The sequence below is a fragment of the Sceloporus occidentalis genome, unplaced genomic scaffold (assembly GCF_023333645.1).
Source record: "Sceloporus occidentalis isolate IW3139 unplaced genomic scaffold, rSceOcc1.0.p SCAF_242, whole genome shotgun sequence".
NCBI classification, from domain to species: domain Eukaryota; kingdom Metazoa; phylum Chordata; class Lepidosauria; order Squamata; family Phrynosomatidae; genus Sceloporus; species Sceloporus occidentalis.
Window position 1 is genome coordinate 639811 of NW_028317222.1, and position 71375 is coordinate 711185.

The window sequence follows — 71375 nt, forward strand, 5'->3', positions numbered from 1 at the left end:
ACTCCTGATTAAAGGAGTGGAATAACAGAGCTGGGGGTGCAAACAGGAGTGACTCCAGATTAAAGGAGTGGAATAACAGAGCTGGGGGTGCAAACAGGAGTGACTCCAGATTAAAGGAGTGGAATAACAGAGCTGGGGGTGCAAACAGGAGTGACTCCTGATTAAAGGAGTGGAATAACAGAGCTGGGGGTGCAAACAGGCGTGACTCCTGATTAAAGGAGTGGAATAACAGAGCTGGGGGTGCAAACAGGAGTGACTCCAGATTAAAGGAGTGGAATAACAGAGCTGGGGGTGCAAACAGGAGTGACTCCTGATTAAAGGAGTGGAATAACAGAGCTGGGGGTGCAAACAGGAGTGACTCCAGATTAAAGGAGTGGAATAACAGAGTTGGGGTGCAAACAGGAGTGACTCCTGATTAAAGGAGTGGAATAACAGAGCTGGGGATGGAAACAGGAGTGACTCCAGATTAAAGGGACAGAATCAGAGTTGCTCCGGATTACAGATGCAGGATTCTGAGCTGGGGGTGGATTCTCAGAAATAATGATTTAATCATGTCAAATTTCAAAATTTCATAATTTTTTTCAGGAACACGTAATTGTCATGTGACACAAAGGCAGGCACTGTATCCATCGAAACAAAAAAAAACTCCTTAAAACTTAGTTTTTTTTGTAATGCGATTAAACCTCTAGAGGAAAGAATAAAATGCCAATGATCCGGCAGATCTCTCTCCGGCAGCTGTGGGTATGTGGACGTTCCCACCGGTGTTATACTCTGACCCCTACTTTGCTGTCACGCTGTGATGGCGGTTCTCATGTGGGTCAGGGGGTACATGAAGATTAGCAAGCGCTCACGAAAAGCCACTAAAATGCTGAAAACACACCAAAAAATCTTTATTTCATCTAAAAAAAGATTTTCTTCCAGTTCCATGTAATGAAACCCCAATTAACGATTTTAGCATTCTTTCATTTTGAATTTATTTTGAAAGCAAAAACATTAGAACCAAAAAAACCCCGTTAAATTCGCAGGAGGCATTCGGTAAAAAAAAAAACACATGGAAGAAAAAAAATGTAAGTACTACTTTAGCATGAAATTTTGTATTTATTTTAAAAGTAAAAAAATAAAAACAAAAAAAAATCAACATAAAATAACACCAAATTTGCAGATGATGTTCTGTAGGTGTTATATACGGTAAAAAAAACGAATTAGAAAAAAAATAAGTAATTTTAAATTTATTTAAAAAAACAACATTCCAACAAAAATCAGCATAAATTAACATAATATTAGCCGATGGCATTCAGTGAGTGTGGTCATTTTTAATTTATTTCAAAAACAAAAACATTCAAACCAAAAAATCAGCATAAAATAATGCAAAAATTGCAGGTTTTTCGTAAGCGAGGTATACGATAAGAAAAAAAAGTGTGTATTTTATGAAAGGCTCAATGAGAAGCGCATATTGTGACCCGCGGCCTTTGATTGACATTATATACACCGCGCCTGTTTGGCGTAATTTATAGAAACTTTTTTTTGCCCCAAAAATTCCAAATTTTTACATTTTCTGGAAAAAAAATATTCATTTTGGCGCATGGATCCTGTGAAGGTTTTTATAGAGAGTCAGAGGTAAAATTCAGCGACAACTGCCCCAGTGACAGTGTTTTTCTTGTCGGCACGTGACGGCGCCGGCTGGGAGGCCGTGTGGATCTGTAACTTATCTCGGCCTTATCTCGGAGCCTCAGGTGTATGAATAACCAGGCCTGTTTTGTCCCTTTTTGTATATTGATGTGTTATTGGCAACAGTCACACAGCCCACGGTGATAACATTGCCATGTTTACACATATCACACTGTAACACAAATAATCTCTGAGAAGTGTGTCCTATAAACACAAAACTCTCTATTTTGACACATTTTTAACATACCACAAAGTGCTTTGTATATGTGTCGTGGTGTAGTAGTGTGTGAGGGGAGGTTGGCGCTGTGTATCTGTGTAGTGGTGCAGTAGTGTGTGAGGGGAGGTCGGTGCTGTGTATATGTGTCGTGGTGTAGTAGTGTGTGAGGGGGAGGTCGTTGCTGTGTATATGTGTCGTGGTGTCGTAGTGCGTGAGGGGGAGGTTGGCGCGGTGTATATGTGTTGCGGTGTAGTAGTGTGTGAGGGGAGGTCGGTGCTGTGTATATGTGTTGTGGTGTAGTAGTAGTGTGTGATGGGGAGGTCGGTGCTGTGTATATGTGTTGCGGTGTAGTAGTGTGTGAGGGGAGGTCGGCGCTGTGAATATGTCTTGTGGTGTAGTAGTGTGTGAGGGGGAGGTTGGCGCTGTGTATATGTGTCGCGGTGTAGTAGTGTGTGAGGGGTAGGCGCTGTGTATATGTGTTGTGGTGTAGTAGTGTGTGAGGGGGAGGTCGGTGCTGTGTATAAGTGTTGCGGTGTAGTAGTGTGTGAGGGGAGGTCGGCGCTGTGTATATGTGTCATGGTGTAGTAGTGTGTGAGGGGAGGTCGGTGCTGTGTATATGTGTTGTGGTGTAGTAGTGTATGAGGAGAGGTCTGTGCTGTGTATATGTGTTGTGGTGTAGTAGTGTGTGAGGGGGAGGTCGGTGCTGTGTATATGTGTTGTGGTGTAGTAGTGTGTGAGGTGAGGTCGGCGCTGTGTATATGTGTTGTGGTGTAGTAGTGTGTGAGGGGGAGGCCGGCGCTGTGTATATGTGTTGTGGTGTAGTAGTGTGTGTGACGGGGAGGTTGGCGTGGTGTATATGTGTTGTGGTGTAGGAGTGTGTGAGGGGGAGGCTGGTGCTGTGTATATGTGTTGTGGTGTAGTAGTGTGTGAGGGGAAGGCGCTGTGTATATGTGTTGTGGTGTAGTAGTGTGTGAGGGGGAGGCCGGCGCTGTGTATATGTGTCGTGGTGTAGTAGTGTGTGAGGGGTAGGCGCTGTGTATATGTGTCGTGGTATAGTAGTGTGTGAGGGGAGGTTGGCGCTGTGTCTATGTGTTGTGGTGTAGTAGTGTGTGAGGGGAGGCCGGCGCTGTGTATATGTGTCGTGGTGTAGTAGTGTGTGAGGGGAGGTCGGTGCTGTGTATATGTGTTGTGGTGTAGTAGTGTGTGAGGGGAGGTCGGTGCTGTGTATATGTGTCGTGGTGTAGTATTGTGTGAGGGGAGGTTGGAGCTTTGTATATGTGTTGTGGTGTAGTAGTGTGTGAGAGGAGGTCGGTGCTGTGTATATGTGTCGTGGTGTAGTAGTGTGTGAGGGGAGGTCGGTGCTGTGTATATTTGTTGTGGTGTAGTAATGTTTGAGGGGGAGGCGCTGTGTATATGTGTCGTGGTGTACTAGTGTGTGAGGGGGAGGTCGGTGCTGTGTATATGTTTCGTGGTGTAGTAGTGTGTGAGGGTGAGGTCGGTGCTGTGTTTATGTGTATATGTGTCGTGGTGTAGTAGTGTGTGAGGGGAGGTCGGTGCTGTGTATATGTGTTGTGGTGTAGTAGTGTGTGAGGGGAGGTCGGTGCTGTGTATATGTGTTGTGGTGTAGTAGTGTGTGAGGGGAGGTTGGTGCTGTGTATATGTGTTGTGGTGTAGTAGTGTGTGAGGGGAGGTCGGTGCTGTGTATATGTGTTGTGGTGTAGTAGTGTGTGAGGGGAAGGTCGGTGCTGTGTATATGTGTTGTGGTGTAGTAGTGTGTGAGGGGAGGTCGGTGCTGTGTATATGTGTCGTGGTGTAGTAGTGTGTGAGGGGAGGTCGGTGCTGTGTATATGTGTTGTGGTGTAGTAGTGTGTGAGGGGGAGGTCGGCGCTGTGTATATGTGTCGTGGTGTAGTAGTAGTGTGTGAGGGGAGGTCGGCGCTGTGTATATGTGTCGTGGTGTAGTAGTAGTGTGTGAGGGGAGGTCGGTGCTGTGTATATGTGTCGTGGTGTAGTAGTGTGTGAGGGGGAGGTCGGTGCTGTGTATACTTGTTGTGGTGTAGTAGTGTGTGAGGGGGAGGTCGGTGCTGTGTATACTTGTTGTGGTGTAGTAGTGTGTGAGGGGGAGGTCGGTGCTGTGTATATGTGTTGTGGTGTAGTAGTGTGTGAGGGGAGGTCGGCGCTGTGTATATGTGTTGTGGTGTAGTAGTGTGTGAGGGGAGGTCGGCGCTGTGTATATGTGTTGTGGTGTAGTAGTGTGTGAGGGGAGGTTGGCGCTGTGTATATGTGTTGTGGTGTAGTAGTAGTGTGTGAGGGGAGGTCGGTGCTGTGTATATGTGTTGTGGTGTAGTAGTGTGTGAGGGGGAGGCCGGTGCTGTGTATATGTGTCGTGGTGTAGTAGTGTGTGAGGGGGAGGTCGGCGCTGTGTATATGTGTCGTGGTGTAGTAGTGTGTGAGGGGAGATCAGTGCTGTGTATACTTGTGGTGTAGCAGTCTGTGCTGTACCTGCACTTTGTGGATTATGATAGAAATGTGTATTTATTAGGTGCTCATCCATTAGTTGCTATGGTAACAGTTAACTTCCTGCCATCATTTACGGGAAGAAATTATTTTGCCTGTGGGAGGGTGAGTTGATGCACCACGAGATCATCATCCTACAGAGAGAAGCTGGGAATGGACTTTGAGTCTGCCCCTCCCCCTGCGGGGTGACACAGGGACCTGGGAGTTTGCCCCGGGGCATAGTTATCTATAGTGTATAGGGGCTGATTACTAGGGAGACCAAATGGCCCGCGGAGCACTAGGGGGCCTGATCGCCATACCTGGGAACTTCTGGGCTCCGGCTACCCGGAGCCTTCCCTTGCGGGACGCGGCCAGGACTGCACACTGACGGCAGCGGGAAACACCCCCATTTTACGGGAAAATGGGCGGGGAGCGGGGCGTGTCAAGACCCGGCTCCCACGACCTGGAGGATTCGGGTCTTGACCCGGAGAAGCGGAGAGGTCCCAGGTATGCTGATCGCCCGGTAGGGTTATCTGCCCTGGTTATGTGACGGAGGTGCTGTCACTAACCCCAGGCCTAGTGGTTTTAGGTCAGAGTACACCAGACATAGAAAACCTCTCGGGCACCGTGCGCTGAACTGAGACCTGTGACAGGGCCAGGTTAACTGGAGTTGCCCCAGACCACCTGTCCCCGGGCAGAGACATTTTCGTGGTTGTTTGGGGGCAGTTTTGTTTTGATACCTCCTATGCATAGATTGATGCAGTCTCAGTTAAGGGTAAAACAGGCTTCTTTATTATGCATAGCTTCATAACTGCCATGCTGAGCTGGTTAGCTCCAAACCACAGTTACTACAACTCACACTGAACTCTCTAGCACCCTCTGCAGGTTGCTTGTATAACATTGCTACAAGTTTGCAAAAAGTGTTTTGTTGTGTAAGGGTGTTTTGGGGGTCTTTGTTAGGGATTGGTGTGCGGTTTAGCCGGGTCATGGAGCGCGTCTGTATCCTGTTTCTGTGGCCCGGTAATATCTTATAATGAGATTTATTTTATAACCGTCCCCAGAGACACAGAATGTGGCTGCAGCTCCAGCCTACAAAGGAACAATCAGGTAACCCGGCTGGGGCTCTTAATCGGCCAGCACAGCCCTGTCTGCCCAGACGGCACCCGCAGGGGGGATAACACAGGCGGGGGAACCCATTGTATCACATATCCCTGTACCGGAGCCATTCCCTGTGTCCTCCCCGAGCTGATGGGGTTTGGGGTTGGGTTCTGTGTACCCCCCGAGCTGATGGGGTTTGGGGTTGGGTTCTGTGTACCCCCCGAGCTGATGGGGTTTGGGGTTCTGTGTTTATTGAGAACGTCTGGTAAAGGAATGTTAATAGAATTAATATATATAATATAAAATATATTTATGTGTATGTGACGGTGTGTATATGTGAATCAGTGTTATGTGATATATATATATATATAATATAAATGTATTTATGTGTATGTGACGGTGTGTATATGTGAATCAGTGTGTATGTGATATATATATATATATAATATATTTATGTGTATGTGACGGTGTGTATATGTGAATCAGTGTGTATGTGATATATATATATATAATATAAATGTATTTATGTGTATGTGACGGTGTGTATATGTGAATCAGTGTGTATGTGATATATATATATATATAATATAAAATATATTTATGTGTATGTGACGGTGTGTATATGTGAATCAGTGTGTATGTGATATATATATATATATAATATATAATGTATTTATGTGTATGTGACGGTGTGTATATGTGAATCAGTGTGTATGTGATATATATATATAATATAAATGTATGTTATGTGTATGTGACGGTGTGTATATGTGAATCAGTGTGTATGTGATATATATATATATAATATAAAATATATGTTATGTGACGGTGTGTATATGTGAATCAGCGTGTATGTGATATATATATATATATATAATATAAATGTATGTTATGTGTATGTGACGGTGTGTATATGTGAATCAGTGTGTATGTGATATATATATAATGTATTTATGTGTATATTTGAATCAGTGTGTATGTGATATATATATAATGTATTTATGTGTATATTTGAATCAGTGTGTATGTGATACACATAAATATATTATATAAATATCGCAAAAACGTTTTCTTTAAAAAAGCACCAAACTTTTAGGGTGCGGCCTATATACGGGAGCGGCCTATATCCGAGCCAATACGGTATATAATATAAAATGTATGTGACGGTGTGTATATGTGAATCAGTGTGGATGTGATGTATATATAATGTATTTATGTGTATATTTGAATCAGTGTGTATGTGATACACATAAATATATTATATAAATATCGCATACACACTGATTCACATATACACACGTCACATACACATAACATATATTGTATATATCACATAACGCTGATTCACATATACACCGTCACATACACATAACATACATTTTATATTATATATATATATCACATACACACCGTCACATACACATAACATACATTTTATATATATATATATATATATCGCATACACACTGATTCACATACACACCGTCACATACACATAAATACATTATATATTATATATATATATATATATATATATATATATATACACAGATTCACATATACACACCGTCACATACACATAAATACATTATATATTATATATATATCACATACACACTGATTCACATATACACACACCATCATATATATATATATATATATTAAAAATTTATTTATGTGTATGTGACGGTGTATATGTGAATCAGTGTGTATGATATATATATATATATATAATATAAAATTTATTTATGTGTATGTGACGGTGTGTATATTGTCAGATATTTTATCACAGAAAACATGTATTTCTATATTCTGTGATTTTACACAAAATGGAGTCAGAGCCATTTTATTTTACTTAATCATGTAGTGATGATTTCTTTTTGTGTTTGTTCCCTCTATAATTGAGAACAAAGGAGTATTCATGTATAATGATGTTTCAGTATATATGATACAATTAATGTTATCTTCCGTGAGAAAGTTAAGGATTAGACGCTGCATATCTTTAGAAATGTAACTTGGAATGGGGGATCCATGGGAAGACTACAAGACCTGAGTTACTATCTAGGAGGTAACACCTGGCGATTAGGGTGACCAAGGATAAATTCCAAACACATATGTAACGGTTTTAAGTTCATTCTTAGACCAGAGCGTCTCTCACAGGTAAATTAAGAAATTACAACGGTGTAAATATGAGTAGAAATCCTAATTATAATGGGTAAAACCCACCGTTATGATTGGAGAATTCCTACCAAAAGGTGGAGGCTATGATAATAAGCTCTGTCTTTAAAAGCTGATGTCTTTAAAAATAAATAAATAAATAAAAAAATCGCACCCTGAAATGGACAGACCCTGACGGACTTATTCACCAAATTTACCCCAGAGAATTGGAATCTTAAGATCCTGGCACCATATTTCACTCTTGGAGTTACTTGGAGTCCTAACCTATATAATTTGTAGAAAGTTATATTCTTTCCCACTTAATTTCTTGACAATAAATCTGGATTAACTTCTACAAGGACCGGTTGGACCACAGCAACAAGTGGTGGTAAATATAATTGTTTTATTATTCTGAATAGAGGTGAATTTTGTCTTCTTCGTATAGAATTCCCTGTTTCTGGGAAATAGTATATTGCATTATTGTATATGGCGGCTTGTGAGACTGCAGCTTATAACCCGTGATAATAACAATAATGAAAAGGTATTTTTACCTATAGATGAAGTTTGACATCATTTGCATCTATTAGGAACTTCACTAATACTCTTAGACACAAACAAATTATTTTTAATTTGTCATATTAGTTAAACTAATATAAGAGAAATAGTGATATCTTTATTACTGCCCTGATTATTATCAATTTTTGGTTGCTGAGTGGACTGGAAATTAATTGTGTGTTAGACTCATAAAATAACAATTCATATTGATAACTATCGATAATATACTGTATTTGAATTGATTTATTTTTTACATGTTTTAAGAATTTTGTGTTTTATATCATGCACTGTGTGACTCATATATATATTTTATAAATTGTATTTACAATAAATAATAATTTTATTGACTATCGTGGCGATATCTATCTAATTTGAATTATAATTTTCGGCGATCTGAAAGGATTTAGGATCGGAGATAAAATATAGGGTATCTCCTTAACTTAATATTGTGGATGTGGTTCTACAATGTTTGGTAGCGTCGTTATTTTGCGTGTGTGACGAAATATTGGTTTTGTCTATTTTGTCTCATTAATATCCCTAACATTATGTGAATCAATGTTATGTGTATGTGACGGTGTATATGTGAATTAGAGTTATGTGATATATGTAATTTATGTTATGTGTATGTGACGGTGTGTATATGTGAATCAGCGTTATGTGATATATATAATATATGTTATGCGTATATGTGAATCAGTGTGTATGTGATATATATATATATAATATAAAATGTATTTATGTGTATGTGACGGTGTGTATATGTGAATCAGTGTGTATGTGATATATAATATAAAATGTATTTATGTGTATGTGACGGTGTGTATATGTGAATCAGCGTGTATGTGATATATATATATAATATAAAATGTATTTATGTGTATGTGACGGTGTATATGTGAATCAGCGTTATGTGATATATATAATATGTTATGTGTATGTGACGGTGTATATGTGAATTAGCGTTATGTGATATATATAATATAAAACGTATTTGTGTATGTGACGGTGTGTATATGTGAATCAGCGTGTATGTGATATATATATATATATAATATAAAATGTATTTATGTGTATGTGACGGTGTATAGGTGAATCAGCGTTATGTGATATATATAATTTATGTTATGTGTATGTGACGGTGTGTATATGTGAATCAGTGTGTATGTGATATATATATATATATATAATGTATGTTATGTGTATGTGACGGTGTGTATATGTGAATCAGCGTGTATGTGATATATATATATATATATAATATAAAATGTATTTATGTGTATGTGACGGTGTATAGGTGAATCAGCGTTATGTGATATATATAATTTATGTTATGTGTATGTGACGGTGTGTATATGTGAATCAGTGTGTATGTGATATATATGTTATGTGTATGTGACGGTGTATTTGTGAATTAGCGTTATGTGATATATATAATGTTATGTGTATGTGACGGTGTATATGTGAATTAGCGTTATGTGATATATATAATATATGTTATGTGTATGTGACGGTGTGTATATGTGAATCAGTGTGTATGTGATATATATATGTTATGTGTATGTGACGGTGTATATGTGAATTAGCGTGTATGACCCTGATTCCAGGGATTCCGGCTCTGATATTTCGGTCGGATTCTGTAGGTTGCTCCCAGAAGAATAATCCTGAGGGAAAGACGTTGCGATGGTGATTGTTGGATTAACCTCGTTTATATAAAATTCAGCTCGTTAGTTAAAAAAAGTTATTCTTCTTTATGATAAAACCCCATAATCTTTGATTAATCGCGCTTTTCTTTTTCCTCCTCTGTTAATCTTTGGCGTCTGGTTTATTTTTTAAACGGCACAAATGATCATTACAACCAAAAACACAGCGTAGGTTTCTGTACTTATACGGTTAATGAACTTCTTCTTCTTCTGATTTAATGATTTCCGAGGATATAATTCTGTTCTCCCTGCTATATCACAGCTGGAATACTGCTTGAACACAGGTGACTCCATGCAGAATATCTGTACCTCCAGTCACGGTTTCCACAACAACCGTTTGGCTGCCTCCATTAACCAGCCAGCACAGTAACGTCTGTGTGATGGGCTATGAAAGGGTTAATATTTGGGGGTCTCCGGGGTCTCAGAACGCTGCAGTTTGGGTCGTTAGGACTCTTTGGCCCGGCTGCATTCTGACTCTCAGGCACCAAGTGCTTTTGGCCCAGAATACCGGGCCGACCACCAGCTGCCGGACCGTCGCCTGAGGTTGTGTTTTCGGCGGATTATATTGTGTTTTTTTTTCCTCCTCGCTCGTACATCGACTTATGTTGAGTATCGGATTCTATTTCCAGTAAAATGGAAGCAGATGTGGACTGGGTTTTGGTTCGGTGCCGGAGTAACACAGACCTGTAATTAAAACGAAACGCAGACGGGGTTCTGGGGACTAGAAAAGGACAGACAAATTCCACAAGAGATCCAGATATTGGGTGAGACTTCCGAGCCAAAATGCTTAAAGGAGAAGCCCATGAGGGCGACCCGTGCCACACGCGTGCATTAACCACACGGGATATACAGAAGCTAAACGCCGTATTATTATGTGCCTGACATTGTGGTGAAGTGTTTGTTGCCCCGCGTCGGGGCTTTACCTCCCATAGTTTAGTTTGTCTTCCTTAACCCCTTAATGACAAAGCCCGTACATGTTTTCAATGGGATTAGGGACTGCCCATTGCCCTTAAGGGGTTAACTGTGAGTGGGCATTGTTGGGTGCCGTTCCAGGCCTTTAATGGCTTCCCGGTTGTGTTTTTCGGCGCGGGCTCCTCGTTTCTGACGGGGTCTATGGAGGCTTTACCGAGCCATAGCATCAACTGGCCAGTTGGGGGCATCAGAGAGATCTGCCCTGTAACCGGCCCTAGAGATCTACCCCCCCCCAGTTTTGTGTCAAGGGGGCTGCCGTCCCAGACCTCGGATATGTCGCTGACCTCATCTACAGAGTCGTAACATAAATTTCATTATTTAGAGTCGTCCCTAAGAGAAAATATGTATAGAAAAGAAAGAACGCATCATTATATCTGTAAAACAGCATTTTATTCCTTATTCCTTGGACACATTCATCCATTTTGGCCCCTGGATGGTGCAATTATTTTTTTTCCCCTTTCTTTCAAGCACAATCTTCAGAAGAAAATACAGAAAACAACAACAAAAAAATAATAATAATAATAATAAAAAAAAATACGGGGAACAACAATATTTTTTGCTGGATACAAGAATATTAATATGAATTTACAGACAAATGCATTTAAGTGTTAGAAAAAAAAAGAATTACCAAAAGAATATTTTAAACATGAAGAAAAAAATTACATAAAAATTATTTATTAAAATATTTCAAATAAATAAAAACATATTAAAACTATATTCAGAATCCAAATGTTGGCGTAACGAATACAAAGTGCATACAGATTAATACATTCTTTAACATCCTGGAAGAAACCAAAAACATTGACATTTTAAGCAATAAATAGGTAAGAAAAAGCAATAGCGAATTTTCAGAAACTTTTGGTGCCGTCGCATATAATTTGTTGGCAAAAAAACAAACCAAAAAAACCTTTTTGGAAATCTGAATTTAAATAAAAAGAGAAAATAATTTAACTAATATTTCAAAATTTTAAGAAAACGTTAAGAGAGCTTCTACTTTTTTTTTTCTTTTCAGAATTTGAAAAAAATATTTTTTGAAAGCCAAGTACATTTAATAATAAAAAAAGAACATTAGTGATATTTATCATATAGTTTATATTCTTATGAAACATATCAATAATTTTACCTTCCATAAATAAATGCAAAAAAAAAATTAATATATAAAATAATATAAATGAAAATGTCCCACATAACATTCACATTTTCAAAAGAAATTGAAAGAATTTTAAAATAAGGCAAAAGGAGTCTATAGAAAATGTAAATAAATTACAATATAATTGGATTTTAAATAAGAAAATGAAATTACAGTCTTCACGTCCTTTCCGGTTCTTCCTATATATACAAAAAAAAAAGTTTATATACACGGATAAATATTTCAAATTTTTCTATTTCGGTTTCAGAAAATTACCCTAAGGATTCTTGTAGATGTTCATTTTTTTTTTTAATAAAAATGGTGATTTTACCAAAAATTTGTAAAATGGATTTACCCTTTTTTTAACAAATATTTGATCATTTTCCCACAGCAATCCCTAATATTTCTCCTACTTTGCTGGGTATGTCTGATGGGATGAGAGGACATTTTGTCTATAAGGTTATCTAGAAAGTGAGCACGACGAGGAAAACGCTCTTTAACCAACGCAAGGGACTAAGGCAAGTGACCTCACCCACTTACGGGGCAAAATGGCTCCCCTTCTCAACCTGGTAAAGGGTCGACGTTGGGATCCATTGGGAAACTGGGTCCTATCACACGTTTGACTAAGATCTAGGCTTTCCAACCTTGTCAACGCCCTTCCGAACCCTGCGCGATTTCAGAGCCCGAAAAGGTCTGCCTTCTTTCCCCATCAGAACCCTGTCTTGCTCTGCCTTGTCGGCGGTTGTGTGTCAGTGCAGAAGTCCTATGCCCTCCTGAACTTATTCCTTCCCGTAGTAATGGTCATCCCAATCTCAAGCTGGCAGGGCGACCCAATACTCACTCCATTAGCCGCTGGTTGTATTTGCTGAGCTTGTCAGCCATAATGTCTCCTTTTACCTCTACCACTCTTAGCTCATCCTGGGAAATCTCTCCAACATCACCCCTGGAAATTGTTTCCTCCTGTACTATGTCTTGGTTCCCATTGTGTTGCAGGACATCTGGCCTTCTCTATCGATGACCGGCCCGTCACCACTTGAAGAGCACCTTCTTTCTCCATGTTTGCCCTCAGTCCCCTTACTCTCAGCTGGCCAAAGCGACACCGTATCTCCTACACTCCGTACGTTTTTTACCTGCTGACCGTCATCACATTGACTCCACACACAAGATCCCAAGTCTGCCGCAGACAACTCACCTCATGCAGACGGTCACACATCATGTATAATTTCTTTAATTTCCTGCAGAACCTTACCAGTTCCTTGGTATCTCAGGCTCTACAATATAGTACCCCCCCATACCTCCCTATTGTCCTTGTAGGACATCTTTCACTCCCCGCAGTATGTATGTATGTACCCCTAACAATTGCCCCTTTCCCCTATGAAGCACCTTAACGCCTGTGCAGCTTATCTTCTGCCTGGCCCTCTTTAGCCTCAGGGTTTCGTCCAGCGTCCCTGGGAGGAGGGTAGGGGCAGATAACCTTAGATGGCAGTGTCCCACAGCACAGCCTGCTGTCGGTGGCATGGCGGAGTGCCCCCTTTGCGTCCCTCAGAGCCGCGACGCCAGCTGGGCAGGATGGGCAGGCTCTCCTGCTTGCACAATCCCCGTTCCGCCCTGGGCTGCCGCGACTTGATCTCATGGCAAAGGAAGCGCTTTCTCTCAATGACCTCCTGCAACTTCCCGTCGCGTTCTCGGCTACTGGTGGGCACCGGTGTAGATGGAGGAAGCACAGCCTGTCGAGGGAAAGAGGTGTGAGGTGTTGTAGGAAGCCAACAAAGTTCTGCTTCATTTTATTTGTTCCCTTTACAATGTGTGCCCCTTATGTAAAAGCTCCCAGGCTCTCCTCAAAACCTCCCCTTTCTGAAATGTTCTTATTTTTTCCTCCCGTCGAGAGTAATGATTTTCTTATTTCGGGGGGAAAAAGAACCTCTTCAGGTTTAAGGTATCCACCTACAAGAATCATTCAAGGTCAATTGAAGGATCTTTCGAAGCCTCAGCCATATGCTTCATGGTTATAGATGTTTAGGGAAATTTTTGTTTAACAGACGTGGAATCCACAGATTCCATCAATACAAACAGAAACATACGTTTGTAACGAAACCAGAAAAACTTTCAACGCCCCCCCCCCCAAGTCTCTTCATCACTGAAACCAACGTTCTTGGGAAACGCTTGGATCTGAAAACAGACTGACTGTTTTGGCCACACCAACCACTCCTTACCGTTAGCAAACCATAGCTCTCCTACAAAGGCCTATGTGATGGTCCTTCTGTGGATCTTCATCCACTGGTCCGGTACCAGGACACATCCAGAATCGCACACAGCAGAGAACCTGCTGCACTTAAATTCTCCACCTCACTTCAAGGACGCTTCCAGAATGGGACTTCCTACACCACTATACTCCAGTACCAGCGCGTATGAAGATCAAAGAACATCCTACCGTTGACCGCAATCTTCTTCTGGAAACCATTAAGGGGTTTGGGGATTTGTTGCATGTTTTTGCCTTGGTTTTTTTTTGGATTCACCTTCCATGGCATATCTTAAAAATTATGACTATTCCTAGATCATCCATCTTTCAGCAACAAACTCTCCTGTGGTGGGCTTTTAGTACCACCTCAAAGCCAACATTTGCCTTTCCCTCCTTCGTTGTCACTTCTCCCTCCCTATTTGCTTCTGCTGAGGGGTACAGGGCACCTACGAGAGCTTTCTTCAGCTTCTACCCTGTGCCAAAACTCACCTGAAATGTAAATTAACCCTCATTCATATCAGTCCATTCCGCTAAGGGTATAGCGTGCGTAGAAAAGTAATACGTACCTGGCTTTGCCTCTGGGTGGATGTTTGACGAACCCCGGAGGTGGACGCAGAGCGACCGAGGCGGTAACCTCCACCAAATTCTGTTAATACGTAGAAAATGAGAAAGGGTTACAATTGTGGAGGAGACTGTGAATTTGCAGTTGGTTTTAAGAGTCCGTGCGGAAAACTGCATCCAATCAGAACAACTTATTTCCGTGTCAACATGACCCATGGTAGAAAAGTGTGCGGATCCTAGAAACAACCACTAGAGGGCAGCAGACACCATGACAGGGAGTCTTCATGTGTCCTGAGATCCCCAAATTTTAACCATTTAATGGCCCATCACACACACCCTATCGCAGTGACTCGCTGATGGTGGGAAACCGTGATTGGTCAGGAGGTAAAGCTATTCTGTATTCAAGCAGGGAATCCAGCTGTGATATAGCAGGGAGATGCAGGACCCAGGACGGGTTATTATATAAATTAGCTCCATGGCGGGGCCCCGTATAAGGCATGTGATACCATTATGCCAGACTGCGTGTTACCTGTGTTTCTGTGGCACGCTGGGAAGGTCTGGCATGGCACAGGGACACTTGCCCTGCCGCGCATGATCGCACTGTCAAGGCTCTGTTGGCTCCGCACGGGGATCCCTGACCCCACTGGTGTGTGACTTCCCTTCTCTGGCCGACCAGGAGTCCCGTTCCACACCCGGGAGACGTCTGCCAGGGCTATGGAGAGATAACAGCAGCGTAGAGTGATACTGAGTATCCAGAAACAGAACAGAGCTGCACATCAATTCTCTGATCCCGCACCATCTGGGCACCGGGACCGCCATCGGGGGGGCATGCCGGTACTGCGTGGCCTCAGGGTTGGGCTGAGTGTAAACCCTAGAGATGGTTTGGGTGAAAATCCCGGCAGATCTGCGGTTTCTGAAATACTGAGACCGGCCCGTCTGGCACCAACAACCACCATGCCGCGTTCAAAGTCACTGAAATCTGCTTTCTGCCCCATTCTGATGCGCGGTTTGAACTTCAGAAAGTTGTCTTGACGGCGTCTACCTGCCTAAATGCATCGAGCTGCTGGCATGTGATTGGCCAATTAGCTATTTGTGTTAACGAGCAATGGAGCCGGTGTACCTAAAGTGGCAGGTGAGAGTGTGTATATATAAATATATGTAGAGGATGTTTACAGCGTTTATTTGTGGGAGGGGTCTTTATACCCCCCCCCCCGTTTCAGCATCCCCTCCTTCATGGCGTTACGTTTGCGTTATTCCCGCCGGCGCCCATCCTCAGTTCACTCGCCCCTCACTTTCTATATTCTCTCTTTCCTATCCCTCTTCCTTCTCCTTCCCGTGAGGCAGGGCCCTTTCCTACCTACCTAAAGGGGGCGTTCGGGGGTCTAAGCAACCTATGCAGACCCGCTGGGTGCATGTTTTACCCCTACCACAAATATATATGTATAGTGTAGGAATCCCTGTATAAAGTGGATATGGAGGGAAAAGGTGATCATTGTTGACCTTGGTTCTATGCGCCTACCCAGAATCCCTTGTGGTTGTGGCAGCACCATGAGATTTCTGAGGGAAAAACAAGTGTCTGGTGTCTGTAGATGAGTGTTTAATAATACTTCTACTACCCCCTATATATATATATGTATAGTGTATGTATAGAGTCAGTGTGTATATCATGTGTATATCATTATGTTGTGTGTGTGTTTATTGGTGTATGGTGTTAGCATGCCTGGGTAAGAGTGCATGGTGTTAGCGTGTGTGTTACAGCAAGTTATTAGTATTTGTGATTGATGTTAGCATGTGTGTGCCTGTCAGTGTATGGTGTTAGCCTGAGTGCGTGTGTTAGTATTTGGTGTTAGCGTGTGTGTGGGTGTCATGGGTAAACCTAGGGTTTCTGGCACCTGGGAGATCGAGAGGAAGAGCAGGCATGTTTGTGTAAGTGTAGGGTGTTACAGTGAGAGGGTGTTAGAGCTCCTGCGCTGTATAATAATACCGAGTATCTATACTCAACACCCCGCACTGTATAATGATAGCGAGTATCTATACTCAACACCGCGCGCTGTATAATGATAGCGAGTATCTATACTCAACACCCCGCGCTGTATAACGATACAGAGTATCTATACTCAACACACCACGCTGTATAACGATACCGAGTATCTATACTCAACACCCCGCGCTGTATAATAATACCGAGTATCTATACACCACAACCCGCTGTATAATAATACCGAGTATCTATACCCACCCCCCTGCGCCATATAATCTGAGCATCTATACCCAACACCCCGGGCGCTATAATGATACTGAGTATCTATACTAAACACCCCGCGCTATAATGCTCTGGAGCAGGTTGTAGTTGGTGGGGTGGGGGAGCTGTCCACACAGTCTGGTGCTGCAAAAGGAGGAGGGAGCTGTAGGCGTCTGCCGTCAGGGAAAGGGAGGACTCTGAAGCAGGCGCTGCCACCACTACAGCTACAGTGACCCAGAGGCAAGGAGTTTTTAACTGCCCCTTCCTCTGCGGGGTGACACAGGGAGCTGGGAGTCTGCCCCTCCCCCTACAGGGTGACATAGGGAGCTGGGAGTCTGTCCCTCCCCCTGCAGGGTGACACAGGGAGCTGGGAGTCTGCCCCTTCCCCTGCGGGGTGACACGGAGAGCTGGCAGTCTGCCCCTCCCCCTGCGGGGTGACACGGGGCGCTGGGAGTCTGCCCCTCCCCCTGCAGACATATCCAAGCAGTAAACTGTAAAAGTGACTCACGTTCCCCGGTCTGACTTCTCCTGCCACACGACATCCTTCTCTGTAACTCCCAAACACTCCCCGCTGCGTCTTCCTCCGCCGGGGTTCTTCCTCGTGGTTCCGTGGCCTGGACTCCTGCCGAGCCTCTCTTTACACTGTTCTCATAAGCCGGCGGCCTCCTGCCAGCAGGATACGTCCACACTGTGGGAGAAGCCTGCTCCCTCTGCCCCTGGTGGAGATGCGCTGATGGTGGACGGCTGGGCAATTGTGTCCCGGCCACACGAGACGTTGGGCAGATCAGACCGGCCAATACTGAGATCTCCCGCTCAGTCTTCTCTTCCACCTGAGCGGCTGGAAGCAGGGAATGAGTTACTTTAACAGAAGAGTAGACCATGGTGTATGAGAGGGCTTTGTCCCGTGTATGCCCATGAGGAATAGGCAACATTGATGCCCCTTTCTCCTGAAGGCATCCCGACCCTCGAGAAATTGGAGTTTCGGAGTCTGGCCTGCGCTGAGCCGATGTATGAGGAGGAAGAGGAGTCGAGTGACTACGTGCGCGACCAGATGGTGGCAGATGAATGGAAGCCATGGAAGCTGCATGTGGCAGCTCTTTGTGTGGGATGGGCAGCTTTGATGTGATGGGAGGTGCAGGTTTTGGAGTCTTGTGCCCCTTCCCGGTGGGAGCTCCTAGTAGTGCTGGGCGATGCTGCAACAGGTTTGGAAACGGTGGTGGAATGTCCACTTCTGGAGTCCTGGGAGGGGGAAGGCGACGTCGCTGTGGATGCCGCTGTTGGGATGGCTGCTCGTCCTGGTGCGGATATTTCATTTCCTCGTAGATGGCCTCCTCTTCACCATCTGATTCTTCCTCGGGAGGAGCTGGAGTGGGAGGCGGAGGAGGCCTCTGCCGAGAGGCGTTGCCCACCATTTCTATGTAGACGGGTTCCTCGGGTGAGGGAGAAGAGGGTCGGGTTGTTGGAGGGAACGCAGCAGATGAGGAAGCAGGGCGAGGGATGTAGGTCTCATCAAAGGAAGCAGACAGGTGCGTGTGAGGGCTTCGTTGAGGCTTCTGAGGGGGCATTCGGCGACAGTCAGAGGCACTTTTTAGGGACCCTGGAGAGGAGACATGAGACATTAGGACGTTTTGGACCACATGGATCATAACGGAGGTTCATGGGCAAGCGTGTCACGGACCGCAATTTGGCACCTCGAGGACCGCTATAGGGCCTAGACGATGCTTTGCAACTTCTACAGGAGCCACATAGTGGCAGGTCACCTCTACGAGGAGAATAGAGGCTGCAAGAACGCTTACCTTCCTTTCGGATCTTGCGCTCCTCGCGTTGGTTTCCATCTGCACCCAGGCTGAGTTTCGTACTGGGATTTCTCTTCGGTTTGGCTGGAGGTCTCCTGCCCGGTGGTCCAACTTCACTGCCGCTGTCATCAGGAGCACTTCCCACCGAGTGGCAGGAGAGGGATCTGGGTGCCAGAGCATTGGCACATGGTAAGGGCTCTCTCTCCTGTGAGGCAGGCATTGTCATAAAGCCCATACGAAAGTGCCGACGGAACGAGGTCATGTCGCGTACCTTACCCGAGCTGGGAACGGAGAAACACAACAAGTAAAATACTGTCCTGATCCCGAGTCCTCCATCTTTCACTCTTCGTTGGACTTTCTGCCTATGACTTACTACTTCATATATATCCGCTTTCTGCCACCATCTCCAGAAGGGGATTATGATTACCGTCCAGAGACGGGCCACACGCTATTTGGTTATAAGGTTGTCTGGTTGACCCACACCTGTTCTTGCCATATAAACCACAAGACTGGCCCATTAATATCGACCAAACCAAGTGACAACCTGAGGGGCCAAGCTGGTTGGAACATGAAGTCCGACTCAATGTCCAGCCATTTAAACCCTAGGGCTGGCTCGGATCTTACCTTTTCTTTGGCTCCTCCTCTTTCTGCTTCCACTCCACCCTACTCTTCCTGTACAACAGGTTCATGGCTCCGCCCTTTTCAATACCAAATATGGTCACAATGTCAGAGGAGCCGGTTGTCATCTTCTGGGGCGAGACCACTGGATCCTCGTGGAAGGAGAGACTGCAGAGAGAGAGAGAGAGTGGAATGTGGAACGTTATCCGGTGAGACCTAATGACAATAATGGGATTTAAACGCTAATATGGTGTCAACCACAAATGTTCTCACCTTGAGCTCCCTCGGTTTGGCGGTGTCACCACCCAGCCATCCCCGTTGATGCTGCATTTGGGTTAGAACCTCGTATCAAGCTCCTTATGACTACTTTACGCCCTAAAACTGCTATCCAAGAGATCGAACCCAGTTTTTGGCCTTATTCCAAGGATTTTAGTTAAAAAAAAAAGTCCTCTTGTATCCTATGGTGGAAGGTAGACACTCGTTTGACCACAATATACAATATACGCAATGGGTGAAAGTTTTTGCCAAATACAGAAGTAGCCCAAAAATACCCAATCCAATCCGGATTGCGAGATTGGCATTCCTCCAGAGGTTTCTTTAAATTATTTTAGAAAAAAAGCCCTTTTTTTAAGGAATTTTGGATTTTTATTGGAAGGAGGTGTTATGGAGGTTCGCCTTGTTTTTTGTCTTTCTGTGGAAAGTCGGTGAGTTGGTGTTCATTGCGTCTCGGCCCTCGTGGTAAAACGCAGAGATGTAGGTTCTTGGTGAAGGCCAGCTCCTCATGCTTTTTTTTTCTGGAGGTGTTAGGCCATAAAATGCCAAAGTCTAACACCGTCGAGGCTTTTGGGTAAAAATAATGTGACCAACCCCAATCGTGTTACAAAAGGTTCTAATCCATTGTATGACCTTTGACCTTCTTCCAATGTATAGAAGTATTCCTTCCCGTTGATGAATCCGACGACCTGCGCAGGTACATGGATGGGAATCCTGGAGATGACGTTATGGGTTCTCCTTAGGGGGCTGGGGGCTTACAGTTTGCCATCTGTAGGGCGTCCGAGCCGTCTTCTCCTCGAAGGACTCCATAGCAAGGCTTCCATGAGGAACCTTAAGCCGGTCTAATATGTCTTCTGCAGAAGGTCCTGTTCATAACAGCGTAAGGTCTGGAAAGATGGAAGACATGTTTGAGAGTCCTAGAGGGAGAGGTCACAGAAGACAAGCGAGCAATTATCAAGACGAGATTCACCCAAGCATGTCACCGGTCACCAGGGAATGGGTTCATGTAGCCTGGCAGTTAGCACTGAAAGGGTTAATATCTACTGGAGGTTTGTCAGTGCAACGGTTAGGCAACGGGGGAGGGGAATGGGTTAAGTGTTGATGGGGGGGCTGGTGGTGAAATAGTTAATTCCAGTTATAATCCGGATAGCGAATGGTTAAAACGTCACCAGGTGCCGGTTGGGTTAATACATTAGTGGACATCACATGTCCCGTATGACGGATACGTGTTGACATACAGCATGGCACGCTCCACGAACGGCTGTGTCAGGCTCCCGTATTATCACACGCCTGGCCCCCCGTAGGGTAACACACGGTGTTAGAGCGTGTCCGTGTGCGTGATGTGTTTACACATCCAGTTTCCCGACGTGGCGAGTAAACGTGAATTAGAACACAGACACGGCAGCGTGCAGGGCACACACGTATGATATATGTGCTGGTATAATTGCACCTGCCATGTATGTCCGTCTCTCGTGTACGCAGGGGCCTGGGTTCCGCAGAAACGTAAATGTGTTCGGTGAAAGCGTGTGCTGGAGACACGGAGGGGGTCGTATGTTTACACGGAATTATTATACGCGTGTTTTGGTGTGTTGCGTGTGCAGGAGTGTATCGTATTTCTAATGACGTGTGTGAAATGCGTGTGTCGGTGTGTCACCTGCGTGTCCGTGTCAGGTTATTGGGGCAGGAGGATTCAGGGGCCATTAATAGACCCCTGGGCCCCCCCCACTGACGCTGCCCTCCGTCTGTCTGTCCATCCATTCAGTGGCGTTCCTCCCCGTCCCCCCATCTTACCTCCGGTACCGGCAGGCGGAGAGATGGCAGGCTGGATGCGAGGGAGATGGCTGGATGTGTGAGGGGAGGGAGCAAGGAGCGAGGAGGGAGGAGGGGAGGCATCCTGCACACTGCGGCTGTGTGAGGTGTATGCATAATGTGTGTGTGACACGGACAAACAACACAACGCGTGCGACACGGACAACCAACACAATGCCCAGCGCTGTATAAAGTAATAACCCCCCCCCGCTGTATACAGTAATATAACCCCCAGTGCTGTATACAGTAATATAACCCCCAGCGCTGTATACAGTAATATAACCCCCCAGCGCTGTATACAGTAATATAACCCCCAGCGCTGTATACAGTAATATAACCCCCCAGCGCTGTATACAGTAATATAACCCCCAGCGCTGTATACAGTAATATAACCCCCCAGCGCTGTATACAGTAATATAACCCCCCAGCGCTGTATACAGTAATATAACCCCCAGTGCTGTATACAGTAATATAACCCCCAGCGCTGTATACAGTAATATAACCCCCCAGCGCTGTATACAGTAATATAACCCCCCAGCGCTGTATACAGTAATATAACCCCCCCAGCGCTGTATACAGTAATATAACCCCCCAGCGCTGTATACAGTAATATAACCCCCAGCGCTGTATACAGTAATATAACCCCCAGCGCTGTATATAGTACTATAACCCCCCAGCGCTGTATACAGTAATATAACCCCCCAGCGCTGTATACAGTAATATAACCCCCCAGCGCTGTATACAGTAATATAACCCCCAGCGCTGTATACAGTAATATAACCCCCCAGCGCTGTATACAGTAATATAACCCCCAGCGCTGTATACAGTAATATAACCCCCAGCGCTGTATATAGTACTATAACCCCCCAGCGCTGTATACAGTAATATAACCCCCCAGCGCTGTATACAGTAATATAACCCCCCAGCGCTGTATACAGTAATATAACCCCCAGCGCTGTATACAGTAATATAACCCCCAGCGCTGTATACAGTAATAACCCCCAGCGCTGTATACAGTAATATAACCCCCAGCGCTGTATACAGTAATATAACCCCCAGCGCTGTATACAGTAATAACCCCCAGCGCTGTATACAGTAATGTCGGTCGGTGACAGAAACCTGGTTTTAACTCATTTTCTCCCAATAAACTCCCTTTATCTGCAGACCTGGAGCCGCCGTTGCTGTCGGTCATGTGATATGTTGAGTGACTTTCTCGGCTCTGTCACCACACTAAGCTGATGCTTTATGGCAAGTCCCTTCCTCCATAGACTTTCATTAGTCAGTGAGTGCGACTGGGTGGTTAAGACTGAGCCATTCTATTATTCCCCACAGGCAGTATGATAAGGGGTCGGGGGTTTAGTAGATCGGGGCTCAGAGCGAGAATCATACAAATGGCTGATATGCAGCTGCCTGAAAGCATTCTATTATATTATGTATATAAGTGGTATATCTACCACTTCCGCTGGGAGGCTGTTCCACTTATCTACCCCCTCTCAGTAAAGTAAATGTGACACAATTTGGTTTGAGTGGACATTTAAAAAAATATTATTATGATTATTGTTATTATTTTTTTTTACTAAAATATTATTCTGATCATTATTTATTTATTACATGTTTTATTGGGTGGAAGGGAGTTATAGAGTGGGGGGGCACCTGTGACATCACAATCTCTGATACCCGCAATCAGCTCCATGGGTCGATTATTGCCTGAAGACGGTGATCAGGACTTCATTTAGCTTTTTTGTTTTTCACGTTGGAGACGCTGCGTCCTGAAATGCGATTGGCTCCTGGGGTCCGCTTTGCCAGCCACCTATCACACAGGCTGAGCGCTGAAAGGGTTAATGGATTGGCATATATCGTGGTGCCATCTTTGCGCGCGCTGCGGTTCCCGTGGCCTGCAGGCAGAATTACCCGGTTAACGGAAGTTTAATTGCCCATGAATTCTATAGAAGGCCCATAATGGGTTAAAAGTACATTATGTATCAGAAAAAAGGATACTTTTAGTAACAAACGACAATCTTTTTTCACCAAGTTTCAGCTCCTGAACGTTATTTCCCTGTTTTTGGTCAAATTAACACATCACAAAAATACATAATTATTTATTACATTTGGATTTTTCTGCTTTCTCGTGACATTTTGTGCCCCCTGGTGGCCTGGTACAGATACTACAGGCCCGTGTCCCGGCCCGTGGGGCGTTATATCCGTCACGTGACCCACGGATCCGACCCGCGTCTGCAATAGAAACCCAGAACCTGCCGGCAGATCGGCCCCATCTGGCCCCCGTCTGTAACGACTCCAACCTTACTCAGTCTTAGATTCAGGAGCCGTATGTCTATCCCGTGCATGGTTAATCCCCTCGCTGTATTACCCTCTACCACTTCTGCAGGGAGGCTGATCCACTTACCTACCACTCTCAATTAAGTAAAAATCAGTTCTGTGAATATTGTTTCTATACGGGGAAGGAGAGAGGGGCAATCGGGACTGGAGAGAGACAGGGACACTTGGCAGGTATGTAATGGAGAAGAGCTGATCCCGAGGAGCACGTTGTCAGGATCCCTGAGGGGTGGAGTGGATCCGGGAATATCCGGGGTCAGGCAGGTCAGGTGGACATTAATCGCGATCCCCAGAATAGGGTCAAGGGCAATTAACCCAACATTGCCCATAAAAGGCCTCCGGGCGCAGCCCAGCGCAGCGCCCCCTGAACCTGCCATGGCTGGGGGGCAATTATTTGTATGACTCTCTGCTTCCTACTGGGGCAGTTTGTTCGCAGCAGCCCAGTTACCCCAGGGCTAGGCAGCCCACCACTGACACCGTGAACATGCTACACATCAGGAACACGCTACACGTGACTCTGCTGCTGATCTGGTTTTTGACCTCTGCAGCCCGTTCTACCAACTTCACCTGTTCCCAGATCTCAGCCCCGTGACTCCACGTCCACTCCGAGGCTTCTCCCCAGCTGGGTTTGGGGTAGAGTTACCTCTGGGGGGGGAGAGTCGGAGGCTAAGATGGAAGGAAGTTTTACTTTACTGAGAGGGAGGTAGATAAGTGGAACAGCCTCCCAGCAGAAGCGGTAGAGGTTACAGATACTCGTCAGCACTATGCAGCGCGGTGGATTACAGACACCCGACATCGCTGTCAGACACCCGGCCGCGCTACGCGGCAGCGCTGTGAGAAACCCGGCAGAGTTGTGCGCGCGGCGGGTTACAGATACTCGGCAGCGCTGTGAGATACCCGGCAGCACTATGTATGCGCGCGGCGGGTTACAGATACTCGGCAGCGCTGTGAGATACTCGGCAGCACTATGTATGCGCGCGGCGGGTTACAGATACTCGGCAGCGCTGTGAGATACCCGGCAGCACTATGTATGCGCGCGGCGGGTTACAGATACTCGGCAGCGCTGTGAGATACCCGGCAGCACTATGTATGCGCGCGGCGGGTTACAGATACTCGGCAGCGCTGTGAGATACCCGGCAGCACTATGTATGCGCGCGGCGGGTTACAGATACTCGGCAGCGCTGTGAGATACCCGGCAGCACTATGTATGCGCGCGGCGGGTTACAGATACTCGGCAGCGCTGTGAGATACTCGGCAGAGTTGTGCGCGCGGCGGGTTACAGATACTCGGCAGCGCTGTGAGATACCCGGCAGCACTATGTATGCGCGCGGCGGGTTACAGATACTCGGCAGCGCTGTGAGATACCCGGCAGCACTATGTATGCGCGCGGCGGGTTACAGATACTCGGCAGCTCTGTGAGATACTCGGCAGAGTTGTGCGCGCGGCGGGTTACAGATACTCGGCAGCTCTGTGAGATACTCGGCAGAGTTGTGCGCGCGGCGGGTTACAGATACTCGGCAGCTCTGTGAGATACTCGGCAGAGTTGTGCGCGCGGCGGGTTACAGATACTCGGCAGCGCTGTGAGATACCCGGCAGTACTATGTATGCGCGCGGCGGGTTACAGATACTCGGCAGCTCTGTGAGATACTCGGCAGAGTTGTGCGCGCGGCGGGTTACAGATACTCGGCAGCGCTGTGCGTGCGCGGCGGGTGCATCCTGACAGTCGCGGGGAGGAGGCTTCACAGTGAAGCTGTTGAGAAGTTGCCAATATATACAGAGTGAGAAATGGGGGGAAGAGAAGGAGAAAGTGAGAAGGGGGAGGGGGGAGAAACAGGGGAGGGAGGCAGAGAGAGGAATGGAGAGAGAGGAGTGGAGGACAGAAGAAAGGAGGGGAGAAGGAGAGAGAAGGAAGCAGAGAGGGGGACAGACAGACAGAAGAGGCAGGACTTCCTGACAGAAGAAATGTCAACAGGCTAAGGGGGTAACAAGGAAGAGACGGCAGAGAGACAGCGAGAAAAAGTTAGGGAGACAGAAAGAGAGAGAGAGACAGAGGAGAGAGACAGACAGAGGAGAGAGAAGAGAGAGAAGAGAGGGAGACAGAGGAGACAGGAGAGAGAGAGAGGATAGACAGAGGAGAGAGAGACAGGAGAGAGGGAGAGAAGAGAGGGAGACAGAGAGACAGAGGAGAGAGAGAGGATAGACAGAGGAGAGAGAGACAGGAGTGAGGGACAGGAGAGAAAGAGAAGAGAGGGAGACAGAGAGACAGAGGAGAGACTGCAGTGAGAGAAAGGAGTGGAGCTTTAAGGAGAAAGTGATAGAATGTGCTAAGAAAGTGGGAGAGTGAAGGAGTGCAGCGAGAGGGATTGAAGGAGTGCAGCGAGAGGGAGTGAAGGGCGCACGCAGGGTGAGTGTGAGTGTTGCTTGAGGGAATCTGCCCTCCTCCCCGCTCAGCCCTACAGCCCTGGGGTAAAAGGAGCCCCGGAGGGCAGGAGGTGAGAATCCAGCACTCCGTTCTCGATTGGTGGCATAGGGGTAATCGCGTCCCATAGGGGTAATGTGCTGGGGCAGAAGTGCTGCGCAGAATGGGTGATATGGGGCGGGCTGCTGGGGGGCAGTATGGGGCGTTTGGGGTAAACAGAGTGATCTGGGGTGTGGTGCTGGGGGCAGGATGGGGCGTTTGGGGTAAACAGAGTGATCTGGGGCGTGGTGCTGGGGGCAGTATGGCGAGGTGCAGATCGAAAGGCCGCTTTATTATTTGGGGGTCCGGGGGATATTTCTGGGGCACGTCCCCTGAAGTTACCCCGGTCTGTGGACAGAAACATCTGCTGGGCCGTATATTTTCTTAGCTGGGATTTTTGTTGGTGGCCATTAGCGGGGGGCCCCACGGGGTCCGGGGGTTTAGGAGGCCAAGGGGTTTCCCTGTTTTTGTTCCTCTCCGCGTTCCAGATTTATGTTCTATGTAAGAATCCTCAAAAACCAAAGGTTTGGCCAGCTTTACCACCTCTGGGGCAAACACCGTCAGAGCTGGTGTGTGGGGGAGGGACACTGAGCTGACACTGTGGGGGAGGGTGCCACTATGTAGGTGATGTGTGGCGGGCCCTGGACGGGGAGCTTTGGGGGTGGTGGTACTTGGGGGTTGTGGCGCCCCCCGGTTTCGAGGCTGTGATTTGTGTCCTTGTATTTGCAGGCGGTGGGATCTGCCCTCTCCACCCCGTGACGGATGCCCCGGAGCACCTGCCCCTCTCCAGGTGCCATCCGTCTGCCATGAGCGTAGGCAAGAAGCGCAGCGGCTTTCAGATTACCAGCGTTACCAACGACTACCAGCCCTCCTCCCCTGAGGAGCTCCATCTCCCCACTTTGTCCCCCAATGGGCCCCGCTCCCCACCACCCTCACGCTTCCGAGTGGTCCGCCTGGACCATGACCCCATGGGAGGAGGTCGAAGGTACCAGAGGGGGCGCTGGACGTGTGTGGACTTTTACCACCCTGAGGTGGGAGGGCAGCAGCGGGCAGGGGCAGGGCACTCTTTGGACTCAGGACTGTCACGTGCCACCCCAATCCGCTCCCCCCATTTACTGCCCCCAGGAGCTGGCGGGAAGGCACAGCAAGTTCCACGGTCACAGGGGGCCCCTGTGCTTGGAGTAACCACAGAAAAAGGGACTGGAGCGCAGGTGAGAAACGGCACCGGGGCAAATAAACAGCCCCGGGAGGCAATTATTATCCACGGCTTTCAGTTACTAAAATACCCCCAATTTCTGCATCTCGCAATCTAGCTTTGGCTCCTAAACCTGCTGTCACCCCAAAGCGTCTCTCCCAGCGTCACCCCAAAGTGGGAGGAGCAGACTCCCAGCTCCCTGTGTCGGCCCACAGGGGGAGCGGCAGACTCCCAGCTCCCTGTGTCGCCCCACAGGGGGAGGGGCAGACTGACTGATATGTTAAATCTTGTTTTGTTGCAGCTCTCTCCTCCTCCAGAGCCCACGTCTCGCCCGCCGTCTCCTGCCCCCGCGCTGCGGAGTGATTCTCGCCCCGGCCGGCCCGTTTCTGATGTTTTCAGTGAACGTCTCATTCTGGCGCGATCCGTTTTTGGTCTTGGGGAAGAAAGTGATCACGACAGGTACTATTACTGCCCCCTGCGGGTGTTGGGGGGGGGGGCGGCCCCTGCGGGTGTTAGGGGGGTAGCCCCTCTGCCCCTGCGGGTGTTGGGGGGGTAGCTCCTCTGCCCCTGCGGGTGTTGGGGGGGTAGCCCCTCTGCCCCTGCGGGTGTTGGGGGGGGGGCACAATCTCCACACTCTGGTGGGGAATGTAAGGTGGGAATTTCACACAAACGCTAAACAAACACCGGCTACCGGCACGTACTACTCTGTGCATACCACCCAAGTATCCCGATGTACGAGGGACAGTCCCCCAGAGCCCTGTCCTCCCCCGATGCCCCTCTCTCCCCTCCCCTGATGCCCCTCTGTCCTCCCCCTGATGCCCCTCTCTCCTCCCCCGATGCCCCTCTCTCCCCTCCCCTGATGCCCCTCTCTCCTCCCCTGATGCCCCTCTCCCCTCCCCTGATGCCCCTCTTTTCTAGGAGGTCAGAATGTTTGCTGGGTATCGCAGGGTTCTACAGCCCTAAAAGCCCCGATAATGTGTATAGAAACAGCAGGAAACGGCTCTATAAATTAACCCGTTATTCTCCTTCTAATAGCCCCGCCCCAGTCACCCCTCAAACTACACCCCCTCAAACAAAAGTGCCCCTCTGTGGCCATTTGGAGGGGCTCCTTTGCCCGACAACAGACTGAGGGGCAAAATCAGGGGACTTCATTCTTTTTCTCAAACTCTGTCTCCCCCCAGCGGCTCCAGTAACAGCCTCATCGCGATAGACAACAAGATTGAGCAAGCCATGGTGAGTACAACCGGACTGCACTACCGCGTCACTACAACCCCACACACAGCTCTGTCACTGCCCCTCCATCCTGCCCCGCAGCCCCCTCTGCTATTCCTATACTAACCCCGCACACACAGCTCTGTCACTGCCCCTCCATCCTGCCCCGCAGCCCTCTCTGCTATTCCTATACTAACCCCCCACACACACAGCTCTGTCACTGCCCCTCCATCCTGCCCCGCAGCCCTCTCTGCTATTCCTGTACTAACCCCGCACACACACAGCTCTGTCACTGCCCCTCCATCCTGCCCCGCAGCCCTCTCTGCTATTCCTATACTAACCCCACACACACACAGCTCTGTCACTGCCCCTCCATCCTGCCCCGCAGCCCTCTCTGCTATTCCTATACTAACCCCCCCCGCACACAGCTCTGTCACTGCCCCTCCATCCTGCCCCGCAGCCCTCTCTGCTATTCCTATACTAACCCCCCGCACACAGCTCTGTCACTGCCCCTCCGTCCTGTACTCCCATACCTCCCCCTTGTTCCTCCCCATGTAACTTTTTCTGTTTTCCCCCTCTTAGGACTTAGTTAAAACTCACCTTCTCTTTGCTGTCCGCGAGGAGGTCGAGATATTAAAGGAGCAGATAAAAGACCTCACGGAGCGGAACAGTCTCTTGGAGCATGAGAACAGTCTCTTGCGCTCTCTCTCTACACCCCAGCAGCTGTCTGAAATGCAGTCTCGCATCCAGGCTTCTAGGAAGGGTCTCTGAACTCTCCAATCCGTGTAGAGAATGTACCCCAGGGTCACTAAAGTGTTTGCCCCTTCCTAACATCAGAGGGGCAGACAGCACGGAGTTCTTCCAACCCTGTGCCAGCGGCGCTACCGAGGCCGGGAAGAGGATGTCTGTCGGAGAAAAAGAAAGTGTCGGACACCGGAGGGGCAGATGTCGGGCAGACTGGGGGTATCTTCCACTTTAACCAAACCGATTAACTCTGAGTGTTTAATTAATCCAATTAATGATGATGACGATGTGAATTACGGACACTGCCCGGTCGCCGCGTCCTACACCCTATCGATGAGCTGCTTTATAACCTTTATGAAGCCACGTACCTGTGGGGCCCGAAAAAGGAGGGGGACAGCAACTCAGTAGGGGGCAGATTGGGGACTATTCAATCAGGGGTAGGGGCTGTATGGTCGGGGTATGTGTTAGATGGGGGGCTGTATGGTCGGGGTATGGGTTAGATGGGGGGCTGTATGGTCGGGGTATGGGTTAGATGGGGGGATGTATGGTCGGGGGAAGAGTTAGATGGGGGGGCTGTATGGTCGGGGGAGAGGTTAGATGGGGGGCTGTATGGTCGGGGTATGGGTTAGATGGGGGGCTGTATGGTCGGGGTATGGGTTAGATGGGGGGGATGTATGGTCGGGGGAAGAGTTAGATGGGGGGACTGTATGGTCGGGGGAGAGGTTAGATGGGGGGGCTGTATGGTCGGGGTATGGGTTAGATGGGGGGCTTTATGGTCGGGGTATGGGTTAGATGGGGGGATGTATGGTCGGGGGAAGAGTTAGATGGGGGGGCTGTATGGTCGGGGGAGAGGTTAGTTGGGGGGCTGTATGGTCGGGGGAGAGGTTAGTTGGGGGGCTGTATGGTTGGGGTATGGGTTAGATGGGGGGCTGTATGGTCGGGGGAGAGGTTAGAAGGGGGGCTGTATGGTTGGAGTATGGGTTAGATGGGGGGGCTGTATGGTCGGGGTATGGGTTAGATGTGGGGCTTTATGGTCGGGGTATGGGTTAGATGGGGGGATGTATGGTCGGGGGAAGAGTTAGATGGGGGGCTGTATGGTCGGGGGAGAGGTTAGTTGGGGGGCTGTATGGTCGGGGTATGGATTAGATGGGGGGCTGTATGGTCCGAGGAGAGGTTAGATGGGGGGCTGTATGGTTGGGGTACGACACCCCTCCTGAATATTCGTAGATGCTGCTTGATTAGAATGTATTATGCGGGGGGCTCCGGAGGGGCTGGGTTTACATAACATTGGCTGCCATCTTGGATGCTACGAGCGCGGGGGCAGGGGGTGGAACTGGCTCCGGTCTTACGGTGAGATTCCGCGGTCGTGTTACAAGGTACTACAAGTGTCAGTTGGTTTACCACGCGAGGAACGTGGCTCCGCTCCGGGGTTGGCCACTGTGAATACAAATGAATATACTATAACTCTACTGATAAAGTATTTTTTTACCCCATTGCCTCTTTTTTTCATGGTGAACGTGAAGAGCATCCCACCCAACCGTAGTAGTCCACCGGTCCACATGCGTCGAGAAAAGGGACATATATTCTAATATTATTAGAATAATATTATTAATATTCCCCCGCCCCATAACTCCCATAGTTGATGGATCTAGAAGGGTCTCCAGAGGAAACCCCCCCCAGGTGCTAACGAGTTGGGTTACCTCGGTGCAGCGTCAAACCCCCCCCCCCCCCCGTAGAGGTCACAGTGAAGGACTTCCTGTTGGATGGGGTCGGGCTGCCGCCATCAGTCATCGATAGCGGTGATTACTCCTCCATGGCCTGGAACGTTTCTGGAGGAACGTGTTCCTCAGCTGCATTCCTCATCCGCCTCTGGGCCGAGGGCCAGGAAACACTCCGGAGCTTGGATCCAAACGCTCCCACGGTCCCAGCCCACGAAAAACACGATATCCTGACTACCGGGTCTGGTGACAAGACACACGGCATGCGCCAGCCCCGCATCTCGTTAGCCCCGTGGGTCTCCTCATAGCTGATGGACCAGGGCATTAACCGCCCACGTTGGGTTTGAGACCCTCACCGAGCAGGGGGTTCTCGATTCAACGAGCCAATCAAAAGAGAGTCACAGGAGAGGCAGCAAAAGGCAAGCACGAAAGAAGTCTGCAGTGCCTGGCTGTGATGAGCTTCTGCCGTGGCAATAACAGCGATTGATATAATGGGATACGGGGTGTATAGGAGACAGGAGTCAGCGCACGCCGGGCTGTGATTGGGGGATGATTCCTGTGAAAGCAGAAGCACCAGGTGGTTTATGATCTGCCGCCCAGAGTTGGAGGTGCCCCAACGCCTCATTCGATATGACCAAGCAATGGAAATATAAACGCGTTGAGACAATAGAGGAGTTATTTGCAGCGGCGTCCCGGCGGCCGCCGCACACACGGGGCCTTTGTCTCGCTTTTAGTGAACAAATCCATTGTTTTTCCACCCCGTTCAGGTCTAATTAACAAAGTCCTGTCCTCTCAGCCATTTTGTCTTCCTGCAACCATATGTCCCGGTCCTGTGTAATAATAATACCCGCCAATAATAGTGCATTTAGAGCACTGCCCCCACTGCCCCGGGGTAGGCAGCAGCCGGGCCTGCACTGTGGCCCTTTATAGGGATTGGGGTGAAGGACGGCCTCCCATGGGGCAGAGCTGCCACCCAGAGCCGGCACTGGGGCATCCGGGCAAAACCCCAAAAAACCCACAGACTCCGCTGCTTGGTGTTCTTTAATGGGGCTCCTTCTACCGGGGGGCTGCGGGGGGCATTAGGCTGTCCCTTTAATACAGAGTCACTGGGTGGCTGCGGGGGGCATTAGGCCCATCCCTTTAATGTTTTCACAAGCTGAACACTGAAGTCTGGCAGGGATCCGCCTCCCTGCTGCTAACACAACACTCTGTACCGAAAAGAGGGGATTCCAGCCAAATATCTCCGGGCGACACTCAGAGCAACGAACACAAAATCCCCCCGCAAACAACACACCTCACAGCACGACACGACACGGGCGCATCGGGGGCGGAGCTATCTGCGGACCGCCCACCACGGAGACACGGGGAATACCCCCTAACCCCCCCTGCACCTAATAACCCCTCACCTGGGCAAATTCCTGGGGGGATTCTCACTGTGGGCTTCATTAATATCGCCCTCATACTCCGCAGCGCTGTACAACGTGTTATTATTATTTATATATCGCCGTCATACTCCGCAGCGCTGTACAATGTGTGTTATTATTATTTATATATCGCCGTCATACTCCGCAGCGCTGTACAATGTGTGTTATTATTATTTATATATCGCCGTCATACTCCGCAGCGCTGTACAATGTGTTATTATTATTTATATATCGCCGTCATACTCCGCAGCGCTGTACAATGTGTGTTATTATTATTTATATATCGCCGTCATACTCCGCAGCGCTGTACAATGTGTTATTATTATTTATATATCGCCGTCATACTCCGCAGCGCTGTACAATGTGTGTTATTATTATTTATATATCGCCATCGTACTCCGCAGCGCTGTACAATGTGTTATTATTATTTATATATCGCCATCATACTCCGCAGCGCTGTACAATGTGTGTTATTATTATTATTTATATATCGCCGTCATACTCCGCAGCGCTGTACAATGTGTGTTATTATTATTACTATTTATATATCGCCGTCATACTCCGCAGCGCTGTACAATGTGTGTTATTATTATTTATATATCGCCGTCATACTCTGCAGCGCTGTACATTGTGTTATTATTATTTATATATCGCCGTCAAACTCCGCAGCGCTGTACAATGTGTGCTATTATTATTATTTATATATCGCCGTCATACTCCGCAGCGCTGTACAATGTGTGTTATTATTATTATTTATATGTCGCCGTCATACTCCGCAGCGCTGTAGAATGTGTGTTATTATTTATATATCGCCGTCATACTCCGCAGCGCTGTACAATGTGTTATTATTATTATTTATATATCGCCGTCATACTCCGCAGCGCTGTACAATGTGTTATTATTATTATTTATATATCGCCGTCATACTCCGCAGCGCTGTACAATGTGTGTTATTATTTATATATCGCCGTCATACTCCGCAGCGCTGTACAATGTTATTATTATTTATATATCGCCATCATACTCCGCAGCGCTGTACAATGTGTGTTATTATTATTTATATATCGCCGTCATACTCCGCGGCGCTGTACAATGTGTTATTATTATTTATATATCACCGTCATACTCCGCAGCGCTGTACAATGTGTGTTATTATTATTTATATCGCCGTCATACTCCGCAGCGCTGTACAATGTGTGTTATTATTATTTATATATCGCCGTCATACTCCGCAGCGCTGTGCAATGTGTGTTATTATTTATATATCGCCGTCATACTCCGCAGCGCTGTACAATGTGTGTTATTATTATTATTTATATATCGCCGTCATACTCCGCAGCGCTGTACAATGTGTGTTATTTTATATATATATATATATATATGTTTCCCCCGAGATCCCGACCAGCGTCTGTCTGTCAGGTGTCCCCATCGCTCATAGATTGCAAGCTCCTAGGAGCAGGGCCCGCTTTACATTTCTGTACCGATACGTCTTATGGTTTTCCATGTTATTGCTCATTTTGTACGTTGCCGGTTTTAATGTTATTGTTAATAATAGGTCTCTGTCACCATATCAATAAATGTAGTAATAATAATAATAATGATGATGACGTCACTATGATCTGTATTTCATCTTAAATATTGTGCTCTTTAGTTTATATAGAACTATTCTTCCATGTGGCTCCTAAAGGCCCAGAGCCCCCTGTGGCCGGAAATTCACCAGAGGGGCCCTTGTTGTCCCACTCCGATGAGTGTAGACTTTTTGACGCCTTGGCCGCCATGTGTGTTACTGGCATGGGGGGGTATGGCGGTCCATATCTTTGCAATAACCGGTGTAATGCCGCTGGCCAGCCCCCCACCCCGAGCACGCTACTACTACATATCGATTCATACAGGAATATCTCCACGTTTCACGCTTCCAGCGGCACTGCTGCCCTTATCAAAGATGGCGGACGGAATCCCAAAGCTCCACTTTCCCCCGCCACGGGAAGGAAGTGACTTAAGGAACCGCGTTCCGGTTCCTGTTGTGTGCACCGCGGCCTCGAAGAAGGGAGGAAGTCGATCTCGGCAGATACAATGTAATGAGAGGGCTATACCGAGGCAGAAACCGTGATACCGGGGAGATAGGAAGTATAATGGAGGGGGGGTTGATGTCACCGTCGAGATACCGGGTGTGAGGGAGCGAGGAGAGCGGCGGTATGGCGGGGTGTGATACCGGGTGTGAGGGAGGCCGAGGGGAGCGGCGGGAGATACCGTGTTTATGTGAGTTTGAGGAGAGAGGCGGTATGGCGGGGGGGATACCGAGGAGGAGAGAGGCGGGAGATACCGGGTGTGAGGGAGGCCGAGGAGAGAGGCGGGAGATACCGGGTGTGAGGGAGGCCGAGGAGAGAGGCGGGAGATACCGGGTGTGAGGGAGGCCGAGGAGAGAGGCGGGAGATACCGGGTGTGAGGGAGGCCGAGGAGAGAGGCGGGAGATACCGGGTGTGAGGGAGGCTGAGGCGGTATGGCGGGGATACCGTTGGGGGCATATACTGGGGTAGAGAGGGATGTATGTGATGGGCCTCATGCAGGGTGGGGGAACCCTGTAATGGTGGGGGGTATATTGGGGCAGATATGCCGGGGCTGGGGCAGATATGCCGGGGCTGGGGCCGGTCTCTCTGCATCCTAATCACAGACGCATCTTCTTTAGCGAGCAGCAGCTTGTGAAACATGGCGGACAGCGATGACGAGTACGACCGCAGGCGCAGAGACAAGTTCCGGAGAGAGAGGAGCGACTACGACCGCTCGCGGGAGAGGGAGGAGAGACGGAGGGACGACTGGAGCGACAGGTCAGACACTGCGTTGTAATCCCAGCCCCGGGCCCTGTATACACAAATATACACATGGGTACCCTGCACCGATCGCACAGCCCTGGGCCCTGTATACACATATATACACATGGGTACCCTGCATCGATCGCACAGCCCCGGGCCCTGTATACACATATATACACATGGGTACCCCGCATCGATCACACAGCCCCGGGCGCTGTATACACATACATATGCATGGGTACCCCGCACCGATCACACAGCCCCGGGCCCTGTATACACATATATACGCATGGGTACCCTGCATCGATCACACAGCCCCGGGCCCTGTATACACATATATACGCATGGGTACCCCGCATCGATCACACCGCCCTGTGCCCTGTATACACATATATATGCATGGGTACCCCGCACCGATCACACAGCCCCGGGCGCTGTATACACATATATACGCATGGGTAACCCGCACAGATCACACAGCCCCGGGCGCTGTATACACATATATACGCATGGGTACCCCGCATCGATCACACAGCCCCGGGCGCTGTATACACATATATACGCATGGGTAACCCGCACAGATCACACAGCCCCGGGCCCTGTATACACAAATATACGCATGGGTACCCCGCATCGATCACACAGCCCCGGGCGCTGTGTACACATATACATATGCATGGGTACCCCGCACCGATCACACAGCCCCGGGCCCTGTATACACATATATACGCATGGGTACCCCGCATCGATCACACAGCCCCGGGCGCTGCATACACATATATACGCATGGGTACCCCGCACAGATCACACAGCCCCGGGCGCTGCATACACATATATACGCATGGGTACCCCGCACAGATCACACAGCCCCGGGCGCTGTATACACATATATATGCATGGGTACCCCGCACCGATCATACAGCCCCGGGTGCTGCATACACATATATACGCATGGGTACCCCGCACAGACCACACGGCCCCGGGCGATGCATACACATATATACGCATGGGTACCCCGCACAGATCACACGGCCCCGGGCGCTGCATACAAATATACGGGGGGGCAATGCTCTCTGCCCCGGTATCGGGCCGTCATCATGCTCTCTTCTTGCAGGGAATGGGATCGAGGACGCGAGAGGCGAAGTCGGGGAGAATACAGAGACTACGACAGGAGCCGGCGGGAACGCTTCTCCCCGCCGCGCCACGAGCTCAGCCCGCCCCAGAAGCGCATGCGGAGGGACTGGTGGGTATATCCGGGCGGCGTGTTTGGTACCGAGCTTTACACCCGTACTGTTACCGATGTAGAAAGGATTGCTCGTTATGCTTTATTTGCCGGGGAGGGAGACGGCCGTACGGGTAAATGTGACTTTGCCGGTGCTCCCGGTAACGGAAGGGGGCAGACCGCCCGCCTGGTTCATTCCCCTGTCCTCTCTTCTAGGGATGATCACGGCGGCGATCCTTATCACAGCGGCTACGATATGCCGTACTCGGGGGCAGGAGGGGGTCCGGCCTATGGCCCCCCGCAGCCGTGGGCCCATCCGGAGATGCACACCATGCAACATCACAGCATTCCCATCCAGGCCAGGTGAGGGCCAAAGGGGCCGAGCGTATATGAATGAGCGGCAGCTCATTGTACTTCTCTGCGGAACATGTTGGTGCCATATGACTTAGTGGGATATAATGGGTTTCTGTAATGGGGCGGAATCAGCCCTTGCTCTGCCTAGTCCGGTAGGTGTGAGTGTTGGATCGGCCCGTGGTGTCCGCTGACCGCTCCCTTTCCGCTTCGCGCAGGCTGGGGAACCTCCACGACGTGGACCTCGGCTCTCCCGCGCCGGTCATGAAAACGTTCAAGGAGTTCCTCCTCTCGCTGGAGGACTCGGTGGACGAGACGGAGGCCGTGAGGCGCTACAACGATTACAAGATGGAGTTCCGGCGGCAGCAGATGCAGGAGTTCTTCCTGGCCCACAAGGACGAGGAGTGGTACGGACCCCCTCTCCCTGCCGAACCCTGCCCTACTCCTCCTCCTGCCCCCCTGGTCTCTTTCGCTCTCCACCCCTTCTATTTCCCGCCCCGCTTTCCCCGACCTCTTCATCTCTAAAACGCAAAATGTTTCTTTTTATATTCAATAATAATAATAATTTGATCCTTTAACCGAAAACACACTTTTCTCCTTCTCCAAAGCCGCTCAAGGTTCAGGAAGTCACCTCCTGCCGCCATGTTTTTTTTTTTGTTTTTTTCGGTGTTAGTCAGTCAGGCCTTTTGTTGTTTTCGTTAGATTCCCAATGTCTTAGGGTCTAGCCAGTCAGAACGCGGTGGGGAAGAGATTACCTAAAACCCCCCCAAAATAAACCAAAAAAATTCAAACCCGAGGATATTGGTGAAAATATAAATATATTGTTCCGAATCTTCTTCGCGGTGTGGACCAGGTAACATTTGGGATGGCCATGGGTTGTGCTTTGCTGTTTGGCGGGCGGGTGGGTTCAGCGCCGTGTTTAATGAAAGGGGGTTGAAGGGGATTAGTGGGATTGGTATTTATTTTAAAAGCCCTAGCAGAACATACGGGGGGTCTTTAGTGACAAAGACCCGCGTGAGGCTGTGCTCTAGAGCCGCCAGAACCCCCCCCGATATGTCGTGTGCTGGCCGTGCATGCGCGGTGCCACTTATGGTATTTACGCGTCCATTTCTTCGTCCGCCGTTTAAGTAGTAGTTATCAAAACTTGGATGTGCGCTGGGCCTGCGCTACCCGGCAGGGACCCCCCTACTCTGCGGGGACCACTGTTAGCGAGCGGAACCTGACCATGCCTGGCTGAGTGTTCCGGGGAAAAGGATAAATGGCGCACAGGTTCTGGAAGAGGCGTTTATGGGCGGATTAAGTGGGAGGAGCCTGGTTAAGAAGTAGCGCTCTGAAAGGCTTTGGAGAGGGTATGGGAGCGAGTCTTGTTGGCGTATAACTCTAATCGTTGTATTTACCCCCCTCCCCTTCTCTCCTGCTCTTTGCCCCCCCCCCCCCTTTTATTTCCTTCCACCCCCAAAGGTTCCGCTCCAAATATCACCCGGACGAGGTGGGCCGCCACAAGCAGGAGTGTCAGGCGGCCCTCCGCACCCGGCTGGGTGCCTTCATGTACCTGATGGAAAACAATTGGTTAAATGATATCCAGCTGGACATGGACAAGGCTCCAGCCATCATCAAAGTCCTGGATGCAGGTAATACCCCCCCCCCCATAATCTCTAACCAATCACGTTGCGCGCCTCCTGATTCCCCGGCACTCACCTTGTAACGTGCGTCGGCCCCCTACAGCTGTGATAAAGATGGAGGGGGGGACCGAAATCGACTTGAAGATTCTGGATGAGGAGGAAGAGCAGGCGAGGAGAGAGGCTGCTAAAAAGGAAGCGGCGCGGCGCTCGGAGGGGGATAAGAAGGCGGCCGAGGAGAAGGAGGCCGCCCCGAAGGCTGAGAAAGAGGAGGCAGCCGAAGAGAAGCCCCCGAAACCCAGTGATGAGGAGGGCAAAGCCGAGGAGGCGGACGGGGACAAGCGGAAGGTACGTGTGCAGGCTTAGATGGGAAGCAAGGGAGTTTTACTTTTTGAGGCTGGTAGATGAGCGGAACAGCCTCCCAGCAGAGGTGGTAGAGGGTAATATAGGCTAATATGCCCAGATATCGCGCATGTGACCCGGGGCCCTGACCTCACACATTTCTTTCTCTCCAGTCAAGCAAAAGGAAGCGCAAGCACAGCGGCGACAGCGACGTCAGCGACTCGGAGTCTGGCTCAGAGAGCGGGAGTCTGAAACCGGAACCGCCGGGGCAGAACGGGAGAGGTGAGTGCCGTCCGGCTGCGGAGCGCTGCGCTTCCATGAGGCCTCGATGTTAACCGTCTCCTTTCCTCCGCGCTACAGAGGAGGGAACCCCGAAGAAGAAAGAGAAAGAGGAGGATGGGGAGAAGCAGAAAGAGAAGCAGAAGGAAGAAGTCGTGAAGCCGCGGCCTCTGCACAAAACCTTGTCCCTCTTCATGAGAAGCATCGCGCCAAACATCTCCAAGGCCGAAATAGCCTCGGTGAGAGCCTCAGCCGCGAGACCCTGAGCCGCGAGACCCTGAGCCGCGACCCACCATGCGGCCCCCTTAACCTTACTGACCAGTACTATGGGAAGAGTCATAAAGGGGGTTAAAGCGCAGGAGGGAGGTTTATTTAAAAGGAGGAGAAACGTTACAAGAGGCCAGAGGTTTTGCTGGCATGTGAGTTGAGTGGAACAGCCTCCCAGCAGAAGTGGTAATGTAATACAGTGAGGGTATTAAACATGCACGGGACAGACATACAGCTCCTGAATCTAAGACCTGCTGCGGGCCGATCTGCCATTAAATATTTCTTGGTTCCTCCTCTGCTTACGTTCAGACTTGCCCTCTTCTATTGACTGAATCTCTTAATAGCGCTCCCTCTCCCGCTGGAGGTTGTAGGCAGTCCCTCCATGCGCGGACGCCCTCCGTATCGATGAAGGAATAATTGTTTCCCTCTGTAGGTCTTCAAGAAGTATTCCGGATTTCTAAGGGTTGCGCTGTCGGATCCCCAGCCGGAGAGGAGGTGAGTTAATAGAACAGTTTTGTATGTGGGGGGGGGGTCACGCGGCGCTCTGCGCAGGCTGGGAACGTGCGGGGGAAGCCCTGAACGCATGGTTTTGGTTTTGTTCGGTTGCGCAGGTTTCTCCGGCGTTGTTGGGTGACTTTTGATCGGAGCGTTAACATCAAAGAGATCTGCTGGAACCTGCAGAATATCCGGGTACGGAGTCCCTTCTGTCCGCCCTCTGGCGCTTTGCCCGCCTCCTTCTGTCCGCCCTCTGGTGCTTTGCCCGCCTCCTTCTGTCCGCCCTCTGGCGCTTTGCCCGCCTCCTTCTGTCCGCCCTCTGGCGCTTTGCCCGCCCCCTTCTGTCCGCCCCCTTCTGCCCGCCCTCTGGCGCTTTGCCCGCCCCCTTCTGACTATTGGTTACACTGCTCTATTGCAGCTCCGTGAGTGTGAGTTGAGTCCAGGTGTGAACAGGGAGCTGTCATGGCGCGTCCGCAACATCAGCGGCTTAACGCAGCACCGCACCGTCCAGCGCAACGACATCAAACTGGCAGCGAAGCTCATCCATGTGCTGGACGAGAGGGGGCAGCTCTGGAGCAGGGCCGAGGAGGGCCAGGTAAGGGCGGATGTGCGTGATTGGAGCATTGGCAGGGATGTTTAACCCCGTGAATTCTCCAGCACCGCTTACGTCTTCCTTCTCCCCCTTCAGGAGGGTAACGGCCAGAATCCTATTCTTAAAAACATCACCGATTACCTCATAGACGAGGTCAACGCAGAAGAGGAGGAGCTTCTGTGGGGCACAGGGAGGACCCCTGAATCTGAGCCCCCCAAAGAGGGGAATCCCGCCGAAATAGTTGTGGAAAGAGATGAGAAACTCATAAAGGTCTGTATTGTGTGCGCGGTGTGGTGTAGCAGTGTGTGACGGAAAGCCGGTGTGCGCTGTGTATGTGATGTACAGTGTGTAGGGCGCTGCCGGTGTGTGCGGTGTGGTGTAGCAGTGTGTAGGGCGCTGCCGGTGTGTGCGGTGTGGTGTAGCAGTGTGTAGGGCGCTGCCGGTGTGCACGGTGTGGTGTAGTAGTGTGTAGGGCGCTGCCGGTGTGCGCGGTGTGGTGTAGCAGTGTGTAGGGCGCTGCCGGTGTGTGCGGTGTGGTGTAGCAGTGTGTAGGGCGCTGCCGGTGTGCACGGTGTGGTGTAGTAGTGTGTAGGGCGCTGCCGGTGTGCGCGGTGTGGCGTAGCAGTGTGTAGGGCGCTGCCGGTGTGCGCGGTGTGGCGTAGTAGTGTGTAGGGCGCTGCCGGTGTGCACGGTGTGGTGTAGAAGTGTGTAGGGCGCTGCCGGTGTGCACGGTGTGGTGTAGGAGTGTGATAGGCGATGCCGGGGTGCGCGGTGTGGTGTAGTAGTGTAGGGTGCTGCCGGTGTGTGCGGTGTGGTGTAGTAGTGTGTAGGGCGCTGCCGGTGTGTGCAGTGTGATAGGCGCTGCCGGTGTGCGCGGTGTGGTGTAGTAGTGTGTAGGGCGCTGCCGGTGTGCGCGGTGTGTTCTTATGTACGTCTCCTCCTCCCAGGTCCTCGACAAGCTCCTGCTGTACCTGCGCATCGTGCATTCTGTTGATTATTACAACACCTGCGAATATCCAAGTGAGGATGAAATGCCGACGCGCTGCGGTATCATGCACGTGCGCGGCCCCGTCCCCCCCAATCGGGTATCACACGGAGAAGGTAAATATTACATGCGGCTGTTGGTGTACAGGGCCCGTGGGGGGAGGTATAGATACTCGGTATACAGGGTGGGGGCAGGGGGTATATAGATACTCGGTATACCGCACGCTCCCTTTTTAACCCTCGCTCCTCTGTCAGTGGCCGAGTGGCAGAAGACGTTCGAGGAGAAGATGGCGCCTCTGTTCGCTGCGCGGGAGATGCTCTCTGAGGAGGAGGCCGTGAAGATGGGGAAGAAAGACCCGGAGCAGGAGTTGGAGAAGTTTGTTGTGGCCAATACCCAGGAGCTGGGCAAAGAGAAGTGGCTTTGCCCTCTGAGCGGCAAGAAGTTCAAGGTCAGGGCAAATGCTTAAAAGTAAGGGGGGAGGGGCAAATCTGGTGCAGGGTGCAGCCTTCAAGCTGTGCTTCCTGGGATGACTTGTGTTGGGTAATTGTGTCTGGTGGAGCAGGGGCCCCCCCGCCGTATGGGGCCGGGCTTGGAGCAGGGGCCCCCCCGCCGTATGGGTCCGGGCTTGGAGCAGGGGCCCCCCCCGCCGTATGGGGCCGGGCTTGGAGCAGGGGCCCCCCCCGCCGTATGGGGCCGGGCTTGGAGCAGGGGCCCCCCCGCCGTATGGGGCCGGGTTTGGAGCAGGGGCCCGCCGTATGGGGCCGGGCTTGCTGGTTGTTGAGCGAAGGAGACATGATTTTTTTTTTTTGGCAGGGCCCGGAGTTTGTCCGCAAACACATCTTCAACAAACACGCGGAGAAGATCGAGGAGGTCAAGAAGGAAGTTTTGTTCTTCAATAATTACTTAATGGACAGCAAACGGCCTGCGCTCCCCGAGGTGAAACCCATCCAGCCGCCGGTCAACTCCACTGCTCAAGGTGAGGGCGCCGCTCACCCCGCTCCCCACTCTGCTGGAGGCTCACGTCCTGCTCCGTGTCTCACTCTACCTTCCCTTGTCTCCTTTCTTCTAGCTTTGGCCCCTGGACTTCTCTACCCCCATCAGGGACACCAGTCCTTGTTACAGTACGGCCAGCCCCGGCTGCCGGTCCTCGGATACGGAGGTAAGTGTAGCGACTCTTGTGGCGACTTCGCCTGCCGTTCATGCGCGGCGTGTTAACGCGTTCCAATCTCTCCATCAGGACCCCAGTTCCCTCCAGCTCCATACGGTGCCGGCCGTGGGGCCTACGACGCCTTCCGGGGCCAGGGAGGACTATACCCCGGGAAACCACGCAACAGGTGAGTATGAGCTCTGGCTGAGCATCGGCTTTTCTCTCACTCACACTCCAACTGCCCTTCTGATGCATTCTCTGTCTGCCCCTGTAGGATGATCAGAGGTGACCCCCGAGCCATTATTGAATACCGAGACCTGGATGCACCCGAAGATGTAGATTTCTTTTAACTGCCCCCCTTGTGTTTTAACTGCCCCTTTGGTCTGTGTTCTGTATCCACCAAGCTCTTTAATCCACACAATTTTCTGTTTTGTTTTTTTTTGTTACTTTTGTATTAATTATTTTCAGGAGCCCTGGTTTCAGTTAGCGGAAATATATTCATTTTTGGTCAATAAACTGATTCCCTGGAAAATGTGTGTCTGTGTGGGGGCTGCTTCGTGGTGATGGCACATGGGCGTGTGATATGTTTCAGCCAATTAATAGAGGTTCACCTGAAATGGGGGCTTTATTTTTGTTATTATGCAATAACTTGGATGGGATTGATGTGGGTTGTCGTGACAAAAGCCAAAATTGGTGGCAGCCCTGAAGTTTCCTGCCTCTTCATCTCCCACCTTTACGAAGGCTGCCTGAGCCAGTCGGCAATAGGTAACTTAATGGGGAGGAATAACCGTGCAGATCTTGAGAACGGGAAGTTATAAAATGGCTGGTACCCTACCTTTTCAGGCTATGGTGGCTGTCCCTCCACAAGTGGTCCAAATAAGCCTGTAAGACGGACACGAGAACAGCCGCCATACCTTAAATGCAAATATACGACGGGCAGTGGTGGAAGACTTGCTGAAGGAGGGTCCCCGGGGGGCTGATCGGTACCAGAGATACGATATAATGTGGGTCGTATTCATTGCGTTGCTTTAGATTACTGGAAATCTCTCTTGGTCGCCATGACTGGAGGTGTTGTGGAATCACAGCACCCATCGATGAGATGTAAAGCTGGTATATAGTAGAGGCCCATGTAATATGAGCCATATAACACAGTTACATAAGTTATGGTGAGTAAAGGTGATGGAAACACTTCCACTTAAATTTAAGGGGTAGTAGAAGTATTATTAAACACTCATCTACAGACACCAGACACGCCAGAAGGCTTGTTTTTCCCTCAGAAATCTCATGATGCTTCGACAACCACAAGGGATTCTGGGTAGGCGCATGCAAATAAGGTTAACAAGTATCACCTTTGCCTCTATATCCACTTTATACACGGATCCCTTGAAAGTAATCGCCCGCTGTACAGGACAGCCTTTGGACAAAACTCAGGAAGAGGTGCATCACCTTTTACCCACCATAACTTATGTAATGGTATTTCTTAGCTACCCCGAGCCTCAACTATTAAGCCGGTATCCCAACCTCATGCTGACGAGTCCCATGAAGGACGAAACAGCTGTCCATGAGCGGTGATCTGCCTATTGCACCTCTTCCCGAGTTTTGTCCAAAGGCTGTCCTGTACAGCGGACATTTGCTTTCAAGGGATCCATGTATAAAGTGGATATAGAGGCAAAGGTGATAATTGTTGACCTTATTTGCATGCGCCTACCCAGAATCCCTTGTGGTTGTGGCAGCACCATGAGATTTCTGAGGGAAAAACAAGCCTTCTGGCTTGTCTGGTGTCTGTAGATGAGTGTTTAATAATAATAATGCTTCTACCACCCCTATATAATACAGTGAAATAACCCCTGCCCAGCACACACTGGTCCATAGAGCACCTTGGGTTCAGCACTCAGTATGACCTCCATAGACTGCATTAAAAGCCACTCCACAACTTTTTAAGATACAGCAATGTGGACATCAAGGGGCAGCCTGCCTGAGGTCCACGAGGACGTGCGTACGCATCCTTTATTCATAATAGCAGCCGCTCCTGAGCAAAATACCACCTGCCGGGGCTCGGTGGGGTTCAGGGGTTAATGTTTTGTATCGTCGGCGCCAGCATTGAAAGAGAAGCGAAACCAATGTCTTCAGCAGCCCTGACCCCGAAATCAAAGGTGCTTCAAGCTCAATCACTAGACTTTGCAGACAGGGAAAAGAAAAAACGTCAGTGCCCTGCTGAGTGCGCCTTGTCGTGGCGGGTGAGCTCAATTATGCTTTGGCCAATTCATATAACCAAAACCTCATTTATATTATGTTTTTTTATTTGTTGCCAACTTTATTAGGGTGAGAAGCGCAGACAGTTTTTGTTTTTTGTAAACTGCTGCAGTGACGGGTGAGAGGTAGCGTGGGGTATCAGTGATGGGAGACGGGTGAGAGGTAGCGGGGGGGGTGTCAGTGACGGGTGAGAGGTAGCGGGGGGGTATCAGTGATGGGAGACGGGTGAGAGGTAGCGGGGGGGGTGTCAGTGACGGGTGAGAGGTAGCGGGGGGGTGTCAGTGACGGGTGAGAGGTAGCGTGGGGGTGTCAGTGATGGGAGACGGGTGAGAGGTAGCGGGGGGGTGTCAGTGACGGGTGAGAGGTAGCGGGGGGGTGTCAGTGACGGGTGAGAGGTAGCGTGGGGGTGTCAGTGACGGGTGAGAGGTAGCGTGGGGGGTGTCAGTGACGGGTGAGAGGTAGCGGGGGGGTGTCAGTGACGGGTGAGAGGTAGCGTGGGGGGTGTCAGTGACGGGTGAGAGGTAGCGTGGGGGGTGTCAGTGACGGGTAGCGGGGGGGAGTTATGGGGGGGGCAGTGTTATGGAGGGGGCCTTATATGTCAGTACCAGGATTTTAAATGTAATTCTAGAGGTAATTGGGAGCCGGTGGAGAATCACAGAGGGGGGAAGCAGAAGAGGAGCCTAGCAGCGGCATTTAGGACAGACTGTAGAGGAGAGAGTGGAGACAGTGGAGCGCCAGCCAGAAGAGTGCTGCAGTAGTCAAGAGGGGAAATGAGTGAATGAAGCAGAGTTTTTGTGGATTCTCGGGTGAGGAATGGGCGGATACGAGACATGTTTTTTAGGTGCAAGCGGCAGGATCTGGCGAGGGGCTGAATGTGAGGGATGAAGGAGAGGTTTGAGTCAAGGATGACCCCAAGGCATCGGGCCTGGTTAGTAGGAGAGATAGTCGTGGTGTTAATGGTGATAGAGAATTCAGGGAGGGGAGTGGAGATGGAGGGAGGGAGGATAATGAGTTCCTTATGTACATATTCTATAGTTGAAAGGGGATGTCTAAAGCAGATAGAGGGGTTTCTTATTTAATCGTTATCTTTGCGTGTGTATTTATGTGTGTGTCCCATGTGCCCCCCCCCATGTGTCATATGAACACAGGCGTTGCCACCGGTCTTCCCATGGTCTGTGACTTTTCGCATTAAACTGTCTTCAGCAGCCGGGGCGAAGCTAGAGTATTTGACAATCGCATACCTCCCAACATTTTAAAATGTGAAAGAGGGGCACTCTGCCCCTGAAACAGCCTGCCTGTGCCACTGCTGCCCCTGAAACAGCCTGCCTTTGCCAAGTCTGCCCCTGGAAAAAGCTAGTCTGTGCCAAGTATGCCCCTGAAACAGCCTGTCTGTGCCAACTTTGCCCTTAAAGCAGCCTGCCTGTGCCACCTCTGCCCCTGAAGCAACCTGCTTTTGCCAAATCTGCCCCTGGAAAAAGCCTGTTTGTGCCAACTTTGCCCCTGAAACTGCCTGCACATGCCACCTCTGCCCCTGAAACCGCCTGCCTGTGCCACCTCTGTCACCCCTAATCAGCCTGCCTGTGCCACCTCTGCCCCCCAATCAGCCTGCCTGTGCCACCTCTGCCCAACTAATCAGTCTGCCTGTGCCACCTCTGTCCCCTCTAATCAGCCTACCTGTGCCACCTCTGCCCCCCAATCAGCCTGCCTGTGCCACCTCTGTCACCCCTAATCAGCCTGCCTGTGCCACCTCTGCCCCCCAATCAGCCTGCCTGTGCCGCTTCTGCCCAACTAATCAGTCTGCCTGTGCCACCTCTGTCCCCTCTAATCAGCCTACCTGTGCCATTTCTGCCCCTAATTACTCACTAACAACTTACTATCTTCATTCATTCACCCACTCGCCCATTCACTCTCCCGCACCCTCTTACCTCTCTTGCAGATTTCACTGGTCTGGGGGGGTGGCCGTGCAGACGTCTATGCGGCCCGACTGCTTCCTCATACAATGCGCGGGCTCCACAGCAGTAAGCTATGGGGCCACGTTAGGCGGCCGTTAGGCCACCGGGCACCCCCTGAGTGGCATCTGGGGCGTACCGGCCCCCTATAGGTACGTTACTGTGAGCCTCGTGCCTATCCTGTGCACTGTATTAACCTCTGCCACTTCTGCTGGAAGGCTATTCAATGTATCCACTGTGGAGGTAGCGTGTCAGACACCTTCAGGAGCACGGTAGCATCTATATTAAAAAGATTTATTAGTCATTATAGGTGGAAAGTGTTCTAACTAAGCAACAAGTACTATTGTAGTCTCAACAAAAAAAAAAAACAACCCACAACAAACACCAAACGTACGCCGTTAAACGATGAACTGCATTGTCTGCGAAAGCCGTAGTTCCTGTTTATGTGATGGGATCTGTCGATAGAAACCTGAAGCGCTTGTTCATCATGAAACCGCTCTGTGAATGAGATGTCATCGTCCCCAAAAGAATTGTGTGTCTCCCCCAATACCTTGTTGCATTCTTGTTACATTCTCATTACCATGCAGCTTCATTCCCATGTCGCGTGTTGACCCTTGTAGGCTCCATCGCAGCGTTACACGCTCCATTTTCTTACTAAAGAAGCGTTTTCTTGTTATTTTTTGCGCTATGTGGATTTAAACAATTTGCCAGACAAAGGTGTGTCGGCACCTGGAAACCCATCATTTTCGCCCAAATAGACACCCATTTCAGACATATATTAGCCTCTCAGTAAAGTAATATTTCCTGATATCACTTTTAAACCTTTACCCCTCTAATTTAAGACTATGTCCTCTTGTTGCTGAAGCCCCCCCCCCTTATCGTGTTGACTGCTTTTAAATGTTTCTATCATATATACAGGGGCGTACCTAGAGTATTTGGCACCTTGGGCGGATCCTGTATGTGGCACCCCCCCCACACACACACACACTTTAAAACTGCATTGCTTCTATCGTTATATACTGTGGCAGACATTGAAGGTGGTACAGCATTACTGTTATCGTTATATACTGGGGCAGACATTGACGGTGGTGCAGCATAACACCTATCACTATATACTGAGGCAGACATTGACAATGGTGCAGCATAACCCCTATCACTGTATACTAAGCCAAACACTGATGTGGTATAGGCCTACCACTTCAGTGTCTGGCTTAGTACTTGCACCGAAATGAAAATTCTGGACCGAAACCGAAAGTTCAGCATTTACTTGGCCGAAACCGAAAATGAACCCCTCCACCATAAAAAAAAAAACCTCACACTTTTATTAAAAGTAAGTAACACCAAAATTGGACAAAAAAAATCAACAATATTAATATATATATATATGATTAACAGCAATCACACTCCTATCATGCCCAGGCATGAACAGATTCCAGCATGTACGAGCTGACTTGGCATGATGGAGTATGATTGCTAACAGCAATCACACTCCTATCATGCCCAGGTTCTAGCATGTACTTCTTGCCTGGGCATGATAGGAGTGTGATTGCTGTTACCTATTATATAATATATTATTATATATAATATATAATTATAATAATTATTATTATAATATAATAATATTATTATATAATATTGTTAACATGTGAACTCTGGAGCACTGGAGGCATAGAATCAGACATACAAATCCCGTATTTGCAGGTATACAATAATAATGTATGGAAACATAGCATTGCAGGTATAGATCAACTGGAAATCACATAAAAACCCATCAATAAAGTTATAGATAAAACCCCCTAAATTACAGGCATAGATCACAGGTTGCACACCCCAAAGCCAGCCCTGGCGTCCACACTGCCCACGTAGAACCCGACCAGCACCCAAATTACACACATAGGACTTACCATCTTTGTCCCCAAACAGCCCGGCATGAGGCAACTTTGTCCCAAAACAGTCCGGCCTGTGCCATCTTTGTCCCATAAACACCCTGCCTGTGTCATCTTGGTCCCCAAGGCTCAAACACCCTGCTTGTGCCATCTTTGCCTTTCCACAAATCAATTATACATCTATGATACACACAAACACTTTTACAGTCACTCACTAATTCACACTTTCATTCACACAATCATTTATTCTCTCACTCATTTACACATTCATTTACACATATTCATTAATACATTCTCACAAACTCATTAATTATCTCCCTCATTCACACAATTCATCCACACATTAATTCATTCTCTCACTCATTCGCACAATTCATCCACACATTAATTCATTCTCTCACTCATTCGCACAATTCATCCACACATTAATCCATTCTCTCACTCATTCGCACAATTCATCCACACATTAATTCTTTCATTCTTGCTCATTCACACAATGCCTCCACACATTAATTCATTCATTCTCTCACTCATTCTCACTATTTATTTCAATATACCTTTCCCCCTTTTCTACCCCTTCTCAGTATCTACCCCCCTCTCCTTGCCTTCTCACTATCTATCCCCCTCTCACTATCTACCCTCCCTCCCCACTATCTACCCTCCCTCCCTTCCTCCCTCCCTTCTCACTATCTACCCCCCCTCCCTCCCTCCCTTCTCACTATCTATCCCCCTCCCTCCCTCCCTTCTCACTATCTACCCCCCTCCCTCCCTCCCTTCTCACTATCTACCCCCCTCCCTTCTCACTATCTACCCCCCCTCCCTCCCTTCTCACTATCTACCCCCCCTCCCTCCTCACAATCTACCCCCTCCCTTTTCACTATCTACCCCCCTCCGTCCCTCCCTTCTCACTATCTACCCCCCTCCCTCCCTTCTCACTATCTACCCCCCTCCCTTCTCACTATCTACCCCCCCCTCCCTTCTCACTATCTACCCCCCCTCCCTTCTCACTATCTACCCCCCCTCCCTCCCTCCCTTCTCACTATCTAATCAACGAAGGACATCACAACCTGTCCCTAAAGGAGTGCTGCTTCCTGGAGTGGCTGCACCACCACGTCCCATGGGTGGCATTTATCTTCAAAAGTCAGAATGACGTCATCTTACATCCTCATCCTATTATTTATTATACCCCACAGTGCCCTCCAACGCCACACTGCGGTCATGCGTGGCTCCAAGTACCAAGTGTCCTATACCCTCTATCAAGATCACAAAGACCCCTTCTTCTTTTCTGGAGGGGGCTTTCTCTTCCCAGGACCAGCTGCTAAACTTCTGAACGGGGTGTCTTTGAAAATGCCCGTCTTTCCATTATTAGACGATGTCAAGTGGGCTCCGATGATGTGAGGCGACACCACTGTGGACTTCCTAGAACCTGTGGCCGGTGGTCCTACAGTCCCTGCTCTTAAGGTGGTGTGCTTCTGCCCCTAAAACAGCCTGGCTGTGCCCCCCTGTTCCTTTAGCAAACTTCCTGTAGTGAGTGTACAGCCTGTATAACAGAGTAACTTTACTGTCCCCTCAAATATAACCCAACACACAGCCATTAACCCCTCAATATAACCCAACACACAGCTATTAACCTCTCAAATATAACCCAACACACAGCCATTAGCCCCTCAAATATTACTCAACACACAGCCATTAACCCCTCAATATAACTCAACACACAGCCATTAACCCCTCAAATATAACCCAACACACAGCCATTAACCCCTCAATATAACTCAACACACAGCCATTAACCCCTCAATATAACCCAACACACAGCCATTAACCCCTCAATATAACCCAACACACAGCCATTAACCCCTCAAATATAACCTAACACACAGCCATTAACCCCTCAAATATAACCCAACACACAGCCATTAACCCCTCAAATGTACCCCAACACACAGCCATTAACCCCTCAAATATACCCCAACACACAGCCATTAACCCCTCAAATATTACTCAACACACAGCCATTAACCCCTCAAATGTACCCCAACACACAGCCATTAACCCCTCAAATATAACCCAACACACAGCCATCAACCCCTCAATATAACTCAACACACAGCCATTAACCCCTCAAATATAACCCAACACACAGCCATTAACCCCTCAAATATAACCCAACACACAGCCATTAACCCCTCAATATACCCCAACACACAGCCATTAACCCCTCATATATACCCCAACACACAGCCATTAACCCCTCAAATATAACCCAACATACAGCCATTAACCCCTCAAATATAACTCAACACACAGCCATTAACCCCTCAAATATAACCCAACACACAGCCATTAACCCCTCAAATATAACCCAACACACGGCCATTAACCCCTCAAATATAACCCAACACACAGCCATTAACCCCTCAAATATAACCCAACACACAGCCATTGATGTCTAACACCTCGGCAACAAAAGTGAGTACACCCCTAAGTGGAAATGTCCAAACTGGGCCCAAAGTGTCAATATTTTGTGTGGCCACCATTATTTTCCAGCACTGCCTTAACCCTCTTGGGCATGGAGTTCACCAGAGCTTCACAGGTTGCCGCCGGAGTCCTCTTCACTCCTCCATGATGACATCGCGGAGGCCTTGCACTCCCCACCTTCCGGTTGAGGAAGCCCCACAGATGCTCAATAGGGTTTAGGTCTGGAGACATGCTTGGCCAGTCCATCACCTTTACCCTCAGCTTCTTTAGCGAGGCAGTGGTGGTCTTGGAGGTGTGTTTGGGGTCGTTATGTTGGAATACTGCCCTGCGGCCCGGTCCCCGAAGGGAGGGGCTCACGTTCTGCTTCAGTTTGTCACGGTACATGTTGGTATTCATGGTTCCCTCAATAAACCGTAGCCCCCCAGTGCCGGCAGCACTCATGCAGGCCCAGACCATGACGTTCCCACCACCATGCCTGACTGTAGGTAAGACACGCTTGTCTTTGTCCTCCTCACCTGGTTGCCACCGCACAAGCTTGACGCCATCTGAACCAAATAAGTTTATCCCGGTCTCATCGAACCGCAGGTCGTGGTTCCAGTAATCCACTAAATCAATGGCCGGTTAAGTGACCTGAGCTGAGTCTGGCTCGGTCTCCTTAGTGAATGTTTTCAACATACGGTTTAACCCTTTGGTTAAGAAGCCTTTTCTATGGACGCTGACGGCTCACCTGTGCTCAGATAATTTACCTGGATGTATCCGCTGGATGTGTGTAGCAGGGGCTCCTGGCAGAGGACGCCTTTCGGATCTCATCACATGAGGCTCAGGGTATAGATTTTAAATGCCCAGCGAGCCGCCGGCCACACGCGGGGGCATTCGGTTGCTAGCCTTAAATCAGCATGGTCGTCATCACCAGCCCTTCACCTGTCACCTCCTTCAGCGAGGTCTCTGCAGATCCTTCCGCCTCTACGGCTCCAGGAAATGCTTTTTTTATTGTTTTTTTAATTCAAAGTAGGCAAAAAAGTTTTCCCCGCAACTGCCCCGAAAGCCCCAGGGCTCCCCCCCCAGGAATAAAACTTCACATAAAGCAAACCTTACCCAGAAGGTGACAGAAACTATTGATACCTATTACTGGAGTCCTGCACCAGTCATAACTAGGAAAATATACTTTCTGGGCCAAAGATGTGGCTAAGATATCCCCTCTGTGGCCTTTTCCCTCCACTAATGCCCCTCTCTCTTCCGTGATGCCCCCTCTTTCCTCCCTTGCTGCCCTTTTCACCTCCCATGTGCCTCTCTCTCCTCCATTGATGCCTGTTGCTCCTTTTTCCTCCCCTGATGCCCCTCTCTTACAGCGTTAGGCGCTGGGCAGCCGTGGAGCAGAGGTCGCCCCCCTAGTGGTTCACAGCGACAAGTTCTGCTGCGTCAGTCACAAGGAAGCCATTTTTACGGCCCTGGGGCTTTTGGGGCAAAGAGAGGAACATTTAGTCCGGTTCCTTAAAGATGAGGAAATATTTCACGCCGTCCAGTTCGAGTGTATGGCAGGTACTGAAGGAGTAGTACGTACCGCCTTGTGAGTGCAGTGGGAGACAGCAGCCTGAGATTTTGGGAAGGAGTGTCTGGGGAGGGTCTGGAGAGAGGGAGGTGGACGGCCGGAAGCAGAAGCGCTGCAGAGACACCAGCATAGCCCCGCTCCACTTTCTCAAAGTCTGGAGGATCGAGGCGAGCGAGGCTTGGGCCAGCCGGAGGGACCTCCTTAAACCTCATGAGTATGAGCCTCGAATCGGAGGCGGCAGCAGGGGTATTTATCCTCCTGGGAATAAAATCCTCACAGGTCACAGGGACCGACCTGTGACGGGAATAAAATATTACAATTTCTGGGGCAAAATCATCTGGAATTCCGTTCTGGAGAAAATCTTCAGATTCTCTCCATTTTCCTCTTTTTTTATTTTTTTTTCTCGTTTTTTGATCCCAGAAACTTCCTTTGAGATAATTTCTTTCTCCGCTGATCTGACGGGGATCCGCACCGACTATTTGCGATCCACGAAGAGAAATCTGCATAATTCTGTTTTTCTGTATTTGTTGGTTTTTAAATCTTTTTCTGTTTCCATCCATCGGATAAGAAAAATTTCCCGGATTTACCGAGGCGGCCATCGACTGGATCAGAGGCTCTTCTAGGGCTCATTTGGAGGCTTTCGCGAGCCCAGTTACCCCATGCCCCCCCAACTGCACCGACCCCATGCTGCTCCTGCCCCACGCCCCCCCCACTAGGTCCGCTAGGGCCCCGTCCCAAGCAACGGGCTGCAAGGGCCCATGAAGGGGCCCGTGACAGAACACAGAGGCTGCCCCACGCTGCTTATCTGGGTCCCAGGCTATGATGGCTGTTGAGGGGCTCATCAGACGGCTACTGTGGGCCCCTGAGGCAAGCAAAGACCCCTGAAAGGCTGCAGTGTCTTCCATAATTTGGGACTTTAACATAAATTCTGTACGTGGCCCCTCGGCTCTCCTGTGGATCCCAGCAAATGGCCGGCCAACCATTTACCCGTATATATTTCCTGTAGGGTATTGGGGCTGCTAATCGCTCTCGAGACAGTTGGCAGCTCTCTCCTACGGAACTAAATAAACACCTAAGTCTCCTATTAAAGAAGCGTGTGTCCTGAGGCTCCAGGGAGTGATCAGAGGGGTCACAGGCATACTTACCAACTTTCCAGTACTGCGACCCCCCTCTCCTCCAATGCTGTCAGTACTGGAAAAATCAGGACTGTTAGCAGGTATGATTATTTAGGCCGGGGTTGTATGGAGAGTCATACCACATTCAGTGCTTCAATATTTTTGTTTTCTTTCAGGGAACGATGAGCGCCCCCAACACGAGCGGCGCCCCCAAGTGGAAGGGAATCATGAAACACAGAATGACTCTGGGGAATTTTATCGCCATTGTTCTTATTTCTGTTTTTTTATTAATCTTTATGTTTGTAAAACACAAAGACGTCGGACGTTTGCCAAATTATTTTCCCCAATTACCGACCGCCCCTCCATCTCCCCCCTCCCGTCAGGGAATTGGCCAACCTCACCGACAGAGTGTACACTTATCACCTGGACTGGTCCCGATTCCAGTCTGAGTTCCCCTATCTGCAGAACTATGAGTGCTCACTCAACCTCACCCCACGGGGGCAGCTTAAGGACAAGACCGGTCAACCTCTGCTCATCCTGGCTATTAAATCCCACCCGTCCTCTGGTGACAGGAGAGAGGCACTGAGACGGACGTGGGCCAGAGAGGGTAGTTGGAGGGTACAGGGTCAGACCAATCTTCCTTATGGGGCAGGGAGGGAGACCGGGGAACATGGAAATGGTGAAGGTGGAGAGTCGAGAGTTTGGAGACATCCTACAGTGGGACTTCAACGAAGGACATCACAACCTGTCCCTAAAGGAGCGCTGCTTCCTGGAGTGGCTGCACCACCACGTCCCATGGGTGGCATTTATCTTCAAAGGTCAGAACGACATCCTCCTACATCCTCATCCTATTATTTATTATACCCCCAGTGTGTGAGATGCCCTCTTACCCCATCAGAGGGGGGGTCACTGACCCAATATTTTTATGAATAACCCCCTGTTAGATACTCTTTTACCCCTGTGTGTGTCATGCTTTTTACCCCATCATACCCGTTAGGGTAATATAGTAGGATATGTTTTGTGTTTATCCCTCCTTTCTCTCCCGTTATTCTCCGTTTCTCTATTCCTCGCTGATCCTCGTTCCTTCTTCTTCAGGAGATGATGATGAGTATGTGAATCCAGCAGCCGTGGTGCAGTACATCACCGAACATGGATCCTCCGCTCTCACGTTGCACGGCAATCTTTGGCGCCATCCTTCTGTTATGCGCTCCACCAAATACCGCGTCTCCAAGACTCTCTACCCATTCCACAGATATCCCTCCTTCCTCTCCGGTGGAGGCTTCCTCTTCCCTGGAGCCTCGGTTAAGATCCTATACGAAGCCTCCAAGACGATCCCAGTTTTCCCGTTGGAAATGTGTATTTTGGGTTCTTAGCTCTGGCAGGAAACTTAACCTACCGGCACGATGCCCGGTTCCACGTCCATGGTTTGGGGTACAATGCATGCAAGTACTGGCCCAGAGCGTCTGCTGACCATGTGGAATGGAGTCCAGGAAGCCCGGTGTAAGGCATGAAATGACTGCCCTATTTTTCTCCTCTGGGCCTTCTCTGAATATCCAGAACGAATATCTCTGTTATTGGAATAAAGCAGACCATGGGAGCCACGTCTGTTGCAGATACAACTCGCGGGTGTAAACAGGGGTTTGATTTCTCTTTGGGGTTTATTCACTAAGGTGACTTTGACAAAAGACTCTATCCACTCTTGGACCAATTCATCTCTATGCATTCTCAGGGGGTTAACTACTAAGCTTGTAAAATAGGCAAAACCAATATTTTATCACACACGCAAAATAACGACGCTATCAAATATTGTAGGACCACATCCACAATATGAATTTAAGGAGATACCCTATATTTTATCTCCGATCCTAAATTCTTTCAGATAATTCCGAAAATTATAATTCAAATTAGATAGATATCGCCACGATAGTCAATAAAAATATTATTTATTGTAAACACAATTTATAAAATATATATATGAGTCACACAGTGCATGATATAAAACATGTCAAAAATAAATCAATTCAAATACAGTATATTATCGATAGTTATCAATATGAATTACTACTTTATGAGTCTAACACACAATTAATTTCCATCCCACTCAGCAACCAAAATAATAATCAGGGCGGTAATAAAAAGATCACTAACTCTATCTATATATTAGTTCAAATAATATGACATTAAAAATAATTTGTTTGTGTCTAAGAGTATTAGTGAAGTTCCTAATAGATGCAAATAATGTCAAACTTCATCTATAGGTAAAAATACCTTTTCATTATTGTTATTATCACGGGTTATAAGCTCACAAGCCCTCATATACAATAATGCAATATACCAGGGGTGTCCAAGTTTTTTCTGCAGTGGGCCACTTCATCAGAATTGTATATTTTAATAAAATATGCAGATTAAAATAAAGTAAATGACACAAAACCTTTACTTTTCCTCTCACTGATTTCTGGGCCTACAAATTCAGGATTCTGGATAAGTAAAAATAAAATAGTTCTATTTATTTTAGGGATGCACTAAAATGAAAATTCTGGACCAAAACCGAAAATTATATATTATGATTGTTAACAGCAATCTCAGGCATACCCAGATTCCAGCATGTACCGGTTGGCTGGGCATTGTATTTTTTGTCCAATTTTAGTGTGTAACCACACTTTTATTAAAAGTAACACACCACAATTGGACAAAAAAAATCAACAATATGACTTGGCATGATAGGAGTGTGATTGCTAACAGCAAACACACTCTTTTTATACCCAGGCAACCAGTGAATGCTGGAACCTAGGCATGATGGGACTGTGATTGCTGTTAGCAGATTGCTATTAGCAATCAGACTCCTATCGTCCCAAGTCAGCCAGTACATGCTGGTACAGGGTGGCTGTGAGTGCAGACCCCATACTGCTGGCAGCATCAATACACAAGGGGGGCAGCTAGCCAGGTTTCAGCATGTACTGGCTGACTTGGCATGATAGGAGTGTGATTACTAACAGTAATCACAGTCCCATCATGCCTAGGTTCCAGCACTTACACATCCATGCTATCACACACACACAAATTCATTCATTCACAGATTCATTCCCTCAATCAGGCATACTCATTCACACAACCTCCCCCACCCCCTTACCTGCACTACAGCTCTCGATGCCGCTCACAGACTTCAGCAGGGGGCGCGGCCTCCCTCGTTCTCCCCACAGAGGAGGCAGGACTGGACCAGAGAATAGCCCCTCCCACAAGTAAGCAGCAGGGCTCTTGTGATCCTGGCTGCCGATCTCACGCGGGCCACACCTCGAGGTTCCGCGGGCCGCATTTGGCCCGCGGGCCGCATGTTGGATGCCCCTGCAATATACTATTTCCCAGAAACAGGGAATTCTATACGAAGAAGACAAAATTCACCTCTATTCAGAATAATAAAACAATTATATTTACCACCACTTGTTGCTGTTGTCCAACCGGTCCTTGTAGAAGTTAATCCAGATTTATTGTCAAGAAATTAAGTGGGAAAGAAATATAACTTTCTACAAATTATATAGGTTAGAACTCCAAGTAACTCCAAGAGTGAAATATGGTGCCAGAATCTTAAGATTCCAATTCTCTGGGGTAAATTTGGTGAATAAGTCCGTCAGGGTCTGTCTGTTTTGGGGTTCCTTCGTTTCAGGGTGCGTTCTTTTAGGGTCAGTTTTAGGGTGAGTCCTTTCTTGTTATTAAAGACATCAGCTTTTAAAGACCGGGCTCATTATCATAGCCTCCACCTCTTGATTGGAATTCTCCAATCGTAACGGTGGGTTTTACCCATTATAATTAGGATTTCTACTCATATTTACACCGTTGTAATTTCTTAATTTACCTGCGAGAGACGCTCTGGTCTAAGAAATAACTTAAGACCGTTACATATGTGTTAGGAATTTATCCTTGGTCACCTTATCTTTAGATGTTACCTCCTAGAAAGTAAATGAGGTCTCTGTAGTCACCCATATCTCCAGACGTTGCCTCCTAGGTAGTAAATTAGGTTTTGGGGGTCTTACGACGTATCCCCCATTCCAATTTACATTCCTAAGGATATGCAGCGTCTACTCCTTAACTTTCTCATGGGAGATAACGCTAATTGTATCATATATACTGAAACATCATTATACATGAATACTCCTTTGTTCTCAATTATAGAGGAACAAAGACAGGAAGAAATAATCACTATATGATTAAGTAAAATAAAATGGCTCTGACTCCATTTTGTGTTCTGTACAGAATATATAGAATACATGTTTTCCATCATAAAATATCTGACAGAGCGCGTGTAACAATGTGTGCCACTGCGTACATCCGTTACTGAGGAAGAGACAACGGTGACGCGGGGAAAAGATGTCAACCGTCAATGAATAAGAGTAGAGATATGGAGAAAGGAAAAGGGGACAAAGGGGAGAGATAAAGAAAAAGAAGAGAGATGGAGATGAAGAAGAGAGATAAGGACAGATGGGGAGAAAGCAAAAGAGATGATAAGAAGGGGAGAGATAATGAGAAGGGGAGAGATAATGAGAAGGGGAGAGATAATGAGAAGTAGAAGAGATCATGAGAAGGGGAGAGATAATGAGAAGGGGAGAGATAATGAGACGTAGAGGAGATAGGGAGATAGAAAGTGAAATTAGAAAAGAGATAAATATAAAGAGAAGATATAATGAGAAAGAGGGTTCAAAGAAGAGAAAGAGGAGGGGCGCAAAAGAGGGGATATATACAGAAAGGGAAAAAAGAGAGATAGCGACAAAGTGGAGAGAGAAAGATGAGAGATAAAGAGAAAGGTGGGATGATAAAGAAAACAAAGAGAGATAAAAAAGAGATAAACAGAAAGGGAAGAGAAAGAAAGGAGAGATAAAGAGAAGAGGCGGATAACGAGAAAATGGAAAGATAAAAAGAGATAAACATAAATGGAAGAGATAATGAGAAAGAAGAGAATCAACAGGCGACCTGCGAGAGGAGACCACTGTGGATGCAGTACGTGGATTGTCAGATATTTTATCACAGAAAACATGTATTTCTATATTCTGTGATTTTACACAAAATGGAGTTAGAGCCATTTTATTTTACTTAATCATGTAGTGATGATTTCTTTTTGTGTTTGTTCCCTCTATAATAGAGAACAAAGGAGTATTCATGTATAATGATGTTTCAGTATGTATGATACAATTAACGTTATCTTCCATGAGAAAGTTAAGGAGTAGACGCTGCATATCTTTAGAAATGTAACTTGGAATGGGGGATCCATGGGAAGACTACAAGGCCTGAGTTACTATCTAGGAGGTAACACCTGGCGATTAGGGTGACCAAGGATAAATTCCAAACACATATGTAACGGTTTTAAGTTCATTCTTAGACCAGAGCGTCTCTCACAGGTAAATTAAGAAATTACAACGGTGTAAATATGAGTAAAAGTCCTAATTATAATGGGTAAAACCCACCGTTATGATTGGAGAATTCCTACCAAAAGGTGGAGGCTATGATAATAAGCCCTGTCTTTAAAAGCTGATGTCTTTAATAATAATAAAAAAAAGATCGCACCCTGAAATGGACAGACCCTGACGGACTTATTCACCAAATTTACCCCAGAGAATTGGAATCTTAAGATCCTGGCACCATATTTCACTCTTGGAGTTACTTGGAGTCCTAACCTATATAATTTGTAGAAAGTTATATTTCTTCCCACTTAATTTCTTGCCACTGAACCTGGATTCATATTGATAACTATCGATAATATACTGTATTTGAATTGATTCATTTTTGACATGTTTTTTGAATTTTGTGTTTTATATCATGCACTGTGTGACTCATATATATTTTATATATTGTATTTACAATAAATAATATGTTTTATTGACTATCGTGGTGATATATATCTAATTTGAATTATAATTTTCGGCGATCTGAAAGAATTTAGGATCGGAGATAAAATATAGGGTATCTCCTTAAATTAATATTGTGGATGTGGTCCTACAATATTTGGTAGCGTCGTTATTTTGTGTGTGTGACGAAATATTGGTTTTGCCTATTTTGTCTCATTAATATCCCTAACAGGATGCGGTACGTGGATGCAGTATGTGGACGCAGTAGGTGGATGCGGTACGGGGATGCGGAACGTGGATGCAGTACGTGGATGCAGTACGCGGATGCGGTACATGGATGCGGTACATGGATGCGGTACGTGGATGCAGTACGCGGATGCGGTACGGGGATGCGGTACAGGGATGCGGTACGTGGATGCAGTATGTAGACGCAGTAGGTGGATGCGGTACGCGGGGATGCAGTACGTGGATGCGGTACGTGGACGTGGTATGTGGATGATCACCCCTCACCATTGTCCTCACGTAGGGCAGATCCTGGGCCTCCTCGAGCCATCAGGGTAGCCGGGGGGGGGGGAGCCACTTGCTCCTTGCCGGCTAAAGCACTCATTGGCCCAGGACCTCAATGATGACAAGGAGAAGCCCCGCCTTCCTTCGCCCAGCGACAGGGCAGTCTTTACGGAAAATTACTGCAGTTTTATCTGAAGTAATACCGCAGTTTGTTTGTAACTCTTTCTTGCGTCCTCCAGATGGCGGTGACTTCACATTAACTCTGTCCATTTGTGTCTCTTCTCCTTGTAGATTCCTGAAAGGAAACTGAAGCGGTTCCAGGAGATCCCGTCCTTCCTGAACGACACCCAAGACAGCTTTGTTCCACTCGACAGTCGGCGTCTCCCCGACTTCTCATTCCAGAGCCCAAAGCTGCGGGACTAGAGGTCTTCATGGAGTTGCTTCTACAGGATGGCGAGGCCGGTCGCACCTCATGTACGTATTTGACTAGAGATGCCCCGTCTCACAGTGATTTAATAACCTCTCCTCCCTCATTCATTTAGTACCCACCCAAAGAAACAAATACCCCATAGGCACTTTCTGCCAATGTCATAGGCACTTCCCAACGTCTGATCTTCCTCCGATGAAACCTTTCACAACAATAAATTTATCTTTCATGTCTATATCTTCTTAGCACATTCCAGTTTTTGGACCCATTTCAGCCTGACTTGCCCGTCTCTATCTACAAGTGATTTAGGCAGAAGTAAGCGGACTAAATAAAAAACTCGGTGAAAATTTTTCCGCAAAACATCTTATGCCGAAAGCCATGGAAACGCTCTGCTAAGGAATTGCTCAAGGAGGCGTGTAGCAGGAAATAGCTTCCCCCAGTAACCACAAAAAAAACAGTATTTCATATTAAACATATATTTGGAATATAATGGTACATTTTTCCATAATAATAATTCCCTTCCAATGTCAAAACCTGAGAAAGGCGCCGCTTGAATAATCCTAACACAGATTTAAGTTAATTTAAAATAATTATAATAAATATCTGCTTTGTCGTAAAAACCCATCTAGAGTCAGGACGAGGTAATGGAAGTGTTTGCGCCCAACCAAGATGGCTCTTTCAGCGCAGAATTAGAAACCTTTTTCCTAAAATGAAATCCCTCTCCATGTTTTTATGACAGAGCTGCGATAGGGTTAGAAGGACATTCATGTAGTTGGACCGTGAGACACCACCTTAAAGTGACATAAGAGCAGGAACTGTAGGACCACCGGCCACAGGTTCTATCAGGGCCACAGTGGTGTCGCCTCACATCATCGGAGACCATGTGCCGAGTTATTGCACTGAGAACCCTGAACTTCACTCCATATTTCCAGCAGGCGTTCAGGGCTAACCCCGTGCACAACAAACGCGCGCTGGTAGAGGCAAGCGTTATATGCCAGACCGAACACACGAAACCTCTCGTCGTGTTTGAACGTAAGATTTGCGGCCAACACCAAAAACCCCATATAGACGTCGTCTAGTGGAAAGACGGGCATCTTCAAAGACACCTCGTACAGACGTTTGGCCGCTGGCCCTGGGAAGAGAAAGCCCCCTCCAGAAAGGAAGAAGGGGTATTTGTGACTTTGAAAGAGGTTATAGGACACTTGGTACTTGGAGCTGCGCATGACCGTAGAGTGGCGTTGGAGGGCACCGTGAAGAACAGACGCAGACGAGCCGTGTTCTTCTATGTATCGTACAATGCTGGATGGATTCACGTAAACATCGTCATCCCCTATGGGAAGATGAGAAAAGGGGATATTAGACCAATAACAGACACAGGGGCAGCAAGTATGATGGGGTAAAAGGCATGACACACACAGGGGTAAAAGAGTATCTAACAGTGGGGTTATTCATAAAAATATATACCCCCTCTGATGGGGTAAGAGGGCATCTCACACACTGGGGGTATAATAATAGGATGAGGATGTAAGATGACATCGTTCTGACCTTTGAAGATAAATGACACCCATGGGACGTGGTGGTGCAGCCACTCCAGGAAGCAGCGCTCCTTTAGGGACAGGTTGTGATGTCCTTCGTTGAAGTCCCACTGTAGGATGTCTCCAAACTCTCGACTCTCCACCTTCACCATTTCCATGTTCCCCGGTCTCCCTCCCTGCCCCATAAGGAAGATTGGTCTGACCCTGTACCCTCCAACTACCCCCTCTCTGGCCCACGTCCGTCTCAGTGCCTCTCTCCTGTCACCAGAGGACGGGTGGGATTTAATAGCCAGGATGAGCAGAGGTTGACCGGTCTTGTCCTTAAGCTGCCCCCGTGGGGTGAGGTTGAGTGAGCACTCATAGTTCTGCAGATAGGGGAACTCAGACTGGAATCGGGACCAGTCCAGGTGATAAGTGTACACTCTGTCGGTGAGGGTGGCCGATTGCCTGATATAAAGGAGAGGAACAGAGGCAGGGGCCATGGTCCCATGGATCGGAAGTAGCACCACAGGAGACTTCAAAATCAATGTGATAAAGAAAAGCAGCGCAAAAATAGAGAGAGAATAGGCGGCCACGGTGAGGAGTCGGTATTTCATTTTGCTCTAGAAGAGATGGTCAAAAAAATGTATGTTTATTTCTTATTAAATAGTACATATCATATGTATTACCCTACACATTGCTCTATATTAACCATGCTATGTATCACGCAATATATATACTGCTATGTACAGCATATTACTCATCACGTATATGGCCCTATATATTACTCATCACATATACTCCTCCGTATATTACTCATCACATGTAATGCTCTGTATATTACTCATCAGGTATATTGCTCTGTATATTGCTCATCACGTATACTGCTCTGTATATTACTCATCACATATAATGCTCTGTATATTACTCATCACATATAATGCTCTGTATATTACTCATCACGTATAATGCTCTGTATATTACTCATCACGTATAATGCTCTGTATATTACTCATCACATATACTGCTCTGTATATTACTCATCACATATACTGCTCCGTATATTACTCATCACATATACTGCTCTGTATATTACTCACCACGTATACTGCTCCGTATATTACTCATCACGTATACTCCTCCGTATATAACTCCTCATTTATACTGCTCCGCATATTACTCGTCATGTATACTACTCTGTATATCACTCATCACGTATACTGCTATATATAATTACTCCTCATGTATACTGCTCTGTGTATTACTCATTACATATACTGCTCCGTATATTACTCCTCTCATATACTGCTGTGTATATTACTCCTCTCATATACTCCTCTGTATATTACTCATCACGTATACTACTCTGTATATTATTCCTCTCGTATACTGCTGTGTACTCATCACGTATACTGCTCCGTATATTACTCCTCTCATATACTGCTCCGTATATTACTCCTCTCGTATACTCCTCTGTATATTACTCATCACGTATACTACTCTGTATATTACTCATCACGTATACTACTCTGTATATTACTCCTCGTATACTGCTGTGTATATTACTCATTACGTATACTGCTGTGTATATTACTCCTCTCATATACTGCTGTGTAAATTACTCCTCTCGTATACTCCTCTGTATATTACTCATCACATATACTACTCTGTATATTACTCCTCGTATACTGCTCTGTATATTACTCCTCGTATACTGCTGTGTATATTACTCATTACATGTACGGCTCTGTATATCACTGCAGTAGGGGTAGCGTTATCGGTTATATGAAAGTGCAAAAGGGGTCCAGTCGCTGCCTTTTTTTTTCTTGGTTTTGTTTCCCACCAAATCTTAGTGACTGGATGGAGTTGGCTCTATCCCGATAAAGCAACATTCCACATTGTAACGTATCCTTACGCTGTTAATATTACAAATCCTTGCATGTACATACTTAGAATCTTAAAATGATACATTCTTTCATGTGAATATTTATCATCAGGAATTATTATAATTTAAGCAAAAAATAATAATAAAAAAATACATTTTAAAAAAGTACAATATCAAAGGTTAATTTCTATGTGCAGTTACAACGTTCAACCACTGGGTGGCAACATAACACAGGGATGCTTTAATAGAGCTATTTAAACACTGCTTTTATTATATATATATATATATATATATATATATATATACAGATATATATTATTATTATTTATTGTTTTATATAGCGCCATCAAATTCCGTAGCGCGTTTTATTAGTTAGATCAAAATAAATATAATATAGAAATGTATAACTCTGGATAGGGGAGGGGGCACAACATAAAAACTACCCCTAATACCCTCTACCTACGTCTAGAAGAAAGCATCCGTCCTCGAGATCTCCGGCCGCATTCACCTTACATTTAATCATCCTCAGCCAAGCAGCCCCTCTTCTTCCCCCTCAACCTCCTAATAGACTGTAAGCTCCTAGGAGTATTAGATGCTAGATTTTATATCCAGGTGATGGCTGGAGGTCTAGAAATTTCAGGTTTAGTGAATATAATTAGTGCTGGAACAGCCTCCCAGCAGAAGTGGTAGAGGGTAATACAGGGGCCGGCTCGCTGATTAAACTATACATTATACAGGCCCGGCAGACTGATTTATCTATACATTATACAGGGGCCGGCTCACTGAGTTAATTATATATTCAGCCACAGGTTAGTGAATAAACTAAGTGTCACGTTCTAAGCATCATGTAGCTTCTCTTCACAGCTGTTGCAGACTACAGCTCCTATCATGCACCCTTGGCTAGATACTCCCCCCCCGCCACTCTCTCCCCCGGACTCTCGGGGCCCTCCAATCAGGTCGCCCCCTTTACCTTTTCTCGCTCGACATCTCCAGGATCTGGCAGAACGAGGCAGGTTCCTGTCGAGCGTCAGAGTTTTCTGCCCCTGAGACAATGAGCCGTGAAATTTCTCCACTTCCCCAATTGTTTTCTGCCCAAGACGTTCTTACTGATCCCCGCATCGCCTTCCGTGCAAGAAATAGTATATAGAGATAGATAATATATATATCCTACAGAGTGCGATGTGTCTGTATATAGAGATAATATATATATCCTACAGAGTGCGGTGTGTCTGTATATAGAGATAGATAATATATCTATCATACAGAGTGCGGTGTGTCTGTATATAGAGATGGATAATATATATATCCTACAGAGTGCGGTGTGTCTGTATATAGAGATGGATAATATATATATCCTACAGAGTGCGGTGTGTGTGTATATAGAGATAGATAATATATATATATCCTACAGAGTGCGGTGTGTCTGTATATAGAGATAGATAATATATATATCCTACAGAGTGTGGTGTGTCTGTATATAGAGATAATATATATATCCTACAGAGTGCGGTGTGTCTGTATATAGAGATGGATAATATATATATCCTACAGAGTGCGGTGTGTCTGTATATAGAGATAGATAATATATATATCCTAGAGAGTGCGATGTGTCTGTATATAGAGATGGATAATATATATATCCTACAGATTGCGGTGTGTCTGTATATAGAGATGGATAATATATATATCCTACAGAGTGCGGTGTGTGTGTATATAGAGATGGATAATATATATATCCTACAGAGTGCGGTGTGTGTGTATATAGAGATAGATAATATATATATCCTACAGAGTGCGGTGTGTCTGTATATAGAGATAGATAATATATATATCCTACAGAGTGCGGTGTGTCTGTATATAGAGATAATATATATATCCTACAGAGTGCGGTGTGTGTGTATATAGAGATAGATAATATATATATCCTACAGAGTGCGGTGTGTCTGTATATAGAGATAGATAATATATATATCCTACAGAGTGCGGTGTGTCTGTATATAGAGATAGATAATATATATATCCTACAGAGTGCGGTGTGTCTGTATATAGAGATAGATAATATATATATCCTACAGAGTGCGGTGTGTCTTGTTAGGGATATTAATGAGACAAAATAGGCAAAACCAATATTTCGTCACACACGCAAAATAACGACGCTACCAAATATTGTAGGACCACATCCACAATATTAATTTAAGGAGATACCCTATATTTTATCTCCGATCCTAAATTCTTTCAGATCGCCGAAAATTATAATTCGAATTAGATAGATATCGCCACGATAGTCAATAAAAATATTATTTATTGTGAATACAATTTATAAAATCTATGTATGAGTCACACAGTGCATGATATAAAACACAAAGTTCTTAAAACATGTCAAGAATGAATCAATTCAAATACAGTATATTATCGATAGTTATCAATATGAATTGTTATTTTATGAGTCTAACACACAATTAATTTCCAGTCCACTCAGCAACCAAAAATTGATAATAATCAGAGCAGTAATAAAGATATCACTATTTCTCTTATATTAGTTTAACTAATATGACAAATTAAAAAGTAATTTAATAATGTCTACTAGTATTAGTGAAATTTGTAATAGATGCAAATGATGTCAAACTTCATCTACAGGTAAAAATACCTTTTCATTATTGTTATTATCACGGGTTATAAGCTGCAGTCTCACAAGCCGCCATATACAATAATGCAATATACAATTTCCCAGAAACAGGGAATTCTATACGAAGAAGACAAAATTCACCTCTATTCAGAATAATAAAACAATTGTATCATACATACTGAAACATCATTATACATGAATACTCCTTTGTTCTCAATTATAGAGGGAACAAACACAAAAAGAAATCATCACTACATGATTAAGTAAAATAAAATGGCTCTGACTCCATTTTGTGTTCATGTAAAGTACAGAATATATGAAATACATGTTTTCTATGATAAAATATCTGACAGTCTGTATATAGAGATAGATAATATATATATATATCCTACAGAGTGCGGTGTGTCTGTATATAGAGATAGATAATATATATATCCTACAGAGTGCGGTGTGTCTGTATATAGAGATAATATATATATCCTACAGAGTGCGGTGTGTGTGTATATAGAGATAGATAATATATATATATCCTACAGAGTGCGGTGTGTGTGTATATAGAGATAGATAATATATATATATCCTACAGAGTGCGGTGTGTGTGTATATAGAGATAGATAATATATATATATCCTACAGAGTGCGGTGTGTGTGTATATAGAGATAGATAATATATATATATATCCTACAGAGTGCTTACTCACAATTTAAACGGAGCTTTTAAATAAAACGCTCCTGAACGTCACACGACGCGTTTCACCTTCTGGCGCCATTCGCATTCCAGATTGATAAAAGCAGAAGGTGAAACGTGGATTTGGAGGACGACCTGCTACCTGCTTCAAAGAAGGTTCAGCCTCCCTTATATTACACAACTACTTATAAGGGGGAGTTTAAAAAATATTTATTTCAGCGCTCCACACTTTTCCGGTGTGAAAGCGCCAGAATATATGTTTGCACTTTGTCACTTTGTGGAATAGGGGGGTCCTTCCACGTGTTTTTTGAGCGGCTATCTTCTAAACCTTGCACTACCATCACCACCGTTAACCCTTAATCCGCTTATTTCTAGAGAGCGGCATCTATAACATTAGACCTAAAGAGGGACTGTCCCGCGAGAGCGTCGGCGAGGATCATTGCGTCTCACACACTAAAATACCGGACTGTCCTCATTGGATGGTCCGGCTCCCCGTGGCTCCACTGGCCAATCACGGTCTTCTGCCAGTTCCAGGCGCGGTCTTCTGCCGGTTCCAGGCGCGGTCTTCTGCCGGTTCCAGGCGCGGTCTTCTGCCGGTTCCAATTTTCTCCGGCCCATTAACCTGTGCCTCTGCACATAGACTCTCATTTCACCCCAGAACCCACGCACCCGAAATGGGGGCTCAGCATTACCCTCATCTGGAACCGATGGGGCGCTCGACTGCTTAAGGACTGTTTTATGTAATTGGATTGGGCTCTATGACGGGTACCAGAGGATGCTGGCCAATACATGAAGGGGAGAAATGCTGAGGGGCCCCTGTAACGGGCATGAATTAAACTCCTCGCATTTCACTTTTGAGATTAATCGTAATAAAACATTTACATGGTGACAGGAATCATTATTTCTTAAAAGGAAAGGGGCGTTCTTGCGATTGGTTACACATAGATGGATAGAGGAAGGATCCCCAGAAGTGTCTGAAAACCAAGGTGTGTGACCAGAGCCGGCCTTAAGTGTTCTGGCCCCCTGTGCGGACTACTCCTCTGGCGCCCCCTTCTCACTACCCCCCCGCCTCTTCTCACTACCCCCCTCTCTGCCCCTTCTCACTACCCCCCTCTCTGCCCCTTCTCACTACCCCCCCGGCCCTTCTCACTACCCCCCTTCTCACTACCCCCCTCTCTGCCCCTTCTCACTACCCCCCCTCTCTGCCCCTTCTCACTACCCCCCCCCCCCGCCCTTTCTAACTATCTACTCTCTCTCCCTATTTCTCATTATTTAACATGAAGGATGTTAAATAAAGTAAAAAAACCCCCGATGTTTTAATTTAAGTCCCGGGCAGGCGCCCCTGTTGCCATGGCGCCCTGTGCGGCCGCACACCCCTAAGGCCGGCCCTGTGTGTGACTAACGAGCTTATATGAAATAAAGGTGTCGGAGGAGTCATCCTGACTCATCTAATGAGTTTACTTTGTGATAACCGTCAGGTGTTAAAGTGACATCTAATAAAATCCTCCCCGATCACTTTAATTACTGTACGGCGTACTAACCCCATTACACGCGTGTAACACGCAAAGATAATAACGATGCAATTCACCCCAAAAAATACAACGGACGCTACTATAAAATAATCATTAAGCTTAATAATAAAATAACAATACTAGAAAACTAAGAATGTAAAATATTAATAATAACTATAATTATTATTATTATGACGGCTATACAATAATTATTAAGGCTAATATAAAATATCAATACTATAAAACAATAAGAATAATGTAAAATTAATAATAATTATTAGTAGTAGTTATTATTAGTATTATTATTAATATCATGGCTCCTATACAATAATTTTTATGACTTTTATGTAATATTTTTACTATATGATACGTGTTCTTATGTCATAAATATATAGAAGGAATGGGATTAGCCTCTTTTATCGTTATATATATGGCCCCTGGTAATAATGTTCACCCGCAGACTCCCCAATCAGGCTGCTCTGCTTTTAATTAAGTGTCAAATTAGTTCATTAAATGCGTTAATTTGTTAATTAAAAGGCTCTCCTGCTAAACATTTACATCAATATCTTTGATTCAAATCAAACAAATGCAACACACAGAGCCTGAGGGGCAAAAAAAGTGCTCAAGAACAGCCACAGAGGGGCACTTTTATTTGGTTAGAGGCAGAGCTATTAGAAGGAGAATAACGGGTTAATTTATAAAGCCGTTCCCTGCTGTTTCTATACACATTATCGGGGCTTTTAGGGCTGCAGAACCCTGCGATACCCTCATACCCAGCAAACATTCTGAAAAGAGGGGCATCAGGGGAGGAGAGAGGGGCATCAGGGGAGGAGAGAGGGGCATCAGGGCGAAGAAGAACACAGGGGAGGAGAGAGGGGCATCAGGGGAGGAGAGAGGGGCATCAGGGCGAAGAAGAACACAGGGGAGGAGAGAGGGGCATCAGGGGAGGAGAGAGGGGGGCATCAGGGCGAAGAAGAACACAGGAGAGGGGAGAGATAGGTACAGGGGAGAGAGGGGCTTTAGGGGAGGAGAGAGGGGCTTTAGGGGAGGGCTAAAGGGTATGAAGAAAGGAGAGAGGCATCAGAGAAGGGAAGAGGGGCATAGAAGAGGAGACAAGGACATCAGTGGAGGGGCACTGGGGAGGAAATATGGGCATTAGGGGAAGAAAGAGGGGCACGGGGGGGGGGGGGACTTGGCAGACAGACTTACCCCTCTGCTCCGGGACTCGGATGTGTCTTTCACACCTCGTGCCCCGGCCGTCTCTGCTGGTTAGTGGTGGCAGTAAATGATGTGGAGTTGAAAACTTTATTACACAGAACCGGTTCGCCAGGTTTGCCCTGACCAAGTGATTTGGAAATGTAAATACTGGCAACGTACCTGAAGCAGATCATGGGGAGGAAAAAGATATTAAAATAATAATAAATATTATAAAACATTTCCCAAAAAGGGTTCAGATAGGAAGGGAATGTCTACGGAGGGATAGGAAGGGGCAACGGGGACCCCCAAACCCGGTTCCTGATCGGGGCACATGGAGCCAGAGTCCTGCGCCTCATCTGGACCCCCTGGATTTATGTCACCGGGAAGTGAACGGCATACAAGGTCTAATAGTGCCCTACGGGGCTGTCCTCGACCTGTCTGAGGGGGGCATTTCCTAATTCTATGAACATTTACTTGGACCAGCATGACCCGGTCATTAAAAGCACATGGAAGTCGCTGACAAACAGATTCTCTCTACCACATCTGCTGGGAGGCTGTTCCACTGATCTCCCACCCTCTCAGTAAAGTAAAACTCCTGTCCGTTCCACCTTGTCCTCTGACGCTCTAGTGTTAGATTCCGCTCTCCTGTTGATTTGTGATGACGCCGTCCCTTTAAGAGCAATAAGCCCACCGCAGAGGGGTCTTTACGTTCATTAACCGTTTTCTTGCTGGATTTCACAGAGCGATTGTTTAGAAGATCGCACCCTCGTCACATGCCGGCTCGTTTATTTAACAGTAACTGCCCCAGGAGGCAAGATGGTCTAAAAGTTACCCCACCCTGCGCGGCTGCGGAACTGCTGCTGTAATGGGAAGCCCGCGCCGAATGTTGCGGGGTAAAGATCTGCTGCTGCCATGTGGTGGCTTTTTGTGCTTCTGCCTGCCATGTTTCGGTTGCCCCTGGGTGGGGTGACTACGGTTACTCTTTGGGCAAGCGAGAGGCTCTTTTGTGATGTAGAATCAGGCCTGCGATCATCTCACTGCTATTCAGGACTGCAGAGCCCAACGCGTTTCGCCTGTTACTTCGCTTACCCTGGAAACGCGTCGGGCTCCGCAGCCTCGGCAGTCTTAGCGAGAGCAGACAATAAACGGAGTAAAGCAGGAAGCTCTCCCCGAAGCCCAGCTGGGGGGGGGTATGTGTGTTCTTCCACGTAGACAGCAGCTGTTAGCAAA

The 71375-nt window shown here is 47.5% G+C and overlaps 4 protein-coding genes and 1 pseudogene across 4 annotated transcripts; 3 read left to right on the forward strand and 2 right to left on the reverse strand.

Annotated features, from left to right (window-relative positions):
• Window positions 1–13466: 13466 nt before the first annotated feature.
• Window positions 13467–19518, reverse strand: LOC149276315 (neuronal tyrosine-phosphorylated phosphoinositide-3-kinase adapter 1-like). Its single transcript, XM_089503717.1, has 6 exons — window positions 19454–19518; window positions 18830–19110; window positions 17542–18630; window positions 15321–15503; window positions 14797–14876; window positions 13467–13718 (listed from the first exon to the last, which is right to left on the reverse strand). The coding sequence occupies exons 1-6, from the start codon at window positions 19516–19518 to the stop codon at window positions 13467–13469; spliced, it is 1950 nt and encodes a 649-aa protein (XP_089359843.1).
• A 5109-nt stretch (window positions 19519–24627) lies between these two features.
• On the forward strand, window positions 24628–29499 carry LOC149276316 (TSC22 domain family protein 4-like). Its single transcript, XM_089503718.1, has 5 exons — window positions 24628–24751; window positions 27051–27532; window positions 27818–27975; window positions 28698–28749; window positions 29311–29499. The coding sequence occupies exons 1-5, from the start codon at window positions 24628–24630 to the stop codon at window positions 29497–29499; spliced, it is 1005 nt and encodes a 334-aa protein (XP_089359844.1).
• A 5821-nt stretch (window positions 29500–35320) lies between these two features.
• Window positions 35321–43073, forward strand: LOC149276317 (serrate RNA effector molecule homolog B-like). Its single transcript, XM_089503689.1, has 18 exons — window positions 35321–35439; window positions 36539–36667; window positions 36863–37009; window positions 37216–37404; window positions 38459–38628; window positions 38723–38970; window positions 39132–39204; window positions 39319–39476; window positions 39938–39999; window positions 40116–40194; window positions 40418–40606; window positions 40688–40861; window positions 41539–41692; window positions 41831–42024; window positions 42390–42552; window positions 42646–42735; window positions 42814–42910; window positions 42998–43073. The coding sequence occupies exons 1-18, from the start codon at window positions 35321–35323 to the stop codon at window positions 43071–43073; spliced, it is 2511 nt and encodes an 836-aa protein (XP_089359815.1).
• An 11553-nt stretch (window positions 43074–54626) lies between these two features.
• On the forward strand, window positions 54627–55329 carry LOC149276318 (UDP-GlcNAc:betaGal beta-1,3-N-acetylglucosaminyltransferase 7 pseudogene; annotated as a pseudogene).
• Window positions 55330–61593: 6264 nt separating this feature from the next.
• Window positions 61594–68085, reverse strand: LOC149276319 (beta-1,3-galactosyltransferase 5-like). The gene is made up of 3 exons (XM_089503719.1): window positions 67900–68085; window positions 62270–62861; window positions 61594–62054 (listed from the first exon to the last, which is right to left on the reverse strand). The coding sequence occupies exons 1-3, from the start codon at window positions 68083–68085 to the stop codon at window positions 61594–61596; spliced, it is 1239 nt and encodes a 412-aa protein (XP_089359845.1).
• Between the last annotated feature and the right edge of the window lie 3290 nt (window positions 68086–71375).

Bases quoted from the DNA above. Each gene is read 5' to 3' on its own strand.
- LOC149276315 (XM_089503717.1), bottom strand. From the start codon at position 19,518: ATGAACCTGTTGTACAGGAAGAGTAGGGTGGAGTGGAAGCAGAAAGAG. The intron at 14,877-15,320 runs GTAACACGCAGT...ACGTATTAACAG, and splicing joins AGCGTGCCACAGAAACACAG to AATTTGGTGGAGGTTACCGC. The intron at 13,719-14,796 runs GTACGTATTACT...TTCCCTCGACAG, and splicing joins CCACCCAGAGGCAAAGCCAG to GCTGTGCTTCCTCCATCTAC.
- LOC149276316 (XM_089503718.1), top strand. From the start codon at position 24,628: ATGCAGCGCGGTGGATTACAGACACCCGACATCGCTGTCAGACACCCG. The intron at 24,752-27,050 runs GTGAGATACCCG...TTGTATTTGCAG, and splicing joins TACAGATACTCGGCAGCGCT to GCGGTGGGATCTGCCCTCTC. The intron at 27,533-27,817 runs GTGAGAAACGGC...GTTTTGTTGCAG, and splicing joins AAAAAGGGACTGGAGCGCAG to CTCTCTCCTCCTCCAGAGCC.
- LOC149276317 (XM_089503689.1), top strand. From the start codon at position 35,321: ATGGCGGACAGCGATGACGAGTACGACCGCAGGCGCAGAGACAAGTTC. The intron at 36,668-36,862 runs GTGGGTATATCC...CCTCTCTTCTAG, and splicing joins AAGCGCATGCGGAGGGACTG to GGATGATCACGGCGGCGATC. The intron at 40,607-40,687 runs GTGCGTGATTGG...CTCCCCCTTCAG, and splicing joins AGGGCCAGGTAAGGGCGGAT to GAGGGTAACGGCCAGAATCC.
- LOC149276319 (XM_089503719.1), bottom strand. From the start codon at position 68,085: ATGAGAGTCTATGTGCAGAGGCACAGGTTAATGGGCCGGAGAAAATTG. The intron at 62,862-67,899 runs GTATTTTAGTGT...CATCTCTTCTAG, and splicing joins CATCCAATGAGGACAGTCCG to AGCAAAATGAAATACCGACT. The intron at 62,055-62,269 runs GTCAGAACGATG...ATCTTCCCATAG, and splicing joins GGTGTCATTTATCTTCAAAG to GGGATGACGATGTTTACGTG.